The sequence below is a fragment of the Salvia splendens genome, chromosome 19, assembly GCF_004379255.2.
Source record: "Salvia splendens isolate huo1 chromosome 19, SspV2, whole genome shotgun sequence".
Taxonomy (NCBI): domain Eukaryota; kingdom Viridiplantae; phylum Streptophyta; class Magnoliopsida; order Lamiales; family Lamiaceae; genus Salvia; species Salvia splendens.
Window position 1 is genome coordinate 14507548 of NC_056050.1, and position 72089 is coordinate 14579636.

The following is a 72089-nucleotide window of genomic DNA, read 5'->3' on the forward strand; positions in this document are numbered from 1 at the left end:
ATCTAGACGTTGTACACGCCCAGTTCATCCGTCGCATGTGGACTTCGTTACGTGGCAGCCTCGTAGACTTTGACTGCATCATAGTTGACGATGTGTCATGCCACTGGTCTTGCTGACTAAGCGTTGGTCCAAAAATTAAGTTTGGGTCCAGGGACAAGCTCAAGAACCAAGCCCAAAGACCATCCAAAGACCAATTGCCAAGATCCAAGTTCAAGTCCAAGTCCAAGTCCACAGACGCGGGCGCGGGCACGACTCGTCTCGGTGCGCGTGCACGCGCGTGTGGGCTCTTCAACCCAACTTAGTCCACTATAATTATTAAGTGTAGTAAAGTCACTTAATAAATACACATTAAAAAATGTGTGTCATCTCCTATGTTGGATAATTAACACTAGTTAATTACTCCCTAAGCTTTAATCTCATAGCTTTATTAAAAGCTACAATGTGACCAACTTTAATCCACTTTTTCTCACTCACCGGGAATCGGATTTGAGAAAGTGAATATACTTCCGCGTAGATTGACGCTATATCATTAAATTTCCCAAAATAAAATATCTCATCACATTTATTATTGGTCAAATCACATTTATTATTGGTCAAATTTCGTTGACCGGGCATCTTAAATTCAAGATTCCAATAATCCCCCACATGAGTGGAAAAAGCTAAATGCATATGCATGCAGACACAAGCTCAACCCTCACGAGGTATATAAGTATAAGGATAGGTAGTTTTTGGCTTTGAACCGTCCATGGATAGCACCATCGGGTACACTAGCGGATTAGTAGCGCGATGCTTTGAACTATTCCTCCACAGCGTGTACCGAGACAATGATGTTAACACTTAAACACCTCAACCTCTTCCGTTCTCACAGTTTGTGTCCATTGCGGTCTTGGACACCACTTTGGATTCATAAGTGCGTTTTGTGAAGCGACCACACTTCGCATTTACATAGGTGATTCTTAGTCAAGTGCCTTGCCCTACTTGGTCTCTTTGAGAACTCCATCTCTTTGAGATCCTTAAGAACCATTAAAAGTCATAAACTTAGCCTTAGCACTTAGGCAGGTTTTTCAATACTCTATTGCTCTTTAGCGAATAGATGTAGATAAGTGTTTCTCATGAACTCTCATAGCTTAGTTTTCCCATTGAACCAAGTTCATGGGATCTCTAGTCATCATGGTTGGGTTACCACTATGATTATTCTTTTAGTTTGTGGATTTTAGACCCATTCCCTCTAGCAGTTTATTCATTTGATCACGGTTTAACCCTTTGATTAGCGGATCTGCTAGATTATCTATTGACTTCACATAGTCGATTGTAATCACGCCAGTTGTGATCAAATGCCTCAAGGTGTTGTGTCGTCGACGAATGTGTCGAGACTTACCATTATAGAAGCCATTATTTGCTCTTCCGATAGCTGCTTGGCTATCACAGTGAATTAACACTGGAGGTGCAGGCTTGGACAAACAAGGAATGTCCTCTAGGAAATTCTTCAGCTCTTGCGATCGGGGTATACAAGTCTGTTTTGTGGATTTCCACGAGACAACACCACCCCCAATAGTAAAGACGTATCCACTTGTAGAGAGTGAGTCTTTGTTATCGGATATCCATTTTGCATCACAGTACCCTTCAAGTACCGGGGGGTATCTCGTAAAGTGAAGCCATGATTTTGAGTATATTTTAAATATCTCAAAACCCTTACAAGATCAGTCCAATGCTCTTTGTTTTGATTGCTCGTGTAGCGTGCTAATTTGTTCACAGCGCAAGCGATATCGGGCCGGGTGCAATTAGTCAGATACATAATGCACCCAATGACCTTCGGATAGTCTTCTTGTGCGACATGTTCGCCTTTGTTCTGGGTTAAATGAACATTTAGCTCTATAGATGTCTTAGCCGGCGTGCTATCATAAGCATTGAATCTTTTTAGTACTTTCTCTATATAATGAGATTGTGTTAAGGTGATTCCTTCGGATATTCTTAGAATTTTCATTCCAAGAATTACATCAGCTAGACCCATGTCTTTCATGTCAAAGTTTCTTTTTAACATGGCTTTCGTGTCGTCAATTACTTGGATGTTACTACCCATGATTAACATATCATCAACATAGAGACACACTATAACGTATCCATTATCCGTGTTCTTAATGTAGACACATTTGTCACATTCGTTGATTTTAAATCCATTTGATAACATCACGTTATCAAATTTCAAGTGCCACTACAACGACGCTTGTTCAATCCATAGAGGGATTTAACTAGTTTGCATACCTTTTTCTCTTGTCCAGGTACTACAAAACCTTCAGGTTGTTCCATATAGATTTCATCTTCAAGGTCACCATTTAGAAACGCAGTCTTAACATCCATTTGATGAATCTCAAGATTGTGTACAACAGCAATCGCGAGAAGCACTCGAATTGATGTAATCCTTGTTACAGGTGAGTAGGTATCGAAGAAATCGTACTCTTCCTTTTTGTTTAAAGCCTTTGACTACCAGTCTAGCTTTATACTTGTCCACTGTTCCATCGGCCTTAAACTTTCTTTTAAGGACCCATTTGCATCCTAAAGGTTTAGCACCTCCAGGTAGATCAGCCAACACCCACGTGTGGTTTAGCAAAATTGAATCAATTTCGCTTTGAACAACTTCTTTCCAATGCAACCCGTCTGGGCCTGCAAAGGCTACTTTTATCGATGTTGGTTCTTCATCCAACATGAATGCAATATAGTCAGGACCAAATATCTTTGGTGTTCTGACCCTATTCCCACGTCTCAGTGCTGCCTCATTCGGATCAGGCCTTGCACGTTTGCGTGAATCGGGCTCTATCTCCAATGGTTTAGAACTGGTGGTTTCATCCTCAATTCTTGTCTCAAAATTAGATGCTACGTTTTCCTTATTCGTACAAGGAAATGTATTTTCCAGAAATACAACGTTTCTTGATTCAATTATTGTTCCTACAGTCATGGTTGGAATTTCGGATTTGTGGACCACAAATCTGTATGCACTACTATTAAGTGCATATTCAATGAAGATGCAATCAACCGTTTTAGGCCTGATTGTAACTTGTTTGGGCGGGGGGACCATCACCTTAGCCAAACACCCCCACACTTTGAGGTATTTGTAGGATGGTTTCCTTCCTTTCCACAGCTCGTAAGGGGTAACATCTTTGCCCTTGAGAAGGATTTTATTCAAGATATAGTTGGCTGTCAAAACCGCTTCCCCCCGCATGTTATGTGGTAATCCTGAAGTCAGAAGAAGTGCATTCATCATCTCTTTTAGAGTTCGATTTTTGCGTTCTGCAACCCCATTAGATTGGGGTGAATAGGGAGCAGTTGTTTGATGAATTATGCCACTTGCATTGCATAGTTCTTCAGACGGGGCTATATATTCGCCTCCTCTATCACTTCGAATCATTTTGATTTTACAACCAAGTTGATTCTCAACTTCGTTCTTATAATTCTTGAACGCTTCTATTGCTTCATCTTTGCTTTTCAAAAGGTAGATGTAGCAATATCTTGTGCAATCATCTATAAAGGTGATAAAGTACTCTTTACCACCTCTTGTTTGCACAAATTTTAAGTCACATACATCGGTGTGAATTAGTTCAAGGGGTTTGGTGTTTCTTTCAACTGAATGAAATGGTAATTTAGCCATTTTGGCGTCAAGACAAATCTCACATTTATCTTTACTATAAACTTCACTCGCCTTTAGTAAATCATGATTTACTAATCTTTTAATGGCGTTTATATTTACATGTCCCAATCTACAATGCCACAAGTTTGAATACTCAGCCAAGTAAGAGGAAGTAGATGCATTGTTATTGATAGCCAAAGGCTTTGGAACAAGGCGCGTAGCCACACTAAGCTTAAAAAGTCCATCGGTTATATAACCTTTTCCGAGGGACTTTCCAAACTTATACAATACAAACCTATCGGACTCAAATACAAGTTTGAAACCCTTATTAACTAGTATAGATCCAGAGACTAGGTTCTTTCGGATGTCGGGCACATGCAGCACATCCTTCAAGGTGATAGAGACGCCAGATGTCATTTTGAGGATCACATCTCCAGTTCCTTGCACTTCGGATGATGCTTGATTCCCCATGCTGATCTTCCTCCCATTAACAGGATTGTAAGTTGAAAAATTACTCCTATCGGCACAAACATAAGCAGTTACTCCAGTGTCGATGTACTAGCTTCCCTTGTTTTCAATCAAGTTGGCCTTTTCAGTGACCACGACAATGAGGTCATTCTCATCCCAGTCTTTGAACTCCTTCTCGACGACGTGGGCAGCAGGCTTCTTGTTCTTGCTTCGGCAATCCTTGGCGTAGTGACCAGGTTTGCCACATTTGTAGCAGTCGCCTTTCACAGGTTGCTTTGCCTTGCCTTTGTCCTTTGACGTTGGACGGTTTGGGCGAGGATGTTTGTTGGAGGGACCGCCTCGCTCCAACAAGTTGGCCTTGGCTTCAAAGTGGCCATGGCCTTTAGCCTTTTAGCCGTTTTTACGCACGTTAGATTCTTCAAGGGTCATCTCCTTTTGATTGTTCTTAAGGTAGTTCTTGAAGTCCTTCCAACTAGGTGGAAGCTTCTCAATTATCGTGCCCGAAGTAAAATTTTCTGGCAAGATCATCCCCTCGGCGGCGAGTTCGTGGATGATTATTTGGAACTCTTGTACTTGGTCCATCACTGGTCTTGAATCGACCATTTTGTAGTCCAAGTACTTAGCTATTACAAATTTCTTAGTACCAGCATCATTACTACGGTACTCTTTCTATAGGTTTTCCCACATTTGTTTAGATGTGGTTACATTAGAGTATACATTGTAGAGGCTATCATCTAATGCACTTAAAATGAAATTTTTACATAGATAATCCCCTTTGTGCCATGCGTCGTAGTCGGAGAAGACCTCCAATCTTGTCTCTTGATCGCTAGGCGTGGGTGGCTCGTCTTCCTTGAGAAAGTGCACGACCCCCAATGTTGTCAAGTAGAACAACATTTTCTGTTGCCACCTCTTGAAGTCGGATCCTCCAAACTTGGAGGGCTTCTCGGCGGGAGGCATCATCCTCGGCATCAAAGGCACTGAGCTTGGTCCTTGATATGGACCATTCATGTTGACTCCAGTTGAGCCTCCCGAATTCGTGTTGAGCGCATTGCCGCCACATATGTGTTGCCCATAGATGGCCCCACATTAGTGTTGATCCCGAAAGATCCAACACTAGTATTGAGCCCCGAGGCACCAACACTCGATCCATTAAAGAATCCAAATGAACCACTAAAAGTGGAACCTATTGACCTACCACAGGTGGATCCAGTGGACGTCCCAAAGGGGTTGTCCCATACCGAAGAGGTAGTTGAGGCAGAAAATGGAGTGCCTTGACCCATCAAGGTTGATGAGAGAGCGGCAGCAATGGAGGCGGCGGTGGCCAGAGTAGTGGCAACAGAGGTGTTGGCGTTGGTCGACATCTCCAAGCAAAGGATTAGGTTTTGATAGTTTTAAGTTCAGTTAAGGTTCAATCCTTCAACGGCAAGTCTATCTCGTCTTGCGATTGTTGCGATTATTACTGGAATTACAAGAGATAAACAAAAAACCGGACGTAATACAACACAAGAAGGAAGAACTGAAACTGAAAATACAATGAAAACAAAAACTGTAAATCAAACTTAGCCGAGTCGAGGAAAGTCCTCTTTCCGCAAGACGAGATACGCCCCTGTAGTGCTCTCGGTTATGGCGTGTCGTCCCCAAAGATAAAACGGCAACGTCTCTGGTGAAGCAGCACCGCTGTCAGCAGAGCTCCGACGAACTGGAAGAGGAGAGGGTAGAGCTTCGGGAAGAAAGACTATGCAGAGAGAGTATGATGCTTGTGTGTATGTTGTTATGATGCAAGAAATGACTAGCCTAATTATAGGCCTAGTCCACTGTAGGGGTCATCCCAGCCTTGATGGCCGTCATCATGGCTCATCATTTCGTGGCTGTAACGGCTGGCCGTTACGAATTTGAAAGCTGGAGTGGTCGACGATGAATCTAGACGCTGTACACGCCCAGTTCATCCGTCGCATGTGGACTTCGTTACATGGCATCCTCGTAGATTTTGACTGCGTCATAGTTGACGATATGTCATGGCACTGGTCTTGCTGACTAAACGTTGGTCCAAAACATTAAGTTTGGGTCCAGGGACAAGCCCAAGAATCAAGCCCAAAGACCACCCAAAGACCAATTGCTAAGAGAGTGTAAGTTACAACGTTGAGCGTTAACTTTTCTTACAAAAGTCTTTTAGGGCAGGGGCGTTGCCAGAATTTTATTGAAGGAGGGGTAAAAATATAATACATAGAAAAAATTTAGGTATTTGAGAAGGGGAATTAGTGTAGCTGAAGTATATAATAAAAAAATCCATGTATAAATTATAAATATATAAGAAAATGAATGGACCCGTATGCTAGATCCGCCCCTGTTTTAGGGTAATGTATATTTCTTAAAACACAAAAAGAGAAGACTTTTTCTGGTTGAGAATTTATACACTCACCGTTGGAGTTGCTTGTAAAATGACCATCCCATGCTGCGGTCGCTATTCGTCGACAAACATGATTTAATGTTCAATTATTGACAAGAACAGGGCATGGCTTATAAAGGCAAGGCAAGACCAAGTTCCAAATTTGATCGTATCAACAATCTAAATTTGACATTGTACGACAGAGTCGACACCCAACTTAAGATGGATGGTCCATCCATGTGCAACTAATTGGTAGATATAGCACCTTTTTTTGACTAATCGAATAGAGAGGGTAAACATCTTTCACTCTCACATTTAATTCAGCCTTTAATTTAATTGGTATAATGTGGTTGGTTGTTATAGGTTTGTTTTGAAAAATAGGTTTAAACACAAATTTAATTAACATATGACCGTTTCATGTAAATGATGATATTTTCTTAGGTTAAATCAAAGTTCATTTCTCATCATAAATGCTAATTTCATAATAACTTCCAAAATATTCATAGTATCACAACTTCAAACTTTGGAATATCTCATTTGTTTCACAACAAGTGTGCGTGGAGTTATTCGTAGTATGAAAATGGTTTTGATTTTTTTTTGTGATCACATTGTCTGACACGAGATTTTATGTGGTTTTATTTTATATGTTAGGTGGAGAGAATAAAGTAAGAGAAATAGAATAAAGTAGAGATAAAAGTGGTTTCTATTTCTAGCAGTGAGTCATCTAGCGTGTGACAAACTAAAAAAAAGTGAGTTATCTTCGGTGGGATGGATGAAGTATTACATTTGTGGGCAGGGATGGAACTAGAAAAACAAATTAGCCGGTCCTGAAAATTTATATATAATATATATTATTAAAATAATAATATTATTAAAAAAATTAATGTATATAATATATAATCCGATTTATTGTTTTATTCAATTTTTTAAAATCAAACCAAACTAAAAAGAAAAATATGCAATTAATTTAGAAGAACTAATATTTTATTTGAAATCCAAACGTAAGTGATCATGGATATAGAGAAATACTTCATCTATCTTTTAAAAATAAAAACTAAATTCTAATTTAGTAGTATATATTTTAAATTTATGCACTTTTGATTTGAAAAAAATTCATCAATAATGAGGTAAGATTATTATTCACTAAAAAAAATTTCAATTACTTTTTCTTTCTCTATATTATTTTATCAATTGTGTATTAGAAGTCATGCCCTTTTAAAAATTCTTATAAAAAATTAACTCAAATAATATATTAGTATCAAAGTAAATCTATGAACATAGAATCGAAACTAATTTAGTAGTTGTAATTTAGTTATTTATCTTTAAATTTAATTTTATTTCTTTAATATACTCAAAAGCAACTTAAATCATAAAATCTACTCCTATATAATTGATGATTAGATCGATGGAGATTGTGATGGAGATTGTGTGCAAACTAATTATAGTGTTGTCTTGACTTTTATCTATGAAGTTATTAAGGTGAGGAGATTGAAATATGAGTAATGCTATGCGGCCATAATGTGGCGAGCCACACAATGACATTTTTGTAAATAATTATAAAAGTCAATGCAATAAATTAATATTAATAGTTAGTGCTAAGATAATTTTACTTAATTACCCTTTTCTCATAAGTTTTGGAAAATCAATTAAACATTTTGTTTTTCATCTTTTATGTGTATTTCTTTTCTCTTTAGTGTCATTTATTTTTATGTTTTTCTTTGATTTTACATTGTGGTGTTTTTAATACTTGAAACGTATTATATTCTGATTTGTGAAGTAATTATACATACTAAGCAATTAAAATAATAACATATAAAATAATAAATAAAATTTAAAAAAAAAAGAAAATAGAAGAAGATCAAAGAAACGAAAAGGATTTACTTGGAGTATTCAAAGTTCAATTTTTCCAAAATACTATTTAATGAGTTAGTTTGTTATTTGTGCACAAGGGTATATTAGTCTTAGACAAATTGATACTTTTAAGATGAACTAATTTCAAGTAAACTAGCCTTCAATGTACTATTTTTTACTATTTTTTTTTTTATTTTTATGGTCAGCCACAATATGGCCATTTAGCATCACTCTTGAAATATAGTGTGTTATATATACTTCTTTAAGAATTAAAATTTGGACAATATGGTGACAAGTGTCCACCCTTGCTTAAAATTGAAAATAAGTAAAAACGGTAAATTAAAAGAAGAGAACAAAATTGATGAAAAAGAATTTCTCATCGGCTGCTTGGCATGTGGGGTTTAATTATTTAAACTTGGGTTTAGGATTAAATAAATATAAGAATGGTTAAGGCTCAATAGAATAATAATTGAAGCCCATTTACTATAATATTCTTCCCCAAATTTTCTGGGCAGCGCAAACTGTGAATTAATATTTTGGATTCAGTGCCGGGGCGCCGACCGGGAGGGTGACCAATGGTGGGAGGGTTCTGGGAGCGGCCAAGCCCCCGCTTATTTTGGATTCAGTGTCGGGGCGCTGACCGGGAGGGTGACCAATGGTGGGAGGGTTCTGGGAGCGGCTAAGCCTCCGCTCAAGCGGTGACTTGGCCGCTGCTATACAAAATGTTTCACATTTGTTTAATATTGGTACAGATAGTTTAAAGATTACATAAATAATGTAAAAAAATTCCCATTTTAGTACATTATGTTATTCACTAATTCTTTGTTTATGTGAAGTAATACAACATTTTTATTACTGTTTCAAGTTGTTAGAAGAAGTTTATTAATATTTTATATCAATGCAAAAAATTTCATCATTGTTTTATGTTTTATACACCATGTAGGTAAAAAGTTAACATGTTCAAATTCATATGACGGAATGTATTAAATTAAAACATGAATAAATTTTTTTGTATGATATATATGGAAACTTCAAACATTTTTTTGTATGATATATATGAGTGTGATCAATTGCAACTTTTTAAGTTGCTAACTCTACAACTCATCAACACAGTGTATTAAAAATATCAACACGTTGACATATTGTTGACATTTCAATATATTGTGTTGAGATTATGTGTTGACATTTTAATGTTACTGTGTTGACATTTTTAATACACTCCGTTGATGAGTTAACAGAGTTAACCACTTAAAAAATTTAGCAATATAACGCAACCCTGAATAATATAGTTACTTTATATGAATGATATAGTTACACGTGGATATAAGTTCAAAAGTACACATGTTAATAATTAGGTGAGCCAGTAGTGGCTGAAATATAACGAAAGCATTATGCAACGGCTTAAAAAGGGACAACCTATATTCGAATTGCACAATCACTATTATTAAACAAAACCAAATCTCTCACTCTCCCTCTCTCTCTAAGTTGCATTTACATACATCATTGCAGTCTTCTCAAATGGTACGTCGAAATTTGTCTCTTCTCCTCTATCGTCTCTTTGATTTTCATATGCGATACAAGGTGTGTGTATGTGTATTCTTATTTCTTTGATTTGTATTTGATACTCCCTCAGTCCCATAATAAATGGCATAGTCGGAGAATGACACGGGGTTTTAGGAGATATTGTTTTGTGTGTTAGATGAAGAGAGAAAATAATATATTTATATTAATGTGAAAGAGAACTTTTTTCAAGAAATGAAATGTGACCTCTTTTATAGAACAAACTAAAAAGGAAAGAAGGAAAGTGTGACATCTATTATGAGACGGATGAAGTACTACTCTCCAAGGTTGATTTTCGAATCATGCAAAGAAAAAGGGTCAAAATTTTAGTTTCCAAATCTCATTAATCAGTGGATTTATAGATGACTAAGCTGGTAATGTTAATGGCTTGACTAAAATTTGAGCCGTTTCCCGGAAAGTAATCTAGCGATTGAGTACGTTGAAAACCTCTTCAGTGACTTCAGTTTAAACACACGTGGAAAATGAATATATAAGATCTAATCTAACCTATTGCGAAAATGACATTTTTTCGAAAAAACTTGAAAACACTTTATTACGTTAAAAATAATATTGTCTCCAATCATTAAAAAGACTAGTTTTTTCATTTTGAATCATCACTTAAAATTAGATTAGTTCTAAACAAAGAAATTTTTAAACAACTAAACACTACGGATAATATGAAACCCACAATCCACTAACAGTATTTACATTAACTTTTGGCCATTTCTCCTATTTTATAGACTGCACATTAAAGCAAGTTATATTAACTTTTGGCCATTTGTCCTATTTTATCAACTGCACGTTAAAGCACTTTGAAAAAATAGGATCAAATTTTTGCTTTTCCATATGTTTTTCCACTATCCCGAATCTACATCCCACGTAAATAATGAGAAAAAAAATTTATTGAATTATTTCTCCCAGTTTTATTGTATAATCAATTGTTTTTCCATGTCTTTGAGTTCCGATTAATCAATTTTACTATATTTACTCCATATTAAAACATATATTTTCGAAAATAATCGAAGTTTCATGGCCAAAAACAGGGAAAAAATGAGAGTTTGAAAAGAAAAGGCGGAGTAGTTCTAACTGCACCGTTACCGCTTGAGGGCAACGAATCCGACTCCGACTACAGAACTCCCAACATCATCCAACGGATTCTCAGCCTTCTTGCTGCCGTTAAGCCCGGCTCTGATCTCACGCGCCTCCGTGTAACATTTTTCTCTGCATTATAAGTATATAGATATATACTGCCTCCGTCCACCATTTAAAAAATTGTTTGACCTTGTGAAGAAAAGTTAAGAGAGAAAGAGAGTGTAATGTGAGGCCCATTTAAAGTATTAGTTATTTAAAAAATTGTTTGACTTTGTGAAGAAAAGTTAAGAGAGAAAGAGAGTGTAATGTGAGGCTCATTTAAAATATTAGTTTTATATTGGATTATAAAGGTAAAAAGTTGGTGGAATGTGGGGTACGCATACTAAAAGTGAAATAAAGTAATGGTTCTATATATCATGGATGACCTAAAATGACAAAATGGTTCTTTAAATATTGGACAGAAGGAGTATATCACATAGTAACTCTGAATCTTTGACCAATTAGTTAAAACGTTTTATCAACTGAGTTATTGTGTTCGGGAATTGAATATTGCAGCTTCCGCCGCAGTTCAATATTCCGAAATCACAGCTGCAAGTGTATGGAGAGTCGGTGTATTGCGTGAGCTCCGACTTGTTGAGCAAGTGTAGCAAGGAAGAGACGCCACTCGGCAGAATGGTGTGCGTCGTGGCGTGGTACGTCTCCATGTATCGGCCGTTGCCCTTCGGCGTCGCGCCTTACAACCCGGTTCTCGGGGAGACGCACCACGTCTCCGTCGGATCACTCAATTTGCTCGTAGAGCAGGTAACTGCAAATTCAACAACATTTAATTCTTTCGTTTTCATATATTTGTCTCATAATTAACGCTACTCAACGGATAGCACTTCGCAAGTAAAACTTTCACTTAATTTAATTTGTGCAAAGCTGATAGTTATTTTCAAAATAAAAGTAATTTGAAGCTCATATATTTGATAATTCAGAACAACGTAGGAGCAGGGACGGAACTAGAAAACTAATTAGCCGGTGCTGAAATTTCATATATAATAAATAATATTATTAAAATATTTAAAATTATATATTAATATTAAAAAAATAATTTATAATATAATAATTCAATTTTTAAAAATCTAACCAAACTAAAAAAGATAAGTATGCAATCAAATTTAGAAGAACTAATATTTTATTTGAAATCCAAAAGTAAATGATCATGGATGTAGAGAAATACTTCATCTATCATTTAAAAATAAAAACTAAATTCTATTTAGTATGTCTTTTGAAATTATGCACTTTTGATATTAATTTTTTTTATTTCTAATGACGTAAGACATATTACTAAACAAAATTTCAATTATTTTATCTTTCTCTCTTATTTTATCAACTGTTTAAAACTCATGTCATTTTAAACAAAAATTATTGTTAAAGGATGGAGAGAGAGTAAAAAATTAACTTAAATAATGTATTAGAATCAAAACTAATTTAGGTGTTGGGAATTTAGTTATTTATCTTTAAATTTGATTTTGTTTCTTTAATATAATAAAAAATAACTAAAATTATAAAATCTATGTAATTGATGATTAGATCGACAGAGAATGTAAGCAAATTGCAAACTAATTATAGTGTTGTACTTGAATTTTATCTATGAAATATTAAGGTGAGGAGATTGAAATTATAGTGTGGGCAAACTTATACTCAGAATTAGAATTTTGATAGTATGGTGACCAGTGTTCACCCTTACTTAAAAATTGAAAATAAAATGGGAAGTAAAAAAAGTAAATTAAAAGAACAGAGAAAAATTGATGAAAAAAATTTCTCATCGGCTGCCTGGCATGTGGGGTTTAATTATTTAATCTTGAACTTATTTTATTATAGTATTAACATTCAATAGAAAATACTACTCCCTTCGTCCCACTTCAGGAGTCCTAGTTTACCATTTTTGGGTGTCCCACTTTAGGTGTCCAGGTTAGAATATTCCATAAATGATGTTAGGCCTCACATTCCACTAACCTTTTTCCACTCACATTTTATTATAAAACTAATATAAAAAAGTATGACTCACATTCCACTATCTTTTTCACCAACTTTCCTTTACATTTCTTAAAATCCATGCCGAAACTCAACTGGGACTCCTAAAGTGGGACGAAGGGAGTAATAAATACTAAAGGTTAAGGCCCAATAGAATATTAATTGAAGGCCATTTACTATCATCTTCTTCCCTAATATTCTGGGCGGTGCAACAAAACTGTAAATATTTTGGTTCGGTGCCGGAGCGCTGACGTGGAGGATGACTAATGGTGGGAGGGGTCGGGACCGGCCAAGCCCCCACTCGAGCGGTGGCTTGGCTACTGGTATCTCCGTACCTGAGTAGGAGAATTACCAATGTTTTAAAAATAAGACCGATAAGCTTACCGGTGAGGCAACTGGTTCACGATTCAAATGATTCGACTAGTTGAACCACTGGTCGAACCGGTATACTATTATAAATATATATACTTAAATATATACTAATATATAAAATGTATATTAAATATAGTGAATGATAAATGTAATTAATAATTTATCGCAAAAACACACATTATGTATACTTATATAAAAATATATTATAAACAAAGAATAGTAAAATATAATAAATATTAAATTTATACTAATATTTTTCATAACAAAGCATAATTTAAATATACTACAATTTTGTTGATATTTTATATTAAAAATAAATAAAGTTTACTTTCTTTTAAAAAATGTTTTATTTGAAGCAATATAATATATATAGAGTATATATATATATATATATATATATAAACATTAATATTCAATATTATAAACATTAATATTCAATATTAAACCTTATGTATAATTGATTATATATAAATATAAATAAAATTTAGTCAATGATAAAGTAAAAATAAAATTTAGTGGATGATAAATATTGTTATGCATATAATGTAATTAATATTATTTATTAAATTTATAATTAAATATGAAGTATAAGTTAGTTTAAATAAAAATTATAATGTTTATATATAAATTTAGTTAATGTTCATACCATTTCACTCAAAGCATTGTGGTGGAGTGGTAGAGGTCTTGGGTTCAGGCCTTATTGACTACAAATATTTAAGCATTTTTGAGAAAACCGGTATTCGGTGCGCGTTTTAACCGGTCCAACCAGCCGGTTTAACTGGTTCAAGGTGGCTCAACATAATGGTGTTTTAAAGGAGCAAACCGGACCGGACTACTTATCCGTCCAACCGGTCGGTCTAGTCCAGATTTTTAAAACACTGAGTATTACTCATTTCATCCAACTAAAAGACGATTTTTGTCATTTTGGTCCGTTCAATTAAAATATATTCTTCTATTTTTGTTAATTTTTTCTTTTAAATAAGGCGGGCCTTATTTTCTACAAACTATACTCCAATTTTTTTTATTTCTCTCATATTTTACTAATTATGCATTAAAACATGAGATTTCAAAAAGGTCTATTTTATGGGACAAAAGAGAACTTTGTAACAAAGCAAGAATTAAGTGATGTGTATTTACGCGTAATTACCATTAATTTTGATAATTACACTAAAAAATACTTCATATGTCCAGCAATAAAGTCCCATTATTTTATAGGTTTGAGTTTTAAAAAATTATTTAACTTTGAAAAAAATAGTGGAATACGAGTTCATACTTTTATAGATTAATTTATAAATAAATGTGAGTGACATGCGTTAGTGGAATGTAAGATCCACTTGTTAAAAATTAATAAAAGTGAAATAAAATATTTATTGACATACGGATGAAAAAGTAAAACTGTGACATTTAATGGTGATGAAGGGAATAATTTTGATTTCACTCCCCACGCTTCCTAAAACAATGAATGCAGAGTTTGGTTTTTAAATGAGTCTTGAAAGCCTAATATGTTAAAGTTATACCAAGGTTTCACATCATCCACCAGTGTCTGCGCTTCACGCCCGTGATGACAAGCACAACATTGAAATGATATGGTGCCAATCTCCCATACCAAAATTTTGTGGTAAACTAACTAAACCTCTCACACTAGGAAAATCCCAACACACTATTAAACACAAATTTGAATTATTGAAAATGTAACATCGCAGGCAGTTGCATTGAGACAGAAGTGGTTGGAAAACGGCATCTAAAGCTGCTCGACAAACACGAAACATACACCATGAACTCTCCCAAACTAGTCATAAGATTCTTGCCTTTTTCGAGCGTCGAATGGATAGGAAATGTAACAATCCGATGCCAAGAAACTGACCTCGAAGCACAACTTTGTTACAGAGGAAACTCGTTTTGGCCACGACCCTCGTTACATAGGTCGATTAAGGGAAAGATCGTTAGATCATCGACTTCACACATCATATATGAGATCGATGGCCATTGGGACAGGTAAATTGATTTCATTTACTGTATGTAAAATTTGCTTCAATCATGATTTTGTACTTAACTTTTAAATTTAATCTGATTCTACACCAAATATTCAAACTCAATGAATTTTTAGGGGTCATGTCATCATTAAATTGGGGCATAATCCAACTCGCTAGCGAAATCAGATGAGATTGAAAGTTTAGTTAATGTTTAAGTTGATGCGTGAATCAAAATTTGATCAAAGTTCAGTAATTTACGATTCTACAAAATTTTTCGATGTTTAGAAGCGTAATGGGGAAGAATGTCGCCACGGGGCAGCAAACAACTATCTACAATGCTAAAGAAGCACTATCAGAGTTGAAAACTCCTGTTGTCATGGATCCAGAGGTAAACTTTACTCCTCCGTCCCTCATTATGTATCTCAATTTTCTATTTTGGTCTGTCCCATATTAATTGTCCCACTTCATTTTTACCTCTTTTAATAGTTGATCATATATTCTAGTAACGCATTCTCACTCACATATTATTATAAAACTAATATATAAAAGCAGAACTCATATTCCACTGACTTTTTCAATCCACTTTCTATTATACTTCTTAAAATCTGTGCCGGGTCAAAGTGGGACATATATTGAGAGACAGAGGGAGTAGTACAACTTGGAATTTAAGTTCTAAACAAAAATATGGTATTTGAGTGTGTAAATGCAGGCGGTTTGTAGAAGTGAGTCGAGTTTAGTATGGAGTGAAGTGAGCAGAGCCATACTCGAGAAGAAATGGGATAAAGCGAGAGAATGCAAGAGTGAGATTGAGGAGAAACAGAGAGAGATTTCAAGAGAGAGACAACTCAAAGAGGAAGAGTGGCTTCCTAAGTATTTTAGGTTGTTCCACAGCCAGGAAAGTGGATGGGATTGCATACCAGAAAACAACAGTGTTGCCCCTGCTCCAATTGTTGTTAATCATTAATATTTAAAACTCTCATTCTCGTTCTACATCGATTTAGTAATGATCCTTTCTTGAATAATCTTCTCCCTTGATGTATTTTAAAGGATGTGTGTCTCAGTTCTATGTGATGATAGATCTCTTAAATTGATGATGGATATTTTTATTTCAAGTGTGAAAGATCGATGTGATTCTGAACAAATTAATATATTCTTGGATAATCATACATACAATGAAGAATATATTTGATTCAATTAAGCAATAGTTGAGTGACACACATTTCTACAAATAATCTCACCTGTAAATGAAAAATATCTTTCATTCAATGATGCAATAGTTGACTTTTGTTTAACAAATTTATTTAGAACATGTTTGTGCACTATAATGTGATTTTACAATTGGGTGATATTTGATGTACATGTTTTTCATACATTAGAGTGAGATTAGTAAAGAACAAAAATGAATTTAGAATTAATGAAACACAATCGATCTTAATGTAACATTTCCACGTTTTCAAAACATCGACTGTGTGAGTCTTCGTAGTCAACTTAAAAATTGGAGTCCACCACGGCCAAAATGACATTTTAGGATAAAAAATGACTTATTTTGACAATCTTTACGAATATTCTAATAAGTTAAAATGGACCATTCCACCAATTTTTAATCTTACATACCGTTATGAATTCATGAAACACAAAATTTATAGAGGTAGTATTGAAGTAAAAAAACTGATTTCTATATTTGTATTTACTTGGTTACAATTTCCCATTAGTCATTACGTATTTAGCCGTGCCACCTTTGTTTTTATAGAACATCTTTTTAGGTCAACGAACTTTATATTCAATTTGGATGGTAATTGAATTAAATAGTAGTAAAAAAACTATTGGACTCTAGGTCTTTGAGGCAAGATGAGTGTCAAATGAATTGTCCAAATTGCCCTTGAAGGCCCTGAGGGCATTTTCGTCCGGAAAAAGTTCAAAATACCACAAATGATATTAACTTGTAGTTGACAGACCTAAAATAATATTTTCAAAGTTCACGAACCTAAAATGATACTTTGGCAAAGTTCGTAAACCTAAAAAGATGTTCTACGACCTCGATTTCTTGTTCAGCGGCTGAATCTGATCGCTGCATTTCGGTTGTGATTTGGTGTTTAGGGCAATGGAGGCGAGCTTCCTGACAATGGGGGCGAGCTCCACTGGCGACACGTTCGACTGGAACAGCGTCGCAGGCAGCAGAAAGTAGACGAGGCAAGCCTCCATCTTGAGAGGAGTGGCCGCCGCCGCAAGGAGCTCGGCCTGAGTGAAGAGGAAGTCTTTGGGTTGGTTTCCGGTGAGTTCGGCGACGGTGATTGGGTAGTTGATCTCTTCCACGGAGCCGTTGAGGCGGACTATCCTTATGGATTTGAATTTTGGTGGGGATGGCTTTGGAATTGGCACTATGCAAGACAATGAGCACCCTATTTTTCTCGATGAAAATGCATGTGATGCTAATGAATATATACAAAAATTTCTATACTTGATAGTCTAGTCCACTCTTTGTCTAATTCTATACGTTTTGTATGATGGGAAATGATATAATTTGGCAATCCCTAATACCACTCAAGTCTAAAATAATAATAAAGAAAATAGAAGAGCTAATGTTTTTAGTGTTAAAAATACTTGAATGCTCTTAGTTTTTTGTTAATTGAAATTAAGAATTAATTAAAAACAAAAAATAAGTAACTCGCACGGTCAAAATAAAACCTATTGTTTGGAGGGTTCACACTTCTAATCATTAATAAGAAGGGGCAAAAATGTGTTCTTGTGGGGGTTGTATTAATGATAAAGCGATAAATATTAAAGATTAATGGTTTTAAGGTTCGAGTCTATCTTGAGCATTCATAAATTTTTGTTCATTTATCTAAGATAGGGGCAAAAATTTCAAAGAATAGTATTTTTCTATACTCATTTACTAGTAGGATATAATTTAATTTTTGGTTATTTGTACATTTTTGAGGTGGATAATTTTTTGAGGCGGGAGGAAAAAGAAATTGGGTGTACCCCATCACCTCATTATCACTCAAATTTATGATAGAATGGAATATTGATGTGATACTATTTTCCTATACTTTTTTATCCTAAAAAACAGATATTGGTATTAAATTACTGATCAAGTTGATGGTAGCAAGTGCTAGGAGACTAAGTTAATTGTTAAAGGTATTTGAGAGGTTGGACACGAGCCACTGGTTAAGCTTTCACTAATTAAATTGATTCTCAATTAAATTCAAACTCAAAGTAAATATAATCGGCAACTATAGTAGAATAATATTAAATGTCCTTCCAATCCTAAATCAAGATCAATCCAGGGTTTCCACTTTTAACTTAATTATTTCTCGTGTTTAAATCAAGATGTAGATACTCATTAATTATCTAAATATGTTATTTAACTTTTAATTAATTAATTAATATTTTTTTCTAAGAGTGGTCTAGTTTAGAAATTTTATTTGTTATTTGTGATATAAATTCTATCTGACCGGTTTTCTGAATAACAAAACTTCTTTCTGAACACCTCTTAAAGATATTATCAAACTGTACTTATCTGACACACGATTTAATGTAATAACAATCCCAAGATATAAGGATTATTGGGTTACGAATTCCATAGCTTTTGATGCTTCAAAGTATTGAATAATCTGCTCAATAATATATCAACAATGATTAAGAAACAATAATCATTGAGAAATAGCCAAGAAAGAATTAGTTTACTGTAAGATACATTACATGATATACCACACCAGCTCATTTATTTCCTTAGGTAAGGAAATTTCCGGACTGAAACTGCAACATTTTGCTATAGATTGCAAAAGCCTATCTAGGATGTAAAGAACAATTTCTCTTCTGCAATACTAATTGTTTCATGACCTACTATGACGAACATGTCCACGAAGAATCTACTACACAAAGAAAAATTAGACTTACTTGATTCTTATACATTTAAATGCAAGTAAAAATCTTATAATTGCAAGTAAAAATCTTATAAATGCAATAGCTAAAACATGGATAAAGAGTTTTTACATGTACAAGCACTCGGAAGATGTTTTGCAATATACTTAACTCTAACCAGAGTTGTCGAGCACAAATTATAGAACCACCAGATTTGTTTATTGAGTAAAGAAAATGATTTCACTAAGACGGTTCACTTCTTTTGCCTAAATATATTTTTGTTGACTAATCAACAATTTTTTTCCAAAAATTGTACAGTGATATCTGTAGTTTGGCATCGTCCCAGACATAAATACAGGATACACATCTTACCGAAAATGGTGGACAATAGTTGTATCTATTTGGTTTGCGTTAGTGATTACTCGTGTTGATTTCTTAACATATATGTTGGTCTGCTTTTTCAGGTCTCTTTTGTGGTTTGTTTTGGCCTCCTTTCTAATGACTCAAGTCGTGGGATCCCCTCAATTACTTTTCTGGTGTTTGTCTTGTTATGATTGTTGATGCCTACTCAGGGCACGCTTTATTTGTTTTGGTTGTGGACTATTGGGCTCGCCTATTCTATAGGTGTGACCATTGCCTTCCTAATTAAAAAACTACTACTAAAATATGAGAAAAATTTAAATTCACATATTTTGTTATCATATTTAGTTATTGATTTATATTTTCAATCCTTGAACAGCCCAATAGTACTATTCTTTAGGGAATATAACATTTCATTATTCACTGATGAAGATACTCATTTCATTTCTATCTTGATTCCATAGATTAGATTACGAATATTTCCCCTAATATTTCATTCTTAATCTTTTCTATCTTCATTGGACTAGATTAGAATAGGCATAATCTTTCATTATTCAGTCTATGTTGTACCAAACATATAAGATTGTGATTAGATTAGAGCATCCACGATATGAATAGTCCAGCCACATCATCAGCCCTAAAAATCCTCCTGCCACATCATCAAGACAAGCAAATAGCCCAACCATAGCTCAGCCATAGCCTAGCCACATCACTCAAAATTATATAAAACAAATAATTAACAATCACACAACATACGGAATTAAATATACGACACAGATACGGGAAAATTTAATAATACTATTAAAATTTTAAAAAGTACATTAATTAAAAAAATTACAATAAAATAAAAAAAGTACATTAATTAAAAAAATTCACTCCTCGTCTCCGTCGTCGCCGCCTCCGTCGCCATCGTCGCCGCCGCCTCCACTCAAATCGTCACGCATGCTCATGAGCAATGCGTGAAGAAAACTCTTCTCCTCGGGGTCCGTCGCCGCCCGTCATTCGGCTAACGTCTTGACCATCTGAGCGCGCGTTTGTTGACGCGCGAAGAATTTGAGATCCTCTGTGGACTGGCCAAGGGGGGATGCCGACTGGACCTCCTGGGAACCCCCGGCGACCCCCCTCACCTCCCGTCGCGCCCAGCCGGGCGAGGTCGGCGAGCGAACGAACGAGGGGTGGGGATCACCTGGGCCGTCTCGGGGAGGTCGTGGGAACTACCACTGCTGCCGCTGAAATCACCGGTGTAGTTCAGTCGTTGCTTCTTCGGCCAGCCAGAGTCGACACCTGGTCGAAACATCTCGGATTCGTTCAGCACCACAAAGCAGTTCCAGTAGGTGAAATCCTTATACATCCCGGGCTAGGGGAAGACTTTCTCCGCTATCCTCCTGCAGTCATCCTCCGTTTGGCCACTGCTCTGCATGCGGAGGGCGTTGGTGTACAAGCCCGAAAATCGGGAGACCGCAGCCCTGATTCGGTCCCACGCCTTCCGGCAATCCTCCCCGATGCGTGGCCTCCCCTCCGGGCAAAGTGTCTTGTAGGCTACTGCTATTTTAGCCTACAAGTTGACGATCCTCAGATTGTTCGAAGTGAGGGGATCATTGCAAACACTCACCCATGCCTTGGACAGCGCGACGTTCTCCGCATCCGTCCACCTCCTCCGTACCGAGCAGTCTTCCTCACCCGGCTGCGACGACTCGCCGACCCTCTTCCCCTTGCCCTTCTTCTTTGGGGCGACACGACCCCGCACTGCTCCCCCCGTTTGAACGGGAGTATCCGGAACTTCGAGAATATCAAACCTCAACTCCTCTAAGGAAAAAGTCTCAAAATGCGTGAACTGCGCCTCCGTTGGGGTCGATGTGTGCGAAGAAGCAGTCGAAAAATCAAAACTGGGGCGATAGACGTTTTCCTCCCCCGGCGTCCCCTGCGTCGCCGGTACCCCTCCTGTCGGGGGCTGCATCGCCGTCCCCCCCCCCCCCCCCCCCCCCCCCCCCCCCGACATCATCTGCATCCTGGGCACCCCCCCGCATCATCTGCATACCGGGTTGCATCCCCGGTACCCCCTGCCACGCCGACATACTCCCCCGGCTGCCATCCTAGGCATCATCCCCTGCCACGGGTACATGTTGTAGTACCCTGGCATCGGACCCCATCCACCTCCCACGGGTACCGGGGGAGTTTGAGACCCGCTCGTCACTGGAGTACCTTTGTTGTTGTTCTCCATTTCGCGTTGTTGCTCTTGTACAGAAATTAAGATAGAGAGAAAACTCGTTAAAACAAGTGGTGCGAATGAAAATGACGTGCAAAGCGCGTATATATAGTGTTTTGAAAATTAAAAAAAAAATCCGCTGGGCGATGCGCTCGGCGATCCGGACCCTGCAATGGCGCCGAGCGGATCGCCGAGCGCCCGTATATCGCCTAGCGCTAGGCGATTTTTTTTTCGGAAAACCGCTAGGCGGTTGCAATGGTTCGCCGAGCGCACCGCCTAGCACCATGGCTCGGCTAGGCGGTGCGCTAGGCGCCATTGTGGATGCTCTTAAGCATGACTTTTCATTATTTTGATTGTATGGTGTACCAATAACTAAGATAGTGCGTGAAGAGCGTGTCAGCAGTGTAGTTGAATGAGTCGTGCGGGGTCAAGACAGCAACACATATCCATTTCTAGATATGATTTACGGCCCAAAAATGAAGGCACACACTTCACTTTAATCAACATGGACATGTTTGACAGAGTCCAATGTCCAATTAAATTCTAGTAGTAGGTTATTAAAAGGTATCTTCTTGAAAAGAATCTATGTTACTTGGATTATACTCCCTACATTCCATAGTAATAGAATCATTTTGCCATTTTAGTACATTCCATATTAATAGAATTATTTCTCTTTTTAGTAAAAGTCAACACATTTTTCCACACCTATTTTACTCTCTCTAGTTTTTTCTCTCTTCATCTCTATACCTTTTCCATTTTCCACTTTATTTTCCTTTCACTTAACTCACCTAACACAATTTTTCTTAATCTCCGTGCCAAAAAGAAATGCCTCCATTACTATGGAACGGAGGGAGTAGTAATTACTTACACATGTTTTGGAAAATATATTTATCAGATTTTTTACTTTTATGTTTTTCCTTGCACCAGATGCACCAGACATTTGTCGGAATCAAATTTCTATTTATAATTGTTTAGGAGGGTTATATATATGATTAATAGGTTTATAATTGAGTCATTGAGATTGAATAAAGTTTATTTAGTTAATTAATAATTAGGACGAACGGCAATAAAGTTTAATTTAGAGTTAATTCGGAATGCACACAAATGTCTTTCATTAGTTAATCACGAAATAATATAATCACTAAACCCCGTCACCTGCTGGGAGACTTTCGGCCTTAATCCACAAGCCCGATCTAGCAGGATTAGCCGGATTCCGCCGGGTTCGGTACACATGTGATTAAACCAAGAAAAAATAATATAATCACTAGTGGTACAATACATAATTACTAATTACTACAAAATAAATTAGAAACAAATTGTTGGCTGCTGATTGTTTAGAAACAAATTGTTGGCTGCTGATTGTATGGTGTCCTAACTTGTTTATTACGCCGAGCACAAAGTGCCAATTTGGAAGACCTTGACTTGGAAAACAAAAACAAAGAATCTTTCAAACCTCTATTTTAAATTTTCTTGGATATCAATTCTATATATTGTTAGCTAAATATGTACTGCAACTATATGAAAAAATTTGTTAGTATGAGATCCACTATTAATTGTGGAATTGGTTACAAATTTTTCAGAGTTAGATTGGTCTAATTTCGGGGATGTCTCAAACTGATAAAATTAATTAATTTTTTTAGGATGGAGGGAGTAATATAAGTAATCAGAAATATAATACTCCTTTCGTCTGCGAATAGAAGTCTCATTTCTTTTTGGCACGAATTTTAAGAAAAGTGGATAAAAGAAAGTTAATGGAATATGGACCTCACTTATATATTAGTTTTAAATGATACTATATGAATGGAATGAGTTGGTGGAAGGTGGAAACTTTTACCTTTTAAAGAAATAATGAACTGTGATTCTTATTCGCGGACGGACCAGAATGGCAAAGCGGGACTCCTACTCACGGATGGAGGAAGTAAAAAATAAAAATATGAATTGTTTACCTAATTTAATAGGGATAACTACCTTAAAAGTCACCAACTTTGCCCGAATTCCGGTTTTTTCCACGACCTTTAAAATTGGCGTATAAAGTCACCAACTTTGCATTTAGTCGCCGATTTCCCATGATGGTTTTTCCGGCGAAAGAGTGAGCTGACATGCCGTTTTTAATTGACGTGGCGTCTCGTGGCGGCTGACATGGTCAAGCATTATTGACTGTGCAATAAAAAATAATTTCAAAATAAAAATTACAAAACAAAAAAAACCCACCACACCCCCAATTCGCCCCCAATTTGCCTTAACCTAATCGACAATTGGCTTACCCTAATCGACCAACCTAATCGACGAGCGAGCAGCGACGACGACGACGGCCTAATCGACGAGCGACGACGACGACGACCTAATCGACGACAACGACGAGTCCATTGGCTTATCTGCAACGGCGACGGACGGGCGACGAGCTGCGCGTAAGGCTTCCTCAACATGAAGATGTGGCCGGGTTTCTGGCCAGACAAGCCGAATCCGAACAAACTTTTTCTGCTTCAGATTTACCATGGGGGGATTTCATTCCTGATGGGAGGATTTATGAGAAATACATAGGTGGGGAAATGTGGGAAGGTATTGGGTTTGAACCAGATAGATTCGGTTAATTCAACCTAGTCGATGAACTGAACAAACTAGGGTTTGATAGCTGGGATAGACTATGCTTCAAGAGAATATGGGGAATGGAGTTTGTTAACATTAGGGTGATGCAGAAGTGATGTTAATGCTGAAGTTTCTGACCACAGTGAAGCATCAAATATGTGATGTGTATATTGTGGGTGGGAAGAAGGGTGGCCTAGAGCACATTGATGAAGATCAATCCGTGGGTGGGGGGACACTATGGGTGATGAAGCTGTAAGGCGTTGAGTGGTTGAGTTTGAGTCAGTGAAAATGAGTAATGTTGAGTCTGTGAATAAGAGTATGTGTACCACAAGGCGTAGAAAGGAAACAACTTCAGAGGCTGGCAAGTTGAAGTCAGTTTCTACTAAAGATGTTGTGGAGAAGAGTGTTGAAAATAGTGTTAAGAAGCGTTTGTTCCAGTCTAGTATGAAGTCTGTGGTTGAAAGTGTGAATGAGAGGGTGGGGGATAGGAATTCTGATGCTAATGATGTTGGAAAGAGTGTGGGTGAGGATGTGGGAGGTAGGGATTATATAGCTAAAGATGTGGGTAAGAGTGTTGTTGAGGATGAGGCATATAGGAATTCTGATGCTGATGTTTTGGGGGATGATGTGGGAGGTAAGGATAATGATGCTGAGGATTTGGGTGATGATGTGGGAGCTCTAAATGAATCTGTGGGAATGAGAGATAGAATTGATGAGAGTGTAGGGGATAAGGCTGATCACAGTATGGGAGTGGGTATGGGAAATGATAGTGAGGAGGATGGGAGTTATATACCATCTTCTGAAGATGAGGAAACTGATGATGACATGGATGCTGAGGAGTTAGTGTCCGAGGATGAGGAATACACATAGGGAAGGAAGAGAGCAAAAGACAATAAGAAGAAAGAGTTTGTTGTCACTGATGACATCTTCTATGGCCTAGTCAGTGGAGGGAAGAAAAGTGACTATGTGTATGAGGATGAGAATTCTGAGGAAGGTGATTTCTCCCAGGATGAAGGGAGAAGAAGGATGGAAAGGCATTCTAAAGTGATGTATGATCCACGGTGTGATCATAAGAATCTGAAATTGTGTATTGGGATGGGATTTATTGATGGTTTTCAAGCAAGGGATGCTCTGACAGACCATGCAGTTGAGAATGGTTGGGAGATACACTTTAAAAGGGCAAGTAGGAATGCATTTGAGGCAGCTTGCAAGAGTCCTTGCAAATGGTTCTGTTCTGGGAGTATAGTGAAGATAAATGGTACCGTTGTTATAAAGAAACTCGAACCGGATCACACATGTCCAAGGGCTATGAGAAACAAGATTGTGACCTCTAATTGGATTGCCAGAAAATATCTACATGTGTTTAGAATTAGACCGGAGTTCAGTTGCAAGGAATTGGGTAAGGATTTGATGCAGCGGTTTACATTTGATGCAACCAAGTAGAGGTTATACCATTCTAAGAGAAAGGCAATTGAGATGGTGAGGGGAACAGTGGAAGCTCACTATGTAAAGCTGATGAGCTATATGCTTGAGTTGGGCAAGGCTGACAGAGAAGGAAGATTTGAACTACATGTAGATGTAGGTGCTGTGTTCAAGTCTTTGTACATTGGTTTCAGTGGGCTATGGAAGGGTTTCAAGGAGGGTTGTAGGCCAGTGATTGGTCTAGATGGTGCTTTCCTTAAGACATACCTAGGTGGTATATTGCTGACAACTGTAGGAACTGATGGAATCAACCAAATGTATCTCATAGCTTGGGCAGTGGTGGAAACTGAGAATGAGGTTTGCTGGACTTGGTTCATAAAAATACTTGTTGAAGAGTTGAGCTTGGATGAAGGAGTGAGAATTACCATAATCAGTGACCAACAAAAGGTATTTGTTAGTTGTTGCCTACTTTCTCATGTTGTATAATTTGTTATTTGTTGTCTACTTTGTCATGTTGACATTTAAAATGTTGTTTGCTAGGGACTTGAGAATGCAGTTCAGAGTCTACTTCCCTTAGCTAAGCATAGAAACTGTGCAAGGCATATATATGCAAACTGGAAAAAGACACACAAAGGTCCACTTTTGAAGCAGCTTTTCTGGAAGCTGGTTAGAAGTACGTACATGGAAGAGTATGCCATTACATGCAGAGAGCTAGAGAAGGAAGATGGACAGGCTTATGCAGATTTAATGGATAAGAACCCCAGCAGATTCCGTAAGGCTTTTCTAACACCTGGCAATTGCTCTGATGCAATTTTAAACAATGTTTGTGAATGTTTCAATGCTTATATTCTGGATGCAAGGAGTAAGCATATGTTAGGCATGCTAGATGAAATGAGAACCATACTCATGGAGAGACTATATAGAAAGAGTGTAGAAATGGAGAGTGGTGGAATCAATTCAACTGTGTGTCCAAAAGTGAGGAGAAAAATTGAGGCCATGGTTTATAAAAGTAGAAACTGTATCACTATTCATGCAGTTGGGGGAAAATTTGAAGTAAGCCATTTTGAAGATAGGTTTGTAGTGACTCCTTCCCTAAGGCAATGTGGGTGTAGGAAATGGGATTTAACAGGCATCCCTTGTCTTCATGCCTGCGCTGCTATCCATTTCCTCAAACATAATGTTGATGATTATGTCCATGACTACTTCTCATTGAGCAAATACAAGTTGGCATATGGATATGGGTTGCCAGCATTGAATGGAGAGAAGCTCTGGCCTCAGGCTGAGGGGTACCCGGTTGTACCTCCACCTGTGAAGAAATTGCCCGGCAAGCTGAAGAAGGTTAGAAGGAGGGATCCATTCGAGAAAGATCCAGTCAGGCCCAACAGAATGAAGAAGATATGTGTGACGAAAACCTTTAAGTTCCGGTTTTGATGATGAAAATCTGCAACAACACGTTAGAGTGCTTCAACTTCAGCGGTTTTGGAACAGACACTCTGGTCAAGCGCATCCTGCTTAGCAACTCTATCTCTCAATGCTTGTTGCACGTTGTCCCTATCCATCTTCGATTTTTTAAAGAAGTACTCTTGATTCGGTGACAACGATGGATCAATCCAACGAAAGAACTTGCAATCGTCCTCCTTCCAGACCTGGCAACGGTAGAAGCGTCGTCCGGGGTTGGTATCCATATTTGATGTCACCACATCAGCTTCAAGGCCATGCTCACAGACCACTGCCTCAAACCTCGGCCAAGTCATTCTGCTCGAATTCTGGGAAGACGTGGACATCCTACACCAAAACCACAATCACCCTGAACTATTACCACAATTGAACATTCAAACCACAGTCATGAACCCTAAATACCAATTGCCAAATGCACATTCGAAATAGCCCAGTCCAACTGATAAGGCCTATTTCATGCATCGGTTTAGGGGTAAAATGTATGATACTTGATCAGTTTATCGCGCAAAGCAAGTGTTAATTGTGCAGGAATGCCGCTTGACCAAGGCAACAAGGCCAAGCTGATCAAGTTGGTACAAAAGGCAAAAAAGGACAAAAATCGGGGGGAATGATCAAGGGCATCAAGCAGTTAGGCAGGGACCACTGTGTTCTAGAAGAAGGACACGTGAGGCAAATGAGCTGGATGATGATCATCATTCTGTTATTAAGGACGATGTTCTAGAAGGGGACACGTGCTGAAACGCAAGACGCAAGGACGGAGTTGAGTCATCATTCTGTTATTGAGGAGCGACGTCATTCTAGAAGGAAGGCACGTATCAATCGATGAGATGCTCGATCATAGCGTGAGCGAATATCCTCTTCCGAGATCGTTATCCAACTGGAGGTCATTGCGGCGAACTTATAAATAAAGGATGTGCCACCATAATGAGAATCTTCTTTGGAGAATAATCATCTTTTTAGCATCTCCTTTTTCAGTTTCTTCTTTTATTTTCCTTTTTTTGTTCTATTTTAGTTCTGAGTTTAGTTTCTAGTTCCGAAGGTAGCGTAGTAAAAGAAATAGTTAGAGAGAGAGCGACCAAAGGGAGCGCGATAGAATACTCAATGTCTGTTCGGCACCGTCCTAAGTTTCCAACCGAGAACTCTTCGGCTTTACTCGCTTTCTTATTTTCTGAAGTTGATAGCTTAGTTTAATTCCGTAGTTAAAGAATGGATCTTTTTGTATTCCGCATGTTCACCGCACTGTTCTGAGCTATAAAAGTCGAAGTTGTTTTGTTTTCGTCAACTTGTTTACTATTCCAGTTCAGTTTCGCTTTTAAGTCTTCGATTAATTGTCTGAATCTTTATTATGTTGAATGGCAAAGTGTTTGTGTTTTTCGTAGCATGCCTAGGTAGTTAAGATCTTATTTCTGCATGTTGCTTACTTGATCCATTAAATTGTGTCAGCATGATGAGTAACTTGATCAAGTAGATAGTTTACATTTTGCCTAGCGTAAATCCAATAGCTTAGAAACTCTCAAACTAAAGCGTGGCTGTAACATCCCAAAAATTTGCGATGTTTATTTAATAAATTGATTTGAAATTTCAATTATGAAACTTTTGTTTCTATGCGATTAAGTGAATTATGTGAAATAATTGTCGTGGGTGATGTGGAATGAAGTGGTTGATATTTTTATATTTTCTAATGTGGGGAAATAGTTTAATAGGATCATGCATATATTTTTCCGAGCCAATTCATTGGAATTTTCGGCCCTTCCTAATTTTTGGAAATAGTATTACATTTCTTGGATTTAATTAATTGTTTTGGGATATTTATCCAAATAAAATCCAAACCAAATTATCCCTAATTTGTACAACATGGAATCCGAACTCTAACCTATTCTTTTGGAGTTTTCGAAAAATCCCCTATTTAATAGGAGGATGAATTATTTTTCCTTGATTTAATTGATGCCTTATTGATTCCCTTCTTTTTAATTAAATCCAATTAAATCATGTCACATTTTATTTCTTCACCCAAATTAAATTAAGAGTTGAATTATTCCTTGTGGCTAATTAAGCCAATTTTCACCCCCCCTATTTTGTAGATGAGATTATAATTGTTACCTAATTTATGGGAGTCTTTTCCTATAAAGAAACTACCAAATTTAAATCCTATTCTATTTAATTGAGAATTTAAATAATTTTCTTGTGCACACTCCTTGAATTTTCAGCCCCCTCATTATTTTTCCTACTTGGAGATTTAATTTATTTTGTCTCCTTGTTTATGGAATATTCATTATTTTATTTCCTAAATTGTGGATCTATTTCTCTCCAAGTAAATACCAAATAATTCCTTGTTAATTCCCAGCCATAAATTTCGAAAGTTATGCCTTCTTTTTAATTGTGAGATTTTAATTATTGGCCTCTATTTTATTCCTCCACATTAATTAATTTTGTGGGATTAAACAGAGGACTATATAATCACCTAAACTAAACCCTAGCCCCCACTCCCTCAAAATTTTGCCACTCTCCTCTCTCACTCTCTCTCACACGCCTCTCCTCTCCCACACACATTCTCTCCAAAAATCATCCATTCAATCCTTGTTCTTGCATCCGTTGAAGTTAATTTTCAAGAGTCTCCGACGAATCGCGTCAATTCTTGTTTCTACCGATTCATTTTCATCAAGAAAGGTATATTTGATTCACTTTCCCTCAATATTTTCATATAATCCTTGTTCTTGAACCCTACATGCATATAGTGAGTGTAGGAATCATAGATCGCAAAATTAATCGGTGGGAAAGTGTGTTTGCATGAGAACTTTGATAATTATGCGATTTTGATTGAGTTTATGTGAAGTTTGATTTGAATCTTCGGTGAATGATGTGAGTTTATGTGCAAACATGATTATGAGAACCTTTTTGAGCATGATTTTGTGTTATAAGCATGAAAAATTGTATTTGGATGATTGAGGAAGAAAACCTAATTTTGAATTTGTGAGCCTGAAATCTGTGACGTTCGAACAACAGTTTCTGATGTATAATTGACCTATCAAACGATCGAATTTTGATGTGAAAATTTTACTGAGTAGATTTCAAGATGTTTTCTGTGTCTCTTGTGAATTTCAGCCCTTTTTGTCGAAAAATGGAGTTTTAATAAATGTTTGAAGTTGACTGCACAATTCTGCCAGAAACTTGTGTTCTCGCCCAGAATGTTTCGTATTCTGTTTGACCAACCAAATGACCTCCGTTTGATGTGATTCTTGAACTAAATGAACATTTGAAGTGTCTTATGAGTCTTTAAAAAAGTTCAGCCTCGTTGGACATCGGATGAATTTATGGTGAATTTTTCAAATGAACTGCGCAATGCTACCAGAATTTTTATGTTCCAACCAGAGAGTTGTATAAATGTTTTGGCTGACCAAATGCCATGATTTGAGTGTGAAACTTTAATTTAATGAACTTGAATTTGTCTACTATGTTGTGACCAAATTTTAGCTTCATATGAGGTCGGATGAATTTTTGGTGATTTTTAAAAACCAACCGCGCAGTTCTGCCAGTTTTGTTGTTATGTGAAAATATCACTTGTTGCTAAGTTTGATGAACTATATGATGCATGTATGATTTGGGAAAGTATCCTATGACGTGATTATGTGTGACATGTTGAGAAATATTATGGCATGTTTTTCCTTATGTCGATGAACGATGGGATGGATAATTTAAGGGAAACGATAAAAAGGAACAATAGGACATGCATGATAACATAAGCTTATGGAAAGCTGATTGTGTTGTCATTGGCAAGGGTGATTGAGTATACGTGAGCTCGAGGAACGAGAGTTGCATAAGTTGGAATTGTGTTGTTAAGCAATCGAGGTGGGCTTTCTTTTCAAACCTCTTTATTTTCCGAAAATATTACGTGGAGTTATAAGGGTGGTTTAACTGTTATGTCATGCCATGTTTTTGTTTGTGAGATTGTTGCCTGATGCCTAGTTCGTCTGAGCTTGCTCCGTTAGGCTATAGGGATGTGTTGTGAAACGAATTCGGGTCTGAGTATGGCCGCAAACCCTATCAGGCTGTGTACACTGGTGGGATCGTGAGCCGTCCTTGCTAGTCGGTCGGTCTCGTGGGCGAATAGTGTGGCCACACTTTCGTCGCACTGTGATATGATGATTGTAATTGATGGAATGATGCGAAAAGTGGGGAGATAAATTGTCTGGCCAGACTTGAAATGTTTTTGTGTTCTCGTGATATTTCTTACTACATATAAAATTCAAGATCACTGGTATGGATGACATAACTAATATAAAATATTTTCGGCATGAGCCCATTGAGTACAACAAGTACTCTGCCCTGCATATTATTTTTCTTATGTGCAGGTTGGGCGGGGTGTTGCGGAGGATGTTGAGTTGGCCTTAGGATGCGTTGTGTCTTCATACATAGGCGTTATCCTTGACTCTCTTTAAACCTTATTTCCGCTGCTATGTTTTTTTTGAACTATGTTTCACTACTTTAATCTTTTCCGTACTATGTTTGAGTATGTTTTGGTTGTGTCAGGCTTGAAACGAGTATTTACAATGTTATTTGAAAATGATGTCTCCCGCTCTTTAAACTAAATGTTTTCTTAGGAGTTGATTGAGTTTTAATATTTATTGTTTCTCCGCTGCTTCTTTTAAAAGTGTTTATCATAAGTCGTTTTTATTTAATAGTAAAATTATAACTTTAAGCTTCTTTAAAACAAAAAAAAAAGTTTTTCGTCCTTTAAGTTAATTAAGTTTTCATAAAAGGCTATCCTTGCATGTTGTATCACGATCGCCGCATTTGTAGTACCCCAGTATGGGCGGTCGTGACAGTGGCAGCAGCCGAACCCTGTTCACTACTCACACACTCGATACACCGGTTTCTCTGTGGGATCGACCTCGTTCTTGCTGCTTTACTGTTAAAGTTGTGCGAGTTTGGGAGTTACAAATTACATTGGCGGTGAGCGAGAGCGAGAACGCCTTGATTAAGTGGCAACGACATTTGCTAACTGATCCATCCGGTTGGTTATATTCTATATAACTTGATCAAATCCGAAACAATTTCGCTAACCCACCAAAATGGCGCCGTTGCCGGGGAAGCATGATGTTATTTTATGTTTGTTTGTAGTGCATAGGTATAAATAGTTTTATTTTTCTTTCTTTTCTCATTTGTTTTCCTTTATGTTCATGAGAAGGTACCAACGCGGTGGACACTGGAATCATCCTCATATATACAGAGACACTAACGCTCATTGGAGAGTCCAGGAAGCCGGTGTTGTTACCACGCGATACAGAGCCGCACTAGCAGCAACAGCAGCCGCTGATGTAACGACCGCCCTTCTAGGGTATAATAAATGCGGCGATCGAGACTTAACAGGACTTAAATGCAATCAAAGAAAAGGGCTAGGGAGAAACAAAGTAAAATCTTGATTCTTCAACAATTCTTGAGGCTTCAACTTAAATTCTTCTAAAAAAGATGAAGAATTCTTGGAGAAAGATAGAAGAAAAATTGAGAGAGATCGGGAGAGTGGAGAGTGGCGTGTAGTTAGTGGCTAGGGTTAGGGTTTTCCTCCCTTATTTATAGAGATAATTTCCAAGATTTGATTCTCCATAATTAATTAAATGAATAATGTGGAGTTAGAGAAAGAGAGGGAGAATGACGTGAATTATGGGAGAAGAATAAGGAGGAATTCAAAATCAAGGCTATTTAATTAGCCTATGATTTAATTTGGTATTTCACAGAGTAGAATAAAATAATACGGAGCAGAATAAAATAATAATTTCCACCATTAAAATAGGGAAGTAGGCGATTTTTATTCCTCTCCCACAAGGAATTAAATTCAAATCCTAATTTAAATAGGATATGGCAAGATCTCCTTAGATATGGTAAGATTTGCTAGGATATTGGCGGGCTCGGAAACACGCGGATTAAGATTGGATCAAGTTATATGGAGGATAACTGAATCGGTTGGATCAGTTAGCAAATTGTCGTTGCCACTTAATCGAATCAATCCTCGAACCAAAACGCGCCAAAGATAATATTTATAACTCCAGATTTCGCACTACTTTAACAGTAAAGCGGCAAGTTCGGGGTCGATCCCACAGAGAAGTTGGTGTGTCGAGTGTGTGAGTAGTGAACAGGGGGGTTGGCTGCTGCCACACTTTAACTTGGGAGTTTTAACTACGATTTTTATCTAGGCAGAATTCAAACTAGCTAGCTTGATCAACGGAAATTTAAACACTGGGTCAAGTAAATTGCAGGTAATAACAGAAAAGTAAATGCGCGATTTAAAAGAGAGAATAACTTCGATTAAACTAAGATACGATTACAGCGTGAAAATAAACTAAGCTAACATCTCGAAAATTAAAGAAAGCGGTAAACTGAGAAAAATCTCAGCGGGAAACTTAAGTTACGCCGACAGAAATGGTTATTCTGCAGCGCTCCCTTCGGTCGCCCTTTTAACTACGCTATCTAAGCTAAACTAGAGATCTGAACTAAACTAAGCTAAGAGAACAGAACTAAGCAGAACTAAGCTAAACTAAGCTAGAGAGCTGAACTAAGCTAAACTAAGCTAAACTAGGTGGAAAGTAAAGTCTCGGATACATTCTTGTGGTGGCGCAGCCTCTATTTATAAGCTCGATTCGGCCTCCAGCTGGATAACGATCTTCACAGGGAATATTCACTCATGCAGAGGATGAGCGACTCATTGATTGCTACGTGTTCTTTCTTCTAGAATAACGACAATTTTGGATAACAAATTTCTGATCGGTTTATCCTGGCGTCTTCACAAGCTGGCACGTGTCCCCTTCTAGAACGTCGTCCTGGATAACAGAATGGTGTGCCACATCCAGCTCATTTCCTCACGTTTTCCTTCTAGAAACCAGCGGTCCCCACTTTAACTGCTTGACCTCGCCCCTAGATCAACTCCCCCGATTTTTGGCCTTTTTCACCTTTTGTACGTGCTTGATCAGTTCGGCCTCGCTGCCTTGGACAAGTAGCATTTCTGCACATTTTAACACTTGTTTGTGCGATAAACCAATCAAGTAGTACATGTTTTACCCCCCAAAACCGATGCATGAAATGAGCCTTATCAGATATTTATATTTATTCATAGAAGAGAATAAATAAGGGAACAAAATATATAATGAATAATTTCCTCCTCCCATAAATAGGAAAATTTCGAAATCTCCATGGTGTAAGGCATAGGTGTCGTTTTTCTCATGGAGAGAATAAGGAATAATCGGACTTTGAATTTAATTTGGATAAATATCCCAAGCAATTAATTAAATCCAAGGAAAAATAGGATTTCTTCTCCAATAATAACAATGGTCGAAAATGCCAAATGAATACTGATGCTCCTATTTAATCTCACTCATCCCTTAAGAAATAATTCGCCACAATATATTTCACCCCGCATAGATTATTCACACAGCCACGTCACAAATTCAACAATTTTCACTTCCACCACATATTCTCAACACTTTGACCTTTCAATGGCCACGTCATATGTTGCACATCTTTGACTATTCAACAGCCACATCATATGCTCAACGGATTTGGCTAATCAAATCAAATCTAAATTCCAAAACGCAATTAGGTCATAAAGAAAACATGCAATTAATTCACTCATCATTTAATTCACATACTTCACGGCATTAAAAGCATTAAATGCAAAAATTTTATGCTTCGCAAATTAGGGTTCCGAAAGTGGGGCGTTACAGCTGATCAACTGACCAGTGAAGAAGAAGGAGAACAGAAAGCGCCACCCCAACCACCACCACTTGAACAAGCAGAAGCAAAAATAGCCCTAGTCGACAACGACTCAGGAATTGGCTCTCTGCACGCTCATGACGAGAAGGAGCCCACCCATGCCATTGCTGTTACTCCTTGGATGCGGACCATCGCAATCAAATCAGGAGTACTGGCCGTTTTGTCCAATTTCTATGGCCTCTCGAAGGAGTGTCCTTATGCCTTTCTGGATGAATTTTGCAGGTACTGTGATATTCAGCCCGTGCCGGCTGGATCCACATCAGAAGATTACAAGCTCAAGGCTATTCCCTTCGTCTTGAAGGGCAATGCGGGAGTATGGCTTCAAGGTTGCCAGAAGGATCGATCAGGACTGGGCCGAGTTCCGTATGATATTCTTAGATCGCTTCTTCCCAGCGTTGAAGACGAGTGCCCTTAAATGGGAGATTACAGAGGCCAGATAGGAGTATGATGAACCCCTCGGCCTGTACTGGGATAGATTCCAAGGGCTGCTCCAAGTAATATGTGCCGCCACCGCCACTGCCAGAGGAGAACCACTACTATTATTGCAAGTTTTCCCCTAAGGCGAAGCCGCAACCCCTGGCGAAAGCCGTAGGACACTGGAACGCGAGTGGCAACTGGATCCAGGGGAAGCAAAGGGAAGCCCCGTGCAGAGACCACCCCAATTTTAGGTGGACTGAGCAGAATCAAAGCCTCTGAAGGGCAGCCCAACTGGCCTGCTCGGAACCAAGAAAGATCAAACATCGGAGGGAACCGAATGCAGGGAGGTCAGGCGAGTTGGTCAAGTGGACCTCAAGGAAACTAGTCCAGTGGAGGACATCCCAACTGCTCAAGTAGACAGAATGAAAGAAACTGAGGGTACAGACATCAAGGCCCCCAGTCAAGCAACGGGGGAAGGCAACCGAACAACCATATGGTGAGTTATGTCCCACCACATCAAAGAGGCAACCAACAGCACCCAGGGAATTAACAACACAACCAGCCGCAATACCAGCAAGAGCACTATGGACATTCTGACTACCCACAACCTAACCACGGTGGGGGGCCATCAAATCAGAGATATAATCGGCACCCCAACGAAGGTCAAGGAGATATGATAGTTCCGCACCTTCCCAATGATGCGATGTGGGAAATTCAGGAGGCTCAAAAGGAGCAAAGGGCAGCGTTGGATATGCTTACAAAGCAACTGTCTCAAGTTGCGATGTCGCTGAGAGAGCTGAGAGGCAACGAAGGAAAGATCCCTGCCACTGTGCATCCACCTGGTCGTGAGAACATTAGCGAAGTCTTCCTAAGGTCAGGGAAGGTTTACCAGAGCCCCAGCCCACCTGTGATGTCTCCAGCATCTATGTTTGGACCGAGCCGTGAAGAAGAAGGCGAATCCAGTGGAGCGGATCTAGCGAAAGGGAGAGAAAAAGGCAAGGAGAAAGTGGGAGGTGAATCCTTAAAAGAAAGCCAAGAAGCAGAAGCAGAGAAGGTCAAGCCATATCCATACCTTGGAATGGTGACCAGGAGGAAAGATGCCACGATTGACGTGGTGAGTATGTTCAAAGATGTGGAGGTCAAGGTGCCGCTCTTGACGACCTTGAAGATGCCCCCGATTAGCAAATTCATCAAGGACTACCTGGCGGGGAAGGTCAATGAGGAGGGCCGAATGATTACAGAGGAGAACGTTTCTGCCATGATCCAGAGGAGCGACCTCCCCTCAAAGAAGACTGATCCGGGAATGTTCACACTCCCGATTTTAATCGGAGATATTGAAGTGTAGCACGCCATGTGTGATTTGGGGGCGTCTATCAATGTTCTACCGTACTCCATTTATACGAAGCTGGGAGAGGCCAAGCTCGTCGATACTGATATAATGATATAGTTGGCCGACAGATCGTGTATTCACCCGAAGGGAATTCTGGAAGACGTGATCGTGAAGGTGTATAACTTTTTGTACCCAGCTGATTTTTTCGTAATCAAGATGACAGAGCCAGCAACAAAGGAGTCAAGTGGAGTCCTGTTGGGAAGGCCGTTCCTGTCTACGGCCTGCACTATAATAGATGTCCTTAATGGGACGATAAGCTTGGATTTCAATGGAGAGCAGTTCACGTTCAATATTGATGAAGCTATGAAGAAACCTGCAGATAGTGAGAACGTGTACTCAGTAAATGTGACTGAGCCATTAGTGCAGGAGTATTTGGAGGACGAATTCCTACAGAGGCAGTTCACTGACTCCGTTGCAGATGAAGAAGTCTAGAGAGAAGTTGCAGAGTGGTATGAAACCATGAAAGTCAGAGAAATGGATGATGAAGCCATCACGAAAGCAATGGTGAATTTTTGCGAGCGCCCGCAACCATTTGGGTCAAGCGGGAAGGCTCAAGTATCTAGCCTAGAGAAGCAGCTTGATCAAGGCGCACAACTGAGAAAGGAAGCAGAGGAAAATCCGTTGCTTGCTGAGACGCTAAAGCCCGCGAAGGAATTAAAGCCCCTTCCAGCACATCTAAAGTATGTCTACCTGGGGGAGGAAGAAACGAAGCCTGTCATCATCAACAGCCAGTTGACCCAGGGGCAGGAAGACATATTGCTAGAAGTGCTGAGAAGAAATCAGAAGGCTATCGGTTGGAAGCTGACAGACCTGGTGGGCATCAGCCCAGACTTATGCATGCATCATATCCGACTGGAAGAAGGAGCCAAACCACACCGTGACCAACAACGTAAGCTCAACCCCAACATGAGAGAAGAGGTGCTTAAGGAAATTGTCAAGTTTGTCGCGATAGGAATTATCAACTCCATTCCGGATAGCAACTGGGTTAGCTCAGTGCACATGGTGCCGAAGAAGGGGGAAATCCAAGTGGTGAAGAATAAAAAATTGAATTGATTCAGACAAGGCCAGTTACGGGATGGAGAAGGTGCATAGACTACACGAAGCTGAACGCAGCCACAAAGAAGGATCATTTTCCTCTGCCATTCATTGACCAGATGCTTGAAAAGTTGGTCGGGAAACAATATTCCAGCTTTCTCGACGGATACAGTGGTTACTTCCAGATCACAGTGGCAGGACTTGGAAAGAGGCGAAAACGCGATTGGAGCCTTTTTAGGACATGCTGGGTTTTATAGAAGATTTATCAAAGATTTCGCAAAGATAGTGGCAGGACTTGGAAAGAGGTGAAAACGCGATTAGAATGCGGATCAAGTTATATGGAATGATAACCGAACCGGTCGGATCAGTTAGCAAATTGTCGTTACCATTTAATTATTGCAGTCTTGCTCTCACTCTTTCTTCCTTGCCAAAGTAATTTATAAACTCCCAATTTTGCACAACTTTAACAGTAAAGCGGCAAGTTCGGGGTCGATCCCACAGAGAAGTTGGTGTGTCGAGTGTATGAGTAGTGAACATGGGGGTTGGCTGCTGCCACGCTTTAACTTGGGAGTTTTTAACTATTGTCTTTACTCTAGGCAGAATTTAACTAGCTAGCTTGATCAATGGAACTTTAACTACTGGGTTAAGTGAATTGCAGTTAACAGCAGAATAGTAAATGCGAGAATGTAAACGAAAATAACTTTGATTAAACTAAAAACTTAGTATAGCGTGAAATTTAAACTAAACTAACACTTTGGAAGCTAAGAAAGAGGTAAAAACTGAGAAGAATCTCAGCGGGAAACTTAAGATAACGCTAACAGAAATAAGTATTCTGCAGCGCTCCCTTCGGTTGCCCTTTTAACTAAGCTATCTAAGCTAAGCTAGAGAATTGAACTATATTAAGCTAGAGAGCTGAACTACGCTAGATAACTAAGCTAAGCTAAACTAGACGACAGTAAAGTGTCGGATTCGCCTTCTTGTGGTGGCACATCATCTATTTATAAGCTCGATTTGACTCCCAGCTGGATAACGATCTTGACAGGGAATATTCGCTCATTCTGAGAGTGAGCGACTCATTGATTGCTACGTGCTGTTCTTCTAGAATGACGATGATTTTTGGTAACAGATTCGTATAACAGCTTCGTCCTTGCGTTCTCATATTCCGGCACGTGTCCCCTTCTAGAACGACGTCCTTGATAACAGAATGGTGCGCCATATCCAGCTCATTTCCTCACGTGTTCTTCTTCTAGAAGCCAGCGGTCCCCACCTAACTGCTTGATCGCTCCCCCTTGATCAACTCCCCCGATTCTTGGCCCTTTTTCGCCTTTTGTACTTGCTTGATCAGTTCGGCTTTGCTGCCTTGGTCAAGTAGCATTTCTGCATATTTTAACACTTGTTTTGCGCGATAAACTGATCAAGTAGTGTACATTTTACCCTTTAACCGATGCATGAAATGAGCCTTATCAAACTGCTCACACTTAAACATACTTGTCCTCAAGTATAAAGAAAAAGAAAAGAAAAAGATAAGGCAAATTTCAGGCATGGTTTACTTATTTCACAAGGAAAAAACGACAAGAAAAAACAAGACCTCAAGATAAAAACACGTATTCACATATATATGCATTAGACCGAATAATTTTCTAACAATCATACCCGAGGTCGAGGTCAATCCATTTGTCAGTAGCTTGTATTCCTTCTCTTTCGCCTTTGCTTGATCAAGGTGTCAGCTTGTCAAGATTGCTCAATTTAAAAACCACTGTTGGATTCACTCAGTCACTCATTTCTCACAGAGATGTTAGGACTGTTCACTCGGTGTTGCCATAAATTTAATACCTTGAATCAGACTGCACAAGATAGTTCCTTAAGGTCTTTGTTTTGGGTTGTAATGGGGATCAAGGGTAGTAACGTATTAGGGTAGGGTCTTAGGGGTTCTAAGTTCAAATATAAAGTTTTAAAGAAAAATCACATGAGTCGAAAAGCCAAAGATTTGACTAAACTCGCTGGATCAGAATTGAGATATTTATTTCTTCCTCTTCTTGATGCTCCTTCTCGATCAAATTTCGACCTTTAGCCTTATAACTTCCGACTTATTTGTTTACTTTTGGTTTTCTGGGTCAGGTTACAACTATTTCCTGCCTTTTATTTTTCTCAAACCTTTTTATCTTTTTTTATATGATCAACCCGATTGTCTAACTTGATCAACCCGGCTACCCTTTATTTCGATCATTCTATTGTTATCCCCTTTTGTTTCCCTTGACAAACTTTATCTCTTCGACCCTCTTTTCTTATGTGATATGAAACTTGTATTTGGTCTTAAGGCTTCAAAGAATGGGTAAGGGGGTTTGGGCTCAAAGTGGTTAACTAAGGGGTGCCTTGATTAATGAGGCGGGGTTGTGGAATCGAAGGAAGAAAACGGCTCAAAAGGCTAAGTCCTAGTGCCTTTAGTTGAATCAGGGGAATGTTGCGCGCCTTCCTTACGAGAGGAAGAAAAAAACACAATTTACACAAAGAAACATGGTTAAGGGTGATACTATTACCTTCTAGATTGTTGAATCAGGGGAATGTTGCGCGCCTTCCTTATCGCCTCCATTACACAGGTCTTCCTTATTGCCTCTAAGGCTTCGCGTTTATCGGAGCTCCTCCTCCTTGGTATTTTTATTCTTTTTCTCCTTCGTGGGGAGAAGCATGCTGGCAGCGTTAGTAAGGCCCATACCTTAGTTGGTATGGTGGCCCATTTTAGGGGAAGAAAGGATACTTTCTTCCCCCTTCCTCTTGCTCCTTTCCTCTGCTCTCACCTGGTTGCTCTCCACAGTATTGCTTGCTTCAATGACTGCTCCGGTCCCTTGGTTTTCTCCTCATCCACTTGCTGCCTTGAACCATCAGCTTCAGGAAGCAGCTGGTTCATTGTCTGGTGGCGTGTCCTTCTCAGGATGGAGTCTTCCTCTATAGTCGAAGAATGGTTAAATTCTGCCTCCTTTTGTCGTAGCAGAAAATCACTGGGAAGAGGCAGCCCTTCTGTTGGTAGTGGTGGAGCAGGGTCCTTAGACCGAGAAATTCTTAGGCGAGCTTTTAGGGCAGTGTAAATCTCCACGGGGTCAGCGCCGGCGGGAAAACTTCTGAGTACGAAGTCCACACGCCTTATGTCAGCCGGGTCCACATATTGGAACGGCCCGATGAATCTAGGAGGCAATAATGGGGTTCTGGTGGTTGGTGGACTGGATTGTAACAAGGACCACTGATTATCACTGTTGATGCCGGCTCCAAAAGAAAACGAGGATGTATCGGATGTCTCGAGTTGATTGCCCTGCATTTTTTTCTGATTATGTTTGCTGGTGATTTGAATTTGGAGAGAATTAGATGAGGATAGCACAAAGGTTCTGAAGATAGTTGATGGAAAGTGAGATCCAGAAGACCTTTTTTATATTGCAGCTCCGACTTTTGAGATTCCTGCCTGTTTGAGATCTCTGCGTTTGTTCAGATTTGTGCGAGTCTTCACGTGCAGGCACACCTTTTTTGAGTGCCAGGTGGCAAAGCTTCTCCGATACGTTTCCTTCATCTCTTTAGGACGTCCTTTCATTTCAATAGTCGGCGCCGCCTGACACCTCTCAAATTACTGCGCACGTCTTATCATCACCTATTCTTATCAACTCAATCACTGCACCACCAATTAAATTCAAATTGCACTGATCACGTGGACCATTAAATCCCGATGACAACTCACATAATTCCACTTGATCAGTTTCTTTCCTCCACGTCCGACTTTTGATTAACTAAGAAAAACTTAACACACTAAAAAAAACTATTTACACTAACAAGGATTTGACCGGGTTTCCTTGGAATGTCACTTGATCAGATTAAGAGATTTAGAATTTGTCGCTTGATCAAGAAGACTATCCATGTATACCCGATCACTCCTTCTACCTGTTTACTAGCGTGAGCTAGGCATTGGTAGTGAAATGTCGTTCACTACAAACGCCTCCATTCCGTTCCTACCGGGTAACTCTCTTTCCTCCAAACTGTCGGTCCTTCTTGCGAACTTTGCCCTTTTAGGTGCAAGTTGCTCCTAGCTTCTCTGTTTACTTTGATCAATCCTCCTTTCCTAGCAAATCCGCTGTCCCTCAGACTTCGACTTGATCAGATGCAGGTGCCCTTCAGGGAACTTGTCTGGAATGGCTTCCCTATTTTTTTTTGCAGAATTCGGCGCAGGTGACTCGCCTCTATGTTTTCACATCCTTTCCTATCAACTACTTCCCACTCAAACTCCTGTAGAAGGAGTAACCATCTGATCAAATGCGGGTTTGATCTCCTCTTCGACGATAGGTATTTGATGGCCGCATGGTTTGTATACACCATCACTTTGGAACCAAGTAAGTGCTGTCTGAACTCCCTAAATACAAAGACTACTGATAGCATTTCTTTTTCGGTCACATCATAGTTCCTTTGCGCCTGACCCAATGTTTTTGATGCGTAGAGGACAATATAACTTTTTCCCTGGATTTTCTGACTTAGTATTGCTCTCACAACACAGTTACTAGTCTTACACATCACCTCAAAGGAGTGATTCCAGTCAAGGCCGCGTATTATAGAATAACTCATCAATTGATCTTTCAGAAATGGGAACACGGCCTTGCAGACATCAGAAATTTTAAACTTTACGTCATCCTAGGGAAGCTTCGTCAGGATCTGGGCTCTCCCGGTGAAATCCTTGATGAGTCCTCCATGGGCCTCAGCGTGCCTTAAAAAGGCTCCGATCTCCTCCTGGTTAATAGGGTACAGAAGTTTTGCCACATGTGTGTGCCTTGCCATGACTGTTCGAGGGTCCGACCAGTTTGAACTTCGCTTCTTGGACATCAGCTGGGGTTGATGTTGGAAGAGTAGTTCTTCCCGTTTCTGCAATCTTGGTTCGACTGGTTTGTGATCTGTGTGGCTGGACAGGTTCTTGAAAACCATCGGCGATGCTGGTACGGAAAGTAGTTGACTTGTAAGCGAGGGATCCTTCTTCAGCATTCCTTTTAATGGAGCGGCTTGGTCATGAAGGGGTTGGCAGCGGAAGCGTGCAACATTTAATCATCACATAAATTTGATCTATTTAGCAGATTATTTAGACAAATTCTATTCGCGTAATTATCACATGTATCATGCTCATAACTTGAATTAAAACATGCTTTAGCATATAAAATCCCTAAAACATACTTACTACGGAATTAACCAATTTACCTCGTTGATTCAATCAAGAATCGATGATGGCTTGCTCCGTCTCCACGTGAAGATCTTCAATACTCGACCTTGGATCTTCTGACTGGTGTCCCAGACTATACGCTGATATTTGTGTGGGCAAATCTCACCAACGTACTAGGACTTGAATAACGAAGATAGAACTCAGCTCACGGAGGAGGAAAAATTTCGAGCTCTCTCTTTCTTAGAGGGGGGGCGAAAATTTGATAGAGTAATAATGTGTATTTTATGTCTCCTTTATTCTCCTATTTATATTAAGTTACATATTGGGCCCAGTCAGGGATCTAAGGAAGAATTTGGAACATGCCTCACCCAATTAGCTTTTTACCAATTAAATTGAACCCACAATTTAATATAAGATTATATTGGAATATTACAAGCAGCCACTACAGAAGTAACATTGCACTGCCTTCCAAATCCGAAATTACAAGTATTCCGGGTTTCCTTTAATTGCATTTAATTTATTTCCCGCGCTTAAGATAGAAACATCCATTAATTAATTATTGTCTGCTATGGACTTAATTAATTAACATATTTTAATCTCCAAGAATGGTCTTAGCAAGAAACTCTTATTTATTATTCATGGAGTAATTAAACTCCGACTAGCTAGGTTCCGAATAATAAAACCTTGTTTCGAGCTCCTCTTGTGGATGTTATCAAACGAGACTCCCCTCGCGCACGATTCAACGTAATAGCAATCCTAGCACTGCTAGATAATGGTCGCCACTACCCAATATACCTGGATCATTGGGTGACGAAAAACCCGCACCTTCGGTAAGTCAAAGTAGTAGATACTCAATATCGTATGCTCAATGCTAATGTACATTGATTAAGAAATTAATTATCAAGACCTCGTCTTTAAGTAGATAGCATAAAGACTCGTCTTGCTGTTAGATCCATTCGGTGCTATACCACACCAACGTCTTCTTATTTCAATAAGGCTTAGAAATAATCGGACTGACATTGCAACCTTTCACGATAGGTAGTCTAGGCTTATCTAGGTTGTGAAATTCTTATTTTTCTTTGTTTAGAACTGACCGTGTTACCTTAAATTGGACGACGCCCACAACCGGTCTACTAAAACAAAGACTTAGACTTTGTTACGTTTGCTTATACATTTAAATATGGAATAAACAACCATTAAATGTAAAACATAACAACATTATGACAAAAAATAATCTGTTGCATTTATTGAAAAATAACAATTAGAGTTTTACAATATCCAATCACTCGAAAGGTGATTTCTAGTATACAAAACCCTAACAATCTCCCACTTATACTCAAAACAGCTTTCGAGTATACAAAATGGTAGTGTACACATCTAAAATTTCTCCCACTTATACTGAAAGCGAGTTGAGGTCTTGAATGAGTCGAACGCCCATCCCTTCAACGTGGCACTTGAACGGTTTCACCGCCAAAGCCTTTGTAAAAGGATCTGCAAGGTTGTTCTCTGACGCAATCTTGACCATTTGTATGTCTCCTCTCTGCACTATATCCCTGATGATATGATACTTCCGCTCAATGTGTTTGCTCGCTTTGTGAGCTCTTGGTTCTTTCAAGTTTGCCACAGCACCAGAATTGTCACAATAAATGGTGATGCTCTTGGGCAGATTCGAAACCACACCTAAATCCATAAGGAAGTTCTTGAACCATACAGCCTCTTTTGCAGCCTCTGAAATGGCCACATACTCGGCTTCCATGGTCGAGTCCGCGATGCATTTCTGCTTCACACTCTTCCAAATTACGGCTCTACCTCCTAAGGTGAACACATATCCTAAAGTAGATTTTCTCGAGTCTTGATCAGCTTGAAAGTCTGAGTCAGTATATCCCAAAGGACAGAGCTCGACTGCATTGTAAACTAGAGCATAGTCCATAGTCCGTTTAAGGTACTTGAGTATGTTCTTTACGGCAGTCCAATGTCCTAGGCCCAGATTCGACTGATATTTTGCCACCATGCCAACGGCAAAGCAAATATCAGGTCTAGTACAAAGCATAGCATACATGAGACTTACAATTGCCGAAGCGTATGGAATCCTTCTCATTGCTTGTATCTCAGACGGCGTTTTAGGGCACATCTCTTGAGATAAATGGATGCCGTGTCTAAAAGGTAAGAAACCTTTCTTGGCGTCCTGCATGCTAAAACGACTAAGTACTGTTTTAATGTAAGGTTCTTGAGATAAGCACAACATCTTCTTTTCTCGATTCCGAAGAACCTTGATCCCGAGGATGTATCCCGCGTCTCCCATATCCATCATCTCGAACTGGTTTGACAACCATGTTCGTACTGATGACAACATCTTTTTATTGTTTCCAATTAGAAGAATGTCATCTACATATAAAACTAAGAACACCACATTCCCCTTATCAACTTTCTTATACACGCAGCTTTCACTTGGGAACTTTTCGAATCCAAACTTGCGAACAGTTTGATCGAAACATTGGTTCCAGGATCTAGATGCTTGCTTGAGGCCATAAATGGCCTTCTTAAGCTTCCAAACCATGTGTTCTTTGCCCTTTATGGCATATCCTTCGGGTTGTTCCATGTAGATGGTCTCCTCAAGACCGCCGTTTAGAAACGCAGTCTTAACGTCTATCTGCCATACATCCCAATCCATATAAGCTGCAATAGACTATAGTATCCGGATCGATTTGAGCATGGCCACTGGGGAGAAGGTCTCGTCATAATCGACACCTTCCTTTTGGGTATACCCCTTGGTCACTAGTCTTGCCTTAAAGACTTTAACTCGTCCATCGGGTCCACGTTTACGCTTATATATCCACTTGCTCCCAATGGTAGTACAGCCTTCGAGTAAGACGGACAAATCGTAGACGTCTTTTTCTATCATAGATTGTAGTTCATAATCCATTGCTTTCAACCATTCGCAATGATCGACATCTGCCTGCGCCTCAGCAAAGTTCCAGGGATCTAATACATTGCTGTCCGAGGAGTGATCCATAGATTCTCCCAAACTAATGTAGCTGTCGGGCTCATGTGAGACCCTCCCACTGCGGCGCAGCACTTGTTAGTAGAAGTTGAAGTTTCGGGAATTGTTTGTACACTTGGTACTTGTTCTTGGTTAATGGAACTTGTGACAGAAGTTAGCTCATCAAGAGCCACTTCACTGCTGGGTTTATGATTCATTACATAGTCTTCCTCTAAGAATGTCGCGTGAGTACTCACAATGACTTTCTTGTCTCGGAGACTAAAGAATTCATAACCTTTCGTCCCTTTGGGGTATCCTATAAACAAACATACCTCCGTCCTTGATCCTAGCTTAGTTGGATCTTTTTCCAATACATGAGCCGGGCAACCCCAAATCTTGAGATGTGCTATATTGGGCTTGCGCCCAGTCCACAACTTATAAGGAGTAGTAGGTACGGATTTTGATGGTAAATTGTCTAAAATATGGCTTGCAGAAAGCAAGGCATGTCCCCAAAATGAAATAGGCAGACGTTCATAACTCATCATCGATCGAACCATATTTAACAAGGTCCTCTTCCCTCTTTCAGCCACGCCGTTCTGCTGGGGCGTGCCCGGCGCAGTCAGTTGGGATTCAATACCCGACTCCGATAAGTAGTCCAAAAATTCGGCAGTGAGGTATTCGCCTCCATGATCAGATCGTAGGCTTTTGATATTCTTTTCATGATCCTTCTCCACAAGAGTCTTAAAGTCTTTAAACTTGTCAAAAGACTCTGACTTGTGACGCATCAAATAGACACATCCAATTTTCGAGAAGTTATCAATAAATGTGATGAAGTATCAAAAACCACCTCTTGCCTCCGTAGACATTGGTCCACATACATCGGAATGAACGAGCTCAAGTACTTCCTTGGCCCTATTGCCCTTAGCCTTAAAAGGCCTCTTGGTCATCTTGCCTTCTAAGCATGACTCACACTTATGAAAAGGTTCCACCTCTAGACTTTTAATAAGATCTTGTTGAACAAGAGAATCGATCCTCCTTTCATTTGCATTACCAAGTCTAAGGTGCCATAAGTATGTTTCGTTCATTGAACTTGAAGGTTCCTTATTGAAATTTTCGATGTTGTATTGAGTTCTGATTTGCGATTATTAAATTGTGTAGAAGTGATTGTGTATAGATTGTTTTCCATGATACCACGACAGATATAAGAACCATCTTTCTTAATAACGCAGTTGTCATTAAAAGAAATCGAATATCCATCAAAAACCAATTTAGAAACTGAAATTAAATTTCTTCTAAAAGAAGGTATCAACAAAACATTCTTCAAAATAAAAAATCTATCACTACTAAAACGCAAGTAAATGTCTCCCACTGCAACGGCCGCCACTTTGGTTGCGTCGCCCAGCTGGACTTCGATCTCACGAACATGTAGTCGTCTTGTCACCTGCATTAAGTCAGGATCAAAACAAATATGATCAGTGGCTCCTGTGTCAATAACCCAAGTGCAAGTAGATGTCAAAGTCAAACATGACTCAACTACTAAAGCTTGGTGCATACCTGTAGCCTTGCCTCTTTTAGGACAGTCTGGCTTCCAATGCCCCTTTTCTCCGCACTTGAAACACTTCCCGAGGGCATCTTATTTGCCCTTTACTTCTTCTTTCCCTTAGGCACTTTGCCCGATTCTGAGTTCGGTGCCTTCCTTTTTCCTTTGCTAGGCTTGAAGCCAGAGGAACGAGGTGCCGAAGTCATCATGGTAGCCTTAGCCTGGACCATAAGGTCCTCTGCTGACTGAAGTTCAGTCAATAGTTCTGCCAAGGTGTAATTCCTTTTGTGCATCTCAAAGTTGAGCTTGAACTGCTGGAAGCTAAGGGGAAGACTTTGAAGGATGATTGTTATCTGGGACTCGGGATCGATCGTCCCTCCCGACACCTCAATCTGGTTGAGGTGGCCCATGATCTCGAGGACATGGTCCCTCAAAGACAAGCCTTCCTTCATTGTCTTCGACATGATACTCCGAAAGGCTTGAGACTTAGCCGTTCGATTCTGAGTACCAAAAAGATTCTTGAGATTCTGCATAATTTCAGTGGCAGTTTCCATGGCAGAATGCTGATGCTTGAGTACTGAAGACATAGATGCCAACATGTAGCACTTAGTCATCTCATTCGCCTTATGCCACTTTCTATGTGCATCTCTGAGTCCTACCGCAGCGTTAGCCGCCGGTACTGGAGGTCGCGGGGTTGTGAGCACAAATTTGTACTCTTCAGCTGTAAGAACGATGTCCAAATTTTATTTCCATTCTATGTAATTTTGGCCCTCGAATTTGTTTTCTTTGAGAATTGCAGAAAGAGGATTGAACGACATTGTGAAGATTTGAATTGCACTGAAAAACAAAGTATTTTAATATTTGTCATAAACTTATGTAAGAAATTTGATTAGATTAACCATAAAACTTTTCAAATTCTTACAACTGTAAAATTAAAATTTTGTACCCTCCAGAGGAAGTCAATACGCATTAAAATCTTACAATATTACTGGTCACAACACCGACGAATAGTCCAGAGACCACAGAGTGGCATGGCCGTCTAATGTTGCCTAAGCAAGACCACCGAATTTAGCATTACAGAATCTCATTTCTACAACACACTCCCATAACAATGCTTATGTGCTGCTAACAAGATCAAGCTATCTCATAAATCCTGTGTGAACTTCTGAATCTCATTTCTTTAATTATCCTTAGCCTTAGGGCAGAGAAAGGCTTGATTAAATTCTGTTGGTATTTAATTTGCTGGATAATTAAATCTTTTATTAATTGGTATCTTCCTTTAGTAAATTATTGTTCTAGAATATAATTCTTATTCATGTCTACTATAAGATATGTCTAAAATAAATTATTTAATTCTTAATATGACATGAAAAATTAAATTCAAATTAATTCCATTGTTCAAGATTAGGAAGAGATATTTTATTATTTAATGTATTCATACATATCTATCCTTTTTATGATCTTAGATATATAAATATTAGGAAACTATAAATTATTCTCATCTATATCATCTAGGAATCAAAATAATATTATTTATTTCCATAGATATAGAAAATAATAAAAATATTCCTAAAGTCTAGATAAATATTAAGAAACTATTAAATTATTCTCATCTGTATCATCTAGGAATAAAATAATACTATTTATTTCCATAGATATAGAAAATAATAAAAATATTCCTAAAATCTAGACAAATCTTCCAAAAAGATTTTATTTCCATTAAATAATAATATTTTAATGATATCTTTTAATAAACTAATTAAATAATCATTAAAATAATCCTTCATCGTTATCTCATCGTACGAGGTTCGCACAAACGATGAACGATGAAGATCGGACGAGTTCGTCGTCGAATCACGTCTCACGCAGCGTCTCGGCCACCGGCGCGCCAGCGTCTCGGCCAGTGGCTCTTCGGGTGTCGCCAGCGTCTCGGCCAGGAGCGTGCGCTGAGGCGCGGCTCCTCTCGGCCAGCGGCGAGTCCCCGTCTCGGCTCGTCGGGTGCCGACGCTTCTCGGCCAGGCACGCACGCGGTGGCGCGCGCCTCTCAGCCAGTGTCTCGACGTCCGTCTCGGATGTGTCGACCGTCGGGTGCCGACGCGTCTCGGCCAGCATTCCGTCGAGCGGCTCGAGCTCTCGGCCAGCAGGGCGCATAGTGGTGCGCCTGCTCTCGGCCAGCTCGGACCCCCGTCTCGGCCTATCCGATTGTCTGGATGGCGCGCGCTCCCGGCCAGCAGCTCGCGCGTCAGCGCGGCTGCTCTCGGCCAGCGCCGCCATCCCTCTCGACCCTTCCGCCTAGGGTTCTCGGTCTGGCGGTGCGGTGCCTCGGCACGTTCTCGTTCGAACTGCCGCGCCATGCCTTCCACCGTGTCGACCTTTACTCGGGTGCGTCTGGGTCATGCGGTCTTAGCCTTCGGCGCGCACGAGCCCTAGCTCACCCCGTGATCGCAAGTCCCCGGCTCCCACTGTCTTGACGTCCCTACCTCGATCGCACGTGGTACGTTCGAGCAATTCAAGTTCTTTGATTCGATAGTTCTTTAGTTCAACAAGCATAAAAATTAAATCAAACACAAGAACATTCTTCGCAATCAAATTGGACATGCATACATGAATTTCGCGAAATTTAAATCCAAATAATCAGAGCCAAAGACTGGCTCTGATACCAATTGAAGGGGTTGGCAGCGGAAGCGTGCAACATTTAATGATCACATAAATTTGATCTACTTAGCAGATTATTTAGACAAATTCTATTCGCGTAATTATCACATATATCATGCTCATAACTTGAATTAAAACATGCTTTAGCATATAAAATCCCAAAAACATGCTTACTACGGAATTAGCCAATTTACCTCGTTGATTCAATCAAGAATCGATGATGGCTTGCTCCGTATCCACGTGAAGATCTTCAATACTTGACCTTGGATCTTCTGACTGGTGTCCCGGACTATACGCTGATATTTGTGTGGGCAAATCTCACCAACGTACTAGGACTTGAATAACAAAGACAGAACTCAGCTCACGGAGGTGGAAAAATTTCGAGCTCTCTCTTTCTTAGAGGGGGCGAAAATTTGATAGAGTAATAATGTGTATTTTCTGTCTCCTTTATTCTCCTATTTATATTAAGTCACATATTGGGCCCAGTCAGGGATCTAAGGAAGAATTTGGAACAGACCTCACCCAATTAGCTTTTTACCAATTAAATTGAACCCACAATTTAATATAAGCTTATATTGGAATATTACAAGCTGCCACTACAGAAGTAACATTGCACTGCCTTCCAAATCCGAAATTACAAGTATTCCGGGTTTCCTTTAATTGCATTTAATTTATTTCCTGCGCTTAAGATAGAAACATCCATTAATTAATTATTGTCTGCTATGGACTTAATTAATTAACATATTTTAATATCCAAGAGTGGACTTAGCAAGAAACTCTTATTTAATATTCATGGATTAATTAAACTCCAACTAGCTAGGTTCTGAATAATAAAACCTTGTTTCGAGCTCCTCTTGTGGATATTATCAAACGAGACTCCCCTCGGGCACAATTCAACGTAATAGCAATCCTTGCACCGCTAGATAATGATCGCCACTACCCAATATACCTGGAACGTTGGGTGACGAAAAACCCGCACCTTTGGTAACTTAAAGTAGTAGATACTCAATATCGTATGCTCAATGCTAACGTACATTGATTAAGAACTTAATTATCAAGACCTCGTCTTTCAGTAGATAGCATAAAGACTCGTCTTGCTGTTAGATCCATTCAGTGCTATACCACACCAACATCATCTTATTTCAATAAGGCTTAGAAATAATCGGACTGACATTGCAACCTTTCACGATAGGTAGTCTAGGCCTATCTAGGTTGTGAAATTCTTATTTTCTTTGTTTAGAACTGACCGTGTTACCTTAAATTGGACGACACCCACAACCGGTCTACTTAAATAAAGACTTAGACTTTGTTACGTTTGCTTATACATTTAAATATGCAATAAACAACCATTAAATGTAAAATATAACAACATTATGATAAAAAATAATCTGTTGCATTTATTGGAAAATAACAATTAGAGTTTTACAGTATCCAATCACTCGAAAGGTAATTTCTAGTATACAAAACCCTAACAGGTCAGGTGGTTTCTCGACCCTTCTTGGTTGAGTAATCTCTCTTGCCTCGGCTGGTTGTGACGGCTGGTAAAATTCCATAATTGCCCTTCTAATGGCTTGATCATCCATTGCTCCAGACATTGTCGTACCAAACCATTCTGCTGCCTCTCTCTTGAGCTGTTCACCTTCAGCGGAACCAGAGGGTGACTCTTTGAAGGATTCCTTTTTCGAATACTTCTGTTTCCGGTGGCTGATAGCGTCTACTGTTTGTATGCTCTCTCTATCCTGTGGCCTTCTTGCAGCTTCATTAATGCCGACTGTAAGTCGCTCTCCTTTAAACTCCAGATTAATTGTCCCATGGTGGACGTCAATGACTATGTTGGCGGTGGATAGGAAAGGTCTCCCCAAAAGGATTCCAATACACTCCTCCGCTCCTGGTTCTGTCATTTTTATAACAAAGAAGTCGGCGGGATACATAAATCTGTTCACCTTGACGATTTCATCTTCCAGAACTCCCTCGGGGTAAATGCAAGACCCGCCTGCTAGTTGTATTTCCATATTGGTTTTAACGAGCTTAGCATTCTCCAGTTTCTTGTATATAGAATATGGCATAATATTGATGGAAGCCCCTAGGTCGCACATTGCGTGCTCTATTTGAACGTTTCTGATGGAAATTGAGAGCGTAAATACCCCTAGGTCAGTTCTCTTTGGTGGGGGATCACTAGGTTGGATTACACTGGTCTCTTCGACCATCCTCCCCTTCTCAGTAACCTGTTCACTCGTCTCTTCTTTTTTTTCGACTTGATTGAAGGTGATGGGCTCAAAGCTTCCGTTATGATCGAGTTTAGGTGCTAGAAAACTCAGGAGATGAACTTTGACAAACTGTTTCCGATTTCAGAGAGACTGTATTGACAATCTTTCGTCCTGTAGGTTGCTGCATTGTGGCTGGAATCTTCCCTTCATTCCCTCTCAGTTCGCCCAAAGACATCTCGAGTGCAGCCCTCTGTTCTTTCTGAGTCACTTGTATTTCTCGCATTGCATCTTGTGGTTGATGCGGGATCATCGCATCTCCTGGACCTTCATTTTCCTGCCTGTTATTTCTCTGATTAAATCGGCCTCCCCCATGGCCTTGCTGGTAGAAACCGGAGGGTCCATACTGTCCTGGTTGGTCTTGAGAAAGATGATTTTGTTGGTTTCCTTGGAAATACTGTGGGTTCCCTTGATTTTGCTGGTTTCCTCTGTGGTACTGCGGAACATAACTCACCATTTGATTACTTGGTTGCCTTCCCTGGTTGCTATACTAAGGGGCTTGGTGTTGGTACGCCCATTCTCCTTCCTGTTGTCAGCTTGACCAGCTAGACTGTCCTCCACTTGACGAGTTCCCTTGAGGTCCACTTGACCAACCTGCATGACCTCCCTGCATTCTATTCCTTCCAGTGTTTGGTCTATCCAAGATTCGAGCTGGCCAGTTGGACTGCCCGTCAGAGGGTTGTACCTGTTGTGTCGCGGTTAGTTGTGGTTGGCTTTGATTCTGATCAGTCCATCTGAAGTTGGCGTGGTCCCTCCACGGAGCATCTCTCTGCTTCCCCTGGATCCAGTTGACATTTGTGTTCCAGTGGCCTACGGCGTTTACTTGCTCTACCTCAGGGGAAAACTCGCAGTAATAGTAGTGATGCTCTTCTGGCGGTGGCGGCTGCGGCACATACTGTGTCTCCTTCGGTGCAGGCGGTGGCGGCGGTCTCATTTTTTCTACTGCTTCCAGCAGTTTCTTCTCCATTTGCTCGAATCGAGCCTCCAGCTTTTCATCGTTGCGCGCCTCTGCTGCGTGCACTCCTCCTCTCCTGTACTGCCCTCGAGATGTTTTGTACGACCGCTTAGCCTCAATCAGCCTCTCCAAAATATTCTTAGCTTGGCTAAAAAGGGTTTTTGAGAAATCTCCTTGTGCTGCGAGGTTGAGATCGTTCTTGCTTTCCACAGTGAGTCCGCCATAGAAGATCAAGTAGATCTCCTTCTCTCACAGCTTGTGGTCAGGGCATGCTTGAAGCAGCCCTTGGAACCTATCCCAGTACTGGCCGAGGGGCTCGTCATACTCCTGTCTGGCTTCTGTAATTTCCCTTTTCAGGGCACTTGTTTTTGATGCTGGAAAGAAACGATCGAGGAATATCATGCAGAATTCGGCCCAAGTCCTGATGGATCCTTCTGGCAGCCTAGACAGCCAGACACCCGCGTCCCCCTTCAAAACGAAGGGAATAGCCTTAAGCCTGTAATCTTCGGATGTGGATCCAGCTGGCACGGGCTGAATATCACAGTATCGGCAGAATTCCTCCAGAAAAGCATACGGACACTCCTTCGAAAGGCCGTAGAAGTGGGATAAAACGGCCAGTACTCCTGATTTGATTGCGATGGTCCGCATCCCAGGAGTAGCGGCGATGGCATATGTGGGCTCTCTCTCATCGTGATCGTGTAGAGAGCCGATTCCCGAGTCATCAGGGACAAGGGCCATTTTTACTTCTACTTGTTCAGTTGGTGGTGGGTTTTTGTTCTGCTCGGTGGCTGCTGCTGCTTGTGCGGCTCTGTAACGAGTGGTCACTACGCCGGCTTCCTGGATTCTCCACTAAGTGTTAGTTCTTCTGTATATAAAGGGATGATTCTAGTAATCGCCTTGGTGGTACCTTCTCATCAACAGCAGCAAAAACAAATGAGAAAAGAAAGAAATAAAACCATTTACTCCTACGCACTACACACAAACATAAAATAACACCATGCTTCCCCGGCAACGGCGCCATTTTGGCGGGACTTGGAAAGAGGAAAAAAAGCGATTAGAATGCGGATCAAGTTATATGGAATGATAACCGAACCGGTCAGATCAATTAGCAAATTGTCATTGCCACTTAATCACTGCAGTCTTGCTCTCGCTCTTTCTTCCTTGCCAAAGTAATTTATAAACTCCCAATTTTACACAACTTTAACAGTAAAGCGGCAAGTTCGGGGTCGATCCCACAGAGAAGTTGGTGTGTCGAGTGTGTGAGTAGTGAACAGGGGGGTTGGCTGCTGCTACGCATTAACTTGTGAGTTTTTAACTATTGTCTTTACTCTAGGCAGAATTTAACTAGCTAGCTTGATCAATGGAACTTTAACTACTGGGTCAAGTGAATTGCAGTTAACAACAGAAAAGTAAATGCGAGAATGTAAACAAAAATAACTTTGATTAAACTAAAAACTGAGTACAGCGTGAAATTTAAACTAAGCTAACACTTCGGAAGCTAAGAAAGCGGTAAAAACTGAGAAGAATCTCAGCGGAAAACTTAAGATAACGCTAACAGAAATGAGTATTCTGCAGCCCTCCCTTCGGTCGCCCTTTTAACTAAGCTATCTAAGCTAAGCTAGAGAACTAAACTAAACTAAGCTAGAGAGCTGAACTACGCTAGATAACTAAGCTAAGCTAAACTAGATGAAAGTAAAGTGTCGGATTCTCCTTCTTGTGGTGGCACATCATCTATTTATAAGCTCGATTCGACTCCCAGCTGGATAATGATCTTGACAGGGAATATTAGCTCATTGATTGCTACGTGCTGTTCTTCTAGAATGATGATGCTTTTTGGTAACAGATTCGTATAACAGCTTCGTCCTTACGTTCTCATATTCCGGCACGTGTTCCCTTCTAGAACGTCGTCCTTGATAACAAAATGGTGCGCCATATCCAGCTCATTTTCTCACGTGTTCTTTTTCTAGAAGCCAGCGGTCCCCACCTAACTGCTTGATCGCCCCCCCTTGATCAACTCCCCCGATTCTTGGCCCTTTTTCGCCTTTTGTACTTGCTTGATCAGTTCGGCTTTGCTGCCTTGGTCAAGTAGCATTTCTGCACATTTTAACACTTGTTTTGCGCGATAAACCGATCAAGTAGTATACATTTTATCCTTAAACCGATGCATGAAATGAGCCTTATCAGATAGCCCAGCCCCTGACAAGACTACTCCAAAATGATGTGGATTTTGAATTTTCTGATGCATGCAAGGCCGCGTTCCAGCTGCTGAAGGACAGATTGATAAGCTCTCCAATTATACGCGCCCTGACTGGAGTCACCCCTTTGAGGTAATGTGCGATGCCAGTGATTATGCTGTGGGGGCAGTATTGGGTCAAAAGATTGAAGGAAAAAGTTACATCATCTTCTATGCTTCCAAAACTCTGAATCAAGCACAGAAGAATTACGACACGACCGAAAAGGAGATGCTATCGGTGGTCTATGCCTTTGAGAAGTTCTGGCCATATCTGCTAGGCTCAAAGGTGATTGTGTATACTGACCATGCGGCGATCAAGTACCTACTGGCAAAAAGGGAGTAAAAGCCGCGTCTGATCAGATGGGTCCTCCTTCTACAGGAGTTTGATTGGGAAGCAGTTGATAAAAAGGGAAGCGAGAACAGAGTGGCTGATCATTTGAGCCGAATTTTGCAAGAAGATAATGGGGAGGCCATCTCTGACGCTTTCCCTGAGGAACATCTATATTTGATCAAGTCAACACCTGAACTTCTGTGGATCAACCAAGCAGAAGGGGTTGATCAAGCCGACCAAGGAACAAAGGGGCAACACAAGCAACAGGAGCCATGGTTTGCTGACATGACCAATTATTTAATAACGGCCGAGTTACCCGGAAGTGGTGTGATTACAAGATCGCAGAAGCTGAAACTCAAGAGCGACTCCCGATACTTCTATTGGGATGATCTTTACCTATGGAAGATGGGGGCGGATCAAGTCATCCGGCGTTGTATACCAGATTGGTAGCAAGAGGGCGTGTTGGTCCACTACCACACACTATCATGTGGTGGTCACTTCGGGCCAAAGAAAACAGCGAGGAAAGTACTTGACAGCGGTTTCTACTTGCCCTCCATCCATAGAGACGCTTGCGAGTTTTGCAAAAGGTTCCCTCGATGCCATCTTACGGGAGGGATTTCTACAAGAGACGAGATGCATCAGGTCCCAATAATTGTTTGCGAGATATTCGATGTGTGGGGAATGGATTTCATGGGACCCGTCTTATCCTCTGAAGGCAATCTCTATATCCTAGTGGGAGTGGACTATGTGTCCAAGTGGATAGAAGCAAAGGCGACGAGGACGTGTGAGTCCAGGGAAGTGATGAAGTTCTTAAAGTCAAACATCTTTACCCGATATGGGGTGCCACGGGCCATTATCTCTGATTAGGGAACTCATTTCGTCAATAGAACCATCGAAGCCTTAATGAGAAAGTATGGAGTCCACCACCGCCTGTTCACACCTTACCACCTTCAGTCCAATGGCCAAGCTGAAGTATCGAACAGAGAGATCAAGGCGATTCAAGAAAAAACGGTTAATCCTACAAGAAATTATTGGAGCCGTCGTCTGGAGGACGCGCTCTGGGCTTATAGGACGACTTTTAAGACGCCAATCGGAATGTCCCCAGACCGGCTGGTATTTGGGAAGATGTGCCATCTGCAGGTGGGAGTCGAGCATCAGGCTTTCTGGGCCATCAAAGAAATGAATTTGAATACGGAGGTGGGTGCCAAAGAGAGGAGAATGCAACTGCAAGAGCTTAAAGAGCTTAGCCTTGATGCCTATGATTTTTCCATGTGGTACAAAGAGAAGACCAAGATGTGGCATGACAAGAACCTTCGCAAGAAGGAACTCTAGGTTGGCCAGAGAGTGCTTCTCTTCTAGTCAAGGCTCAAGCTGATGCCCGGAAAGTTGCGGTCAAAATGGATCGGCCCTTATACCATCGTCGCCATCAGAGCAAATGGAGCAGTCGAACTCCAGGGAAGCGATCCAGACTCGCCTTCCTTTATGGTAAATGGACACAGGGTAAAGCCATATAGAGAAGGAATGGATGCATTTGTGGTGGACGACTTTCCACTACTCATGCCTAACTCTCGCTAGTAAGCAGGTAAAAGGACTGACCGGATACTCATGGGTAGTCTGCTTGATCAAGCAACAAATTTCTTAATCTATTAAACTGATCAAGTAACGTCCTAGGGGCACCCGATCAAGTCCTTAGTAATTAGTGTAAATATTTTTCATGTGTTAGTTTTTAATTCTTAGGAAATTAAAAGTTGGAAAATGAGGAAGCAACTAATCAAGTGGTACTATTTGAGTTTTCTTCTAGAATTAATTGTCCACTTGATCAGTTGAAATTTGAATTTAATTGGTGGGTACAGTGCTTAAGTTGATCAGGCAAGGGTGATGACAGGACGTGTACACTCATTGAAAGGGTGCCAAAGAGAACTAACTGTTGCATTGGAAAAGATGTACTGGAGAGAAGAAGCATATCGGGGAAGCTAGGCCAGCTCTCACTCTGAAAAGGTACGCCTGTACGCGAAGCGTCGCAGGGATCTCAACCATCGGGATCTCGGTATAAAAGGCAGCTTTCTGATCCGTATTTCACTTTTATCCAAACCGCCTACAGTACATTCTATTTGCTTTCATCCGTTTTCTCCCAAGATTCAAAACCCTCCCAAATTATCATCTTCTCCAAGAAACTACCCACCGCCATCACCAGAAAAATGCAGATAACTCAACTTAGCACTTCATCCTCATCCTTTGATGCCGGCACCGACAGTGGTGACCGAAGAACCTCACCCCAAGCCCAAACAGTCCCAGAAACCGCCGGCCCTTATACGCCGACCACCGCGGCCCCTCCATCACAATCTGGCGCCGCCGCTCCACTTCCTGAGCTGGACCCTGAGGCCATGAGGCGATTAGAAAGAATCCTCCGCAGTGTACCTACCGAGATGGACAACGCGGCGGTCTACGCCACCCTCAAAGCCCGACCTCAAAATCCTCCCCAAACACAAGCCCCACTTCACGCACCAGAACCTCCACCCGTCTTCCCACTGGTACAGTACAGCGGGGACGACTCCGATGAAGAAGGAGAGGGAGGGGCGCAGCCTACCGCCACTCCGGCCGAAGAAGTAGAATCCGTGCCACCACCACATGCAGAGGGCACATCTGCTCAAAATGCCCGGTCAACACCGAGTGGCGGGCGTTCTAACTCCCCTCTCGAAGAGCCGCCACAACCGATAGAGGTTGTGAATATAGACGACGATGATACGGGGGACTTTCTGCCCCCTCCCAGCAAAATTCTGCTTCAAAAATGGGAGGCGGAGTGGAATTTCATTCCGAATGTAAAGGACGAGCCGGAGAGGGAGGAGCAGCCACTTCGCTGCCGGACGCGCCAGATGAATATGGACCGTCTGTTGTAGGAAGTAGAGGCCAGGAGGGCCAATATACTGAGTGTGGAGGAGGAGCCGGAGCAGAGGACCCGCGTAGTGCGGTGGCTGGTGGACGAGGAAGAGCGAGGGAACCAAGGGGCCGGTGAGGCCGTTGAGGAAAGAGAGGCTATTGAGGACAACCATTAGAGGGCTGAGAGAGAGAGAGAGGAAGAGGAAGGGGAAGGAGAGTGTTCTTCTTCCTCCTAAGAGAAGCCGCCCTACTACCCAAGGCATTGAGATCGCTGACGCCAACCAGCCAGTCCCCCCACAAGAGGGAGATGAGGGCAGTGAAACTGAGGGTGGGGAACTCCGATGGACCCGAACGTCCCGCAGGCAACAAGGAAGGCCTGCAACACCCCCCACCGCCGACTACTCCAAACCGACCGTGGCATTGACCACGTACCTCCTCCAGCAGATGCTGTAATTTGATAACCCTAAGTGGCAGGAGGAGGTCCACCAGAGAGTGACGGGCCAAAAGCGGCTGAAGGCCGGGAAGAGACTCCACCAACCATCCTTGGAGAAGATCCGGGTTGAGGAGAAGTTTACCGAGTACATTACCGACATGGTTTTGATTGGTTGTTGGAGGTTGACGAGACTCCCGTGCCGGAGGTTCAGGCCAAGGAATTTTTCACGTCCTTCCGGTTTACCGGAAGCACACACTTGGAGGCTATGAGTGTCTCCTTTAGGGTTATTGGCCGCGGGAAGAAGATGAGCCTGAATGAGTTCTCTGTGAGGATGGGACCCTACACTGAAGCCCAGGTGGTCAGCGGAGAGTGGTTCGGGCGTGACATCGGCCTTCCTCAAAGGAAGCCTGACTTTGATCAGCAGGCCGTCTGGCAGGCCTTATGCAATGGACGTGCCCCAACTTTCAAAGCCTCTGAGTCCAGAGGAACACACATTGCTGGTCCAGCCCTCCGCCTAGCCCAAGTCTACCTAGGCTGCAACCTCCTCGGTCAAGCCAACACAATGGCGATCATTACCTTGGTCGGGCTCTACTTTATACGGAGCATGAGGGAGCAGAGGAAGGTACACCTTGGCTTCTGGCTGGCCTACTCGATAAATTAAATTGCCACTCGCCCTGCCCGCCACCTCAACGTCTGCCACCTTCTTCGAGCCTACCTACGGCGTAACAGGACCCTGGTATTCCAGGAGAAAGTAGAGCGACCCAGCCGTTGCCCCAAACCAGAATTATTTGACCTGGATTTCTTTGTAAGAATTCAGGTACTTGAACGAACGCGCGGTGGGAAACTTCGCTTCTACACTACAGCTCAGAAGGAGTAGCAAAAGGAGCAGCAGAGAGACTGGCAGGAGGAAAGGCGGAGGACGGCTGATCGCCCGGCGAGCCCTGTGAGGCAACAGAGGCAGCAACTGGAGTTGGTGCCCACTGCGAGGACATAGCAAGAGGAGGCTGCACAAGGAGACCAAATATGGAAGCTCCGCATGTGGCAGATGTTAACGCAGCTGGTGGAGAACTCACATGCTCAGCTGGTTGCACTGGCCAGGCTGCTGGAGGCTATCCGCAACCAAGCCCCTGCCAGGTAACCACCACCTCCCTCTACAAGCTCTCCTCCACCCCGGCGCTCCACTTCCAGGCATCCTTCGGCATCCCCCGGTCAACCCTCACGGAAGCACTAGTATACCACCCCCTGAACTCAGCTGATTTCAATTTGATACAATTTATGTTTTTATTTTGGTCGGTAATATAACTGATATTTTGTCCCACTTTCATACTTAGACCTTTGTTGGGTCTAAATGTGAGAAGTTATGCATGTTTTTGGTTTTGACTGCCTATATGTTTTTCGTGATTGTGTTTATTTTGTTTTGATTGGCATGCTTTGATTGTCAGCACTTCTCCCACTTAGCCCAATGTCTGGTCTAAGTGTGAGAAGTTTTTCTTTGTTTGTCTGTGTCGTTGCCTACCCCTTTTTCCCCTGTATCAAGTCCCTCGAGGACGAGTTCATATGCAGTGGTAGGGGGGAGGGTTAGCTCAGTGAAATCATACATGTCAAATTTATAAAAAAAATACAAAATATCAGTTAATAATAATTAAGGAAGTATGCATGCAATTGGATAAATGAAAGACTTGATTGCTTTGGAAAGAGTAAGAAAAAGGACTCAGTATGTTCACATGTAGAAACTTGATTGCTAAACTTGATCAGTTTGAACAACGCAAGTATGATGGAAATGCTCAATTCTAAAATCATCTGTGAAGCCTCTCTATATGTGAGTTATAAGCCAAAGTAGAACACTTCCTACTATTTTAACAAAGAAAAAATTACGAGAGGCTGCTTTTTAATATTTAGATGAAAACTGCACAAGTTGTAAGGACTAAAGGCATTATGACTTAACCATTTGAGCCTTTTCTTCTTTCGTTTCACAAACCCGCCTCATCAAATAAGGCACCCCCTAGTTAACCACGTTGAGCCATATACACTCTTACCCGTTCTTTTGAAACTGAAACCCACATCCTTATACTTTTTTTACAAACACGTGAGGAAAAGGGGTCAGAGAGATGAATCATTTCAACAGAAAGGGGTATAACGATAGAAAGTTGAAATAAAAGGGTAGCCGGGTTGAGCAAGTTAGTCAATCAGGTTGATCAAGTCAAGAATCGAGTTGTAATATATATATATATATAGGGTAGTGTTAAACTCCTTTTCACCCCTTAAATTTAAGTTTCTTCGCAATCTCGGTCGTTGGATCAGGAGGATGGACGTTCCAGATTAATAGCATATTTATCATCCCGCGCTTCATTATTTGACCAATTTGGTGCATCATGGGGGTGATTTAGTCAATTTTTGTAATCAAAACGGCTGAAAATGAATTGGGCGAAAATTTAGCGGGATCTTTCACCACTTTCATCACACGCATTGACTCACATCTATCATCACACGCATTTAATCACAATCCAGCTCCAGATTCTCTCTCAACAAGAGTCTTCTCATTTTCCAAATATGGTAAAAACCCTAGCCGCCGCCCACTCAAAATCGCGATGATTTCTCGGAGATTCACCGCCGGTTCCCTTGATTTTCAGTGCATTACAACAGCAGGTAGGGTTTGGTCGTTTTTTTTTTATCGATTTTCAACAATCGTTTGTTTTAATCGATTTTCAACAAGCGCCGACCGAAATAAATCGCCCACACCAAGATTCAACTGATTACCATCAAATCGTTTGTTTTTTTATTGTTTGCTGTTACTCGCAGATTTAATAATGACTAAAAGAGGTAGACCTACCAACTCTCAACAAACACAGAATAAAGGTGAGTTTCTGTTCGATTAGTTGCTCTGTTTTTCTGCTTCACATATTTTAATTTTGATCCTACATGAGTTAGTCGATTTTGTACATTATTTTAATGATTGTGTGCATTAATATACTTGATGTTTCCATTGTTTGTATGTCAGTAGAGATTAGTGTCACAAAATATGTTGTAGTAGTGAATCATTACGCTTTTGGATCTGCACATCATTTTATTGTTTTATGCATAAAAATATTCTGTATTATGCATCATTTAAATGATGTTTTTAATTGTAAAAAAGTACCGGTAATATATGTGGGAGTGCATTATTTGTTAATACATATGCATTATCTGTCTGTCTAAATTCATTATATGCATCGTTAGATGAATTCTATATCTGTTGGTGGTGGTCACTGATAATAGTGGATCCAGAAGTGTATTTGTCATTAATAAAATAAGTTTGTTGGTTAAGAAAATATCTTGTATGATTCATCGTGGTTGTGTTATAAGTGCATTATTTGATTATGTGATTGCATTATTTGGGTGGTTAAGTTGTTACATATATATATATATATATATATATATATATATATATATATATATATATATATATATATATATATATATATATCTTGTATGATGCATCATGCTTGTGTTATGATTGCATTATTTCACTATGTGATTGCATTATTTGCTTATGTGATTGCATTATGTTGGATCCTGTTTTAAATTGTCAAACATTAACTGGAAATATGTGTTAGTAAATTACACTATATAGTCTGTACATTATGTGTACATGGTGAAGCATTATTTTATTTTACGCATGAATTAATGTTCGTTTGGCACATTTGTTTCTACTATATACCTCTATTAGTTATTCTATATAGTGCACGTTTCATGATGCAAGTTGGTGCTGCTCGACAGGGACAAAGCAATTGAGGAGGAACATAGAAGATGCAGTGGATGATCTACTGCCGGTTGGAATAGCCCAGAAATTCCGGAACGAATTACGGAAGCTTCAACCAGCTCTGCCCAAAATGACTGTGACGACAAGAAGAACAAAGCCCGGAGGGAGGACTATTTATACTGTCGTCGAACACCTGCAGAGTTCTTGTCCTGCTTCAAGAATCTTACGCCGCAGCAAAAGGAATCTGTTGCCGAACTAAGATTTCAATCTATCCTGTGTTTCGATGCCAGGGAGATTCCAGGCCAACTGGCCTATTGGGTGCTAAGCGCCTTCAATCTAGAGCGATGCCAGATTGGATTGTCAGGAGGTGGAACCCTAGATCTGGATGAGGAAGACGTCCATTTGACGTTAGGATTTCCTCGTGGCCGAACACCTATCTCACGGCCTATGGATCATCAAAGCAACTTTACCTTCAACGACATGGTTGCTGCGCGATGTGGGAGGGGCATTTGAAAATGACCCCGAAGGACATTTCCCAGCTGATGATGCAGGAGGTTAATGGAGGCGACTTCTTCAAGAAGCTCTTCATGTTCCTGTTGGAAAATGCGTTGATAGAGACCCCGTCTAACGGCCATTGCAAACCGAAGATTCTTAATTTCATAGACGATGTGGACGAAATAAGGAACCTAAACTGGTGTGGTTACGTCCTGTCTGTGCTTGAGGCTACTTACCCTAGCTGGGCAAACCGCCAGAGTGTGAACTTTAGCGGTCCAATCTACTTTTTGGTGGTATGGGAATAATATGTGCACTATATGCCCCTTTTCTTGCATTATGCATTAGTATAAATACATTATTTAGATGTCCACATTGCATTATGCATTAAATGGCCATTTCATGCATTATACAGCCATTTTCATGCATTACATGGCCATTTAAATGCATTATGCATTCTGCATTAAATGGTAATTTCCATGCATTATGCTTTATAATAAGTACATTACTAAGGTGAGCTTATTGAATTATACGTATTATCTTACATTATGTTGTTATTTTCAGGGGGCATATGTCGATCATGTGGTTTTTTGCCGGAGAAGGGTGATCCGTTCTTGGCCAACGATCAAAGGTTGGACAACAGAGGCTTTGAAGCAAAGGGCTGAAGTGGAGCATGGCCAGTACGGAACAGGCAGGCTGGAAGGAAGGGTCGATAAAAATAGCTGGCTGGAGGAAGAGGAACGAAGGAAGGAAGACGTGGGTACCATAGAAGAGCACGTAGCACCCGGCCGACGCAAAGCATATAGCCTAAGGAAAAAATTTGTTGCGTCGAGCGCCTTGCAGGCACGTGCAGTTTCAGAATGGGTGGATAACTTCCATCAAATCCCAGTTGAATTGCTCGATGACGAGTGCTTCCGTGTTGGAAGCCAGATTGGGAGAAAATTGCTGGGTATTGAGGAACAAGAAGTGGTGGCGGATGAGGATATTATGACGAGGCTGAGGCAGGCGAAGGAAGATGTGGAAGAATACAGTCCTGAGTGGATCGCGGAGTTAGAAAAAATGATGGTGGCGTATGATAAAAAAAAGACATTGAACAAGAGCACCACCAGGCCGTCTTTTGTCCTAGATGGCTTCAATTGCCCCGACCCTTTTGCCACACAACCATCAAATGGAGCTGGGGGTAGTGGTACTGGCGGCACCGAGCCGCCAGTTGTTGACATTGCACCGGAAGCCACAAACACAGGCCAGCCAGAAGGTGAAGATGTCGAAGGAGATGTCAGCATTCCCGAGCCGTTTGATTATGAAATCCCTGATATGATGCACACCGGCGCAGGTGTTAAGGAACCACAAATCCCGCCAACTGGCGTAGCGGTTGGCGGGGGACTGCCGAGCACCACAGAGGTAGGCATCCAGAAAAATATACTTGAGTATTATCAATGATTACCTATATTAACTCATTTTAATTGTGTGATTGATAGGCACAGTTGAATGCTTCCGTAGAAGAACCTGTCCACGAGGCTTTTGAGGGAGTAGCAGACGCCGGCGTTGGCGGCCAAACAAAGAAAGGCAGGACATCAACAACGGGTGTGAAGATAGGAGCATTGGGCCAGAAGGGTGGAGCTGTGATGGACAATGCCAAGGTTTGTGTTTCTTAGGAAAAAGTGAACTGTATAACGTCATGATTTCATTGGCGTTACGCTCTCACTGAATTTTTATTTTATGTACGGTACGACAAAAATAAGGGCGCCGCAACAAAGGGAAAGAAGGGGCCGTTGTCTCGTAAGGTATCCGTGTTTAATGGAATTTTATACACAGCTCACTCTACATTATATACTGGTTAACATGCATTTTTTGTGCTTCATTGTTCATTACAAGAATCCCCCACAGTCTAAGGGTAAGGCACCGCTTATTGAAGAGTCTAGAGCGGGTGGTAATTTGATGGAAATTGTAATGCCAACTGTGGTTTCGCATGACAAAGGAAAGGGAAAGGCGATACAGAAGGATGCTGGAGATGTGGTAAGAAAAGTTAATTCTCATTTGAAAACATAGTTTGTTTACTGAATTTATGGTAGTTTGACATACAATTGGTCAGGGAGTGAATGTAATACATGTATGTTCATTATTTGAAGTAAAACGTTCATTATTGATATAATGGGATGCATTAAAACAATGCTTTTATGCATCATGATGCTATTGTTAAACCTAATTCGAAGAGTTGGGTGAATGCCCGAATGATGAACGGATGTTACATTTGAATTTTACATATCTGTACTCTCATTGGTAGGCGGAGAACGTGGCGGTGACCAGAATCAAAAAGCCAACTCTGGCTGCAAGATCGCCGTTCAATGAAAGGGCTGTCAGACTTACAGCCAAGGCAAATATTGTTGACAGAGAGTTGTACTACTGGGTGCTGAGCACGGTAGCCAAAATAAGTATGTTTGGAAATTTTGCTCATTTGCTATTTAACAAAAATTTAGTTGTTGTTAAATTGTTTGTTGCCTCTCAGGGACAACGTTGTATACCAGGACAGCTTTAGGGAAACCGTGCATGGTGAGTTCGATTCATTAGCTCCATTCAAGAAGATCAGCCCTGCAATTATAGACACGTGGGCTTCTTACTTGAACAACATGGAGCAGCTCAAAGCTCCAGAGACAGTGTCTAGGCTCTTCTTCTCCACGAATCCATGCGTGAGTGATCTACGTTTTAATCTCATGTGCAACCTATTTAAATTCATTTTACATAATTAACTTGTTTACCAATAAATTTCTAGAAGGATACCGTGGTCGATGCTCCGACGGAGTGGAATGAGAAGCAGAAACTAGATACATTCTGGACAAGACTCTTTGGAGAAGCACTTGGAATGAGAAACCTTCAATGGGAGACATATGATCTGGTAAGTGTGTGTTGCTTTGTGCATTATTCGGTTGAAACTGTGCATTATTTGGCAGAATATAAGCATTACGGTATCATTATTGGTTCATTATTTATTGAATCAAACGACCGAGATTCTGAATCATTTTTAATGAAAATAATCCGTCGTTGTGCAGATCTTTTTCCCCATATGGGGTGCAGCGCAGAAATATGTCATATGTTTTGATTTGCCAGACGGGAAAATGAATATCATTGACCACAGTTTGGCAGAACCGCACGCTACCTTTGAAGCCAAGTACGGCAAGACACCATCTCTTCTGGTAAGTAATAAGCTTACTACAATAGGCTGCCTTATGGTAGAAATAATTCCTATTATAAACAAGAACTTAACATTTTGTTTTGTGTTCCAGAAAAAGTTCTTTGCTGAAGCACTAACGAGGTGCAAAGTTCCTAAGATGGCAACCCAGGTCCGAAAGTGCAGAACACACGTTGTAGCCATTCCTTGGAGGAACAGTAACGTCATTGATGAGGGAGGGATCTATGTGATGCGGCACATGGAAACCTATTTTGGAGAAAGGGAAAAGGACTGGGAATGTGGCCTCAGTGTGAGTGGAACTAAAAGCGTGGAGATGTTCCGCATCAAGTATGCAAGGACCCTCCTGACATGTATTTACAACACAAGAGGTGGTGACAACCAAAAGAAGGCGACGCGTTTTTGGAAAGAGAAGCCGAAAAATTTCAACTTTGAGAATTGGGTCGACCTATACGGTCTTGAGTGAGGTGTGGTATGCATTATACAACTGTTGGTGGGAGAAGCAATGGCATCGTTTAAGCAAACTTTTGAATTTTATCGTTATCTTCTTTTTTGTAAAGTACAGTTCTTCGAACGTCTATTAGTATGGATTTTTGGACACAAAGGTCTGTCCCAGTGTTATGTGTTTTTATATCTTGTACAAAATATCAAGACATCGCTGCATAATAATATCAAATAAGTTCATATTAATGCATTCACAGTCGTAAAATTTTTTTAAGATGAACAATAATTGGAATATAATACACCTAAGTTGCAAGATGATTTTCTTGGTAACTAACAACCAAGCAATCCTCACGAAATATTCAGCTGTATCATTATATGTGTTACTATGTGCACTATTTTCCATTTATCATGCATTATATTCAGATGTATCATTATATTGTGTGCTTTATTTGGTTTGATATTTACATTATAGGTACTTTTTAATGCATTATGTATTTCCATAACAGGTCTTCTGTACTCGGTGCTGAATATAAGTACTTATCATATGCATTATTATGTTATTTTAGTTCATCATGTGTTTAAAATTACAGCATTATTTGGAACCAGAAATACATTTGTAGGTACTTGGGCCAAGATGAAATTGGTAACCAATTTTCCATTTATCATTCATTATATTGTGTGCATTATTTGGTTTGATATTTACATAAGAGGGAATTTTTAATGCATTAAGTTTTTTTTCATAACTGGTCTTCTGGACTCGGTGCTGAATATAAGTACTTATCATATGCATTATTATGTTATTTTAGTTCATCATGTATTTAAAATTACAGCATTATTTGGAACCATAAATACATTTGTAGGTACTTGGGCCAAGATGAAATTGGTAACCAATTTTCCATTTATCATTCATTATATTGTGTGTATTATTTGGTTTGATATTTACATTAGAGGGACTTTTTAATGCATTATGTTTTTTTTCATAACGGGTCTTCTGTACTCGGTGCTGAATATAAGTACTTATCGTATGCATTATTATGTTATTTTAGTTCATCATGTATTTAAAATTACAACATTATTTGGAACCATAAATACATTTGTAGGTACTTGGGCCAAGATGAAATTGGTAACTAATTTTCCATTTATCATTCATTATATTGTGTGCATTATTTGGTTTGATATTTACATTAGAGGGACTTTTTAATGCATTATGGTTTTTTTCATAACGGGTGTTCTGTACTCGGTGCTGAATATAAGTACTTATCGTATGCATTATTATGTTATTTTAGTTCATCATGTATTTAAAATTACAGCATTATTTGGAACCATAAATACATTTGTAGGTACTTGGGCCAAGATGAAATTGCAGATGGCTAATGTGCACAGTGTCTTTCAATAAAATTGTAATTCCTGAGTTTAGTTAATTCTGATGCAACAAAGACATGTCACAAATGAAAAGAATAAGATAATATAGAGTCATATAAGAAAAATAATCCGGGTACATAAATCCATAAATTACATCACATCGTACTCTTGCCCTTCCCCTACTCTTTCTCCATCTCCATCTCTTTAAGTCTAGGACAATTTCTGGAGTCATGGTGGCCCATCTCATCGCAAGCCTTACACCGTCTTTGAGGCGGACTAGCATCCTTTAGAGCCTTTTCCCTTTTCGAAATCAGTCGGCTCTTTGAGCTGCTAGCATGCCCCTTGGTCTTGACCACATCTGGAGGATGAACCTCCACAACTTCAGGCCGCACCATGCCATAGAACTCTTCAATCATTCGCCTTTTTTCAATTGCTGACGTTGTCGGATTCCCAGCTTGCAGAGATTTACCATGTTCTTCAACGCCGCCTACAAATGCCCGTAGCAAATCAATGTCTTCCTCAAACCGCCGGAGGAAACCATAGAACATAGAAATGCCTTGCTTTGACACTGCTTGCCTATCGTCAACAACAGATCTGGTAGGAATGTCATCATGGATTTCCCCATGGACCGCCTTGGCTAGCGGAGTCTTCATCCATCTACTTTGGCAGTATTTTTCTGGTATTTTCTTCAACTCATTGTTCCTGACTACCAAATAGTTTGCATTCGCAATAATATGACTCAACACTCCTATCATGAGTCACCAAATACGATTTGCGATTGCTATCCCCAAGCTTGTAGGTGTCAACAAATTCAGTCGAAGAAAATCCTAGCACGCGACATCTATCATTACCCTCAACGATTTCTTCCTGTATTTTCCTGAACATCATATCCGTGTAAAGCGTCGAAGCATGTTTCTCAAACGGCAATGTAGTTGCCAAAATGGGCAAAGCAGTGGCATCGTGGTAGTCTAACGCCGTCCTACTGTTACGCTGAAACTCAACAGCATGGTTGAAATTCATGTAGAACTCGGCTATGTTCGCACGGGGCTTCAGAAATCTTTTGTAGAAACTGTTCTCCGATTCGGAGATGAATGTTGTCCTAATCATCGAACCCAGTGGAAAATCTCTAAAATACGCCGGTATCCAGAAATGCATGTGTTCGTACAATGAGTTAAACCAATCAAAGTCTTCCAACCGATGACTTTCCACCATTCTTTTCCACTCCTCTTCAAATTCGTCAGGCTCAAGCAGATCAGACTAAACGCATGCACTGAATTCCTTCTTGAAAGCTTCATCATTGAGCAATCTATTTGGGATCTTGGTGGACAACTTGTGCATTATGTGCCACATACACCATCGGTGGCGCGTGCCAACCAGAACCTCTTCGATGGCTGATCTCATTCCATTGTCTTGATCTGTCACGATCATCTTCGGTGCTATGCCCATTCATTCAAAAAAACGTCTAAACAACCATCTGAACGCCCCTGTTTTCTCATTGCATAACAAGCCAGCCGCAAAGGTTACAGGGCTTCCATGATTGTCCTTTCCCGTGAAAGGACAGAATATCATGCAATACCTACATAAACAATCGTTTGCGTGTCATCCAATTAATCCAACGAAAACATAATGAATCAATAACGGAATCATAATGTACGAATATGTACTTTTAATGCACTTGATATAATTAACAAATAACTGAAAATCTAATCTGCATAATGCAACTGTTATACTAATATAATGAATGCAAACGTATTTATAATGCACTTACTATAGCAGAACCATATATACTTGTTTGTGTTATAGGTGGTGTCAAAGGCTACAATGTCACCGAACATATGGTAATTCCTTTTTCATTAAGCCGTCACACCAAAACAACGCAACCAACTGGTTGTTTTCATTAACCTCATAATGATATGTGTACGACTCAGACATCTCCTTCTTTTTTGCCATGTCGTCCAATACCATTTGCACATCGAACCCATGCGCATATGCTTTAATGTCGCGTGACGCATTCCTGATGTCACCGACTGTACAACCAACGAAGTCAAAGCCACCGAGAGTTTCTTTCAATACCTTAAATGTCAATGTGGGTCCAATATTCGCTTTTGAACAATCAAGTATGAATTTCTGGTGAACGTCATCCAAATGACGGTTCACAGTCATAAACTGCTGGTGCTCGGACTCAATCATCTCATGGTTATGAACCTCGTTGAAATCATGTACCATATAACCTGGATGTCCATTATCAGAGAAATACTTGAAGGAAATACTAGCTTTACAGCCACATCTCTTCGATAAGCGTCGGCGCTTCATTGAGAAACCGGAACGTGCATTCAACTGGTCATCGTCGATGGACTTCTTGTGGCCCTCCCTATTGCATACGACGTAATACCACGTTGTAACTTCGTCCACCTTCCTCACACCTTGTTTGCGCGTGTCAAACCCAACGGCCCTAGCATACACATCATAAAACGCGATTGCAAACTCTAATGATTGGAACCTCTGACCAACAACAGGCTTTAATTGATCAGAACAGGCAGGCACAACCCTAACTGCGTGTGAACACGAAACAATATGACATTTGGTAGGTTAAGCAAAAGATGCATTGTAAGAGATACACGCTACATTACCGCACAAAATGAATGCATTATATAGTAATAATGATACATTGCATGTATAATTTTGTCCAACTATTACGTCAACATTAACACAAACACTATAGGGATGGCTGTAATTCGTGGAAATAAATACATGTTTTCAATCTAATAGAATATAACACTACTATTGCCTGTAGTCAAATACTACTATTACTATCGGCTTCCCTGGGGTAATTATTGAAGGACGATGTCACCTAGTATTCTGAATGCACCATTGCCACCACATACTCGTGACCGGTCCATCATATTTCGATAAAATAGTAAAAGGCACGCCAACATCAAACACAAATTTCATGATCTACTAACATCGGGTAGTGCGACTGGACTTCGATAAGAAAAGTAAAACACCAAAAACAATAAACATGGAGAAAAATTTTTGACTTACCTTCTTCCATTGGCAACCGAACAAACTTGAAAAATGAAAATCTATGTGCGATTGAATGTGAGAAAGGACGATTTCACAAAGTACCGTCGACTCAAAAAAATAAACCAGCAAAAATGGAGACTTGATTGGGTGAAAATCTGAGGGGAATAATTTGATAAATTGCAAAAATCGTGAAATGAGAAAATCATGGGACATACCATAACCAACTCCATTTGTTATTTCCTATTGTGCCCTTTACACGGTTAACATGATTTAAATTTTAATGTTTCAGCTTAATATGTGAACCACTAGATCAGTGCAAATCGACGGTGGAGATTAAGAAGGATAAAGGATTTATTAGGTGAAAAGGATTTGAATACAATCATATATATATATGTATATGTATATATATATATATATGTTGGAAATATCAGAAAAAAGAAAGTTTGAGAAAAAGAGGGCTGGAAAAAGTTATAACCTGACCCAGTAAGTCGACAGTTAGGGAATAAACCAAAAATTAAAGGCTAAAGGTCGCAACTTGACCCAGTGAGATATCTA

General features: G+C 40.2%; 3 protein-coding genes across 3 annotated transcripts; all 3 read left to right on the forward strand.

Annotated features, from left to right (window-relative positions):
• The first annotated feature begins 9725 nt into the window (after positions 1-9725).
• On the forward strand, positions 9726-16455 carry LOC121778410 (oxysterol-binding protein-related protein 4C-like). The gene is made up of 7 exons (XM_042175761.1): positions 9726-9848; positions 10931-11095; positions 11535-11780; positions 14892-14988; positions 15074-15365; positions 15629-15731; positions 16053-16455. Exons 1-7 carry the CDS (start codon positions 9846-9848, stop codon positions 16305-16307), a joined length of 1161 nt encoding a protein of 386 aa, XP_042031695.1. The 5' UTR covers positions 9726-9845; the 3' UTR covers positions 16308-16455.
• Positions 16456-25835: 9380 nt separating this feature from the next.
• On the forward strand, positions 25836-27212 carry LOC121779059. Its single transcript, XM_042176408.1, has 2 exons — positions 25836-26228; positions 26322-27212. The coding sequence occupies exons 1-2, from the start codon at positions 25836-25838 to the stop codon at positions 27210-27212; spliced, it is 1284 nt and encodes a 427-aa protein (XP_042032342.1).
• A 29670-nt stretch (positions 27213-56882) lies between these two features.
• Positions 56883-57311, forward strand: LOC121779060. The gene has a single exon (XM_042176409.1). The coding sequence runs from the start codon at positions 56883-56885 to the stop codon at positions 57309-57311; it is 429 nt and encodes a 142-aa protein (XP_042032343.1).
• The last annotated feature ends 14778 nt before the right edge of the window (positions 57312-72089 follow it).

Excerpts from the sequence above, each read along its gene's own strand:
- LOC121779060 (XM_042176409.1), top strand. The coding sequence starts at position 56,883 with ATGAGAAAGTATGGAGTCCACCACCGCCTGTTCACACCTTACCACCTT.
- LOC121779059 (XM_042176408.1), top strand. The coding sequence starts at position 25,836 with ATGGTGAGGGGAACAGTGGAAGCTCACTATGTAAAGCTGATGAGCTAT. Across the intron at positions 26,229-26,321 it reads TAATCAGTGACCAACAAAAG|GGACTTGAGAATGCAGTTCA; the intron begins GTATTTGTTAGT and ends GTTGTTTGCTAG.
- LOC121778410 (XM_042175761.1), top strand. Across the intron at positions 15,366-15,628 it reads ATCGATGGCCATTGGGACAG|AAGCGTAATGGGGAAGAATG; the intron begins GTAAATTGATTT and ends TTCGATGTTTAG. Across the intron at positions 15,732-16,052 it reads CTGTTGTCATGGATCCAGAG|GCGGTTTGTAGAAGTGAGTC; the intron begins GTAAACTTTACT and ends GTGTAAATGCAG.